The 72089-nt window shown below is 37.2% G+C and overlaps 2 protein-coding genes across 52 annotated transcripts; both read right to left on the bottom strand.

The window, feature by feature from the left end:
- Nucleotides 1-19392: 19392 nt before the first annotated feature.
- Nucleotides 19393-27557, bottom strand: hnrnpa1a (heterogeneous nuclear ribonucleoprotein A1a). 2 transcript variants are annotated; one of them, XR_014119390.1, is made up of 12 exons: nucleotides 27453-27557; nucleotides 26263-26379; nucleotides 26011-26157; nucleotides 25572-25782; nucleotides 25399-25491; nucleotides 25158-25211; nucleotides 25004-25072; nucleotides 24693-24842; nucleotides 24362-24490; nucleotides 24020-24090; nucleotides 22081-22160; nucleotides 19393-19502 (listed from the first exon to the last, which is right to left on the bottom strand). XR_014119390.1 is itself a non-coding variant. In XM_027001995.3 (11 exons), exons 1-10 carry the CDS (start codon nucleotides 27462-27464, stop codon nucleotides 24029-24031), a joined length of 1044 nt encoding a protein of 347 aa, XP_026857796.2. In that variant the 5' UTR covers nucleotides 27465-27557; the 3' UTR covers nucleotides 23146-23547; nucleotides 24020-24028. The 2 variants fall into 2 exon arrangements, 1 of the variants encoding a protein (XP_026857796.2); XM_027001995.3 differs by lacking the exons at nucleotides 19393-19502; nucleotides 22081-22160 and adding an exon at nucleotides 23146-23547.
- An 11173-nt stretch (nucleotides 27558-38730) lies between these two features.
- znf740a (zinc finger protein 740a) lies at nucleotides 38731-65778 on the bottom strand. Of its 50 annotated transcripts, none has more exons than XM_027001968.3 (18): nucleotides 65677-65778; nucleotides 63614-63788; nucleotides 63170-63361; nucleotides 62739-62885; nucleotides 59027-59153; nucleotides 56116-56199; nucleotides 54878-54961; nucleotides 53930-54013; nucleotides 52210-52293; nucleotides 51603-51686; nucleotides 49362-49445; nucleotides 48924-49007; nucleotides 47884-47967; nucleotides 47157-47240; nucleotides 45880-45963; nucleotides 43729-43812; nucleotides 42636-42754; nucleotides 38731-41200 (listed from the first exon to the last, which is right to left on the bottom strand). In XM_027001968.3, exons 2-18 carry the CDS (start codon nucleotides 63656-63658, stop codon nucleotides 41024-41026), a joined length of 1731 nt encoding a protein of 576 aa, XP_026857769.1. In that variant the 5' UTR covers nucleotides 63659-63788; nucleotides 65677-65778; the 3' UTR covers nucleotides 38731-41023. The 50 variants fall into 50 exon arrangements, with proteins under 50 accessions (XP_026857769.1, XP_026857770.1, XP_026857774.1 ...); XM_027001969.3 differs by having other exon boundaries at nucleotides 65661-65770; XM_027001973.3 differs by lacking the exon at nucleotides 43729-43812.
- Nucleotides 65779-72089: the final 6311 nt, after the last annotated feature.

The raw sequence follows: 72089 nt of genomic DNA, 5'->3' as shown, positions 1-72089 counted from the left end.
TTACCTCTCTTCTATGAATCAACTAAATGAATAATAAAAGAGATTGTTAACCACTTTGCATTCATGTTTTTTTTTAATAGGAGAATTATTCCATAGGTTGCCACCCACTATTTTTTGAAGCACTTGCAAACCCATGGCCATGATTTGGATGAATGCATGTGTGTCTGCATCACACACAATCCAAATGCATTTTCCAGCCATGTGTTGTTAACATACTTTTCCCCCAGGTGTTTCATTTAAATGTTTCCCTTATTTAAAGTATGTTTGTATATTGTTCTATCTTGTGAATTTATTTATTCTTATTTTTTATTATATCATAAGCTCTCTCTAACAACATATAATGACAGAACAACAATTTTTGAAAGGAATTAGTGTGCTACATGCTTTTTACTTTATTGCCCAAGGGTTTCTATCATATCTTTGCTCTGATCCTTATGTTTGCCTCTGGCAGTGATGCTGTAAGACATAGATATACTGTACACAGTACCAGGCAAATGTTTAGACACACTTGACAATGTATGTTTCATAGTCTTAACTAATAGGCTTAAAGGCACTTTAATCTAATGTTTTATACTAAAATTTGCTTCAATTTTAAATAGATAAATAGCCTATATATGAATTGATTTCCAAAACAAAATGTAAATGACCCCTCATCAAATAGTTTTCATTTAGAAATTTTGTCCCTCACCCTACAAGTGCTCAGCATATGTACAAATTTTTTCAAGACTGATGGAAATTCAGCGGTAGCTGCCTCATAAAAGTTGCTAAGAGATCACCAAGAGTGTGCAGAGCTGTCATCAAAATAAAGGCTGGCTACCCATATACCAATGTTTTGTGTATTACAGCATAATTACATGTGTTACTTCAGAGTTTTGATACCATTTACTGTTTTCTAGAATATAGAAAATAGTAACAATAAACAAAGAATAGGTGTATCCATGATTTTGACTGGTAGAGTAGATATATGCAGATATGCAGATATTTAGAATAAAATTATTAAAAAAAAGGTTTGTGGTCAGTTTTATGTATGGTGATAGTTGCATTTTGACAGATTGATCTTCAGATCCTAAATTCTTTAGATATTAAATTTAGATCGTTTACTTCCTAAATCAGCAGTGGTATAAGACGGCATGCCCACATAAATTTGCAAAACACAAGAGAGAGCATACTCACATGTTATGTATGAAAAGCACTGTAAGTATTAAATTATACATGACTTTGATATGGCAAATAGGGCTCCACAATATGATATTTGTCACAATATGAGCATCATGATACAATAATATATAATGCCTAACACTTTTATAGAAACTAAATGTTAACAAAAGTACTACTACTATTATTATTATTATTATTATTATTAAAAATCATACATTAATAAGTATTTAAATGTAAATTTACCAATATATAGAAAAAGGGAAAAAACAAAAATAATTCCTGAATACAACCAGTAATTTATAACCTCCCACTAACAGGAAAGGATTTAATTCAGAATATCATTAGTTGTCACAAATGCTGAAACACTTGAAATTATAAATTAAATTTAACATTTAACATTTTTCGTTCATATTCAGTCAAATGTCAGCTTTAAATTCAAAGGGCCTGCTTTTCTATGTTTTTTCCTCGACAAGCACATTGTTTTTTCTTAAAGCTACTTCTTTTTTTCTTAATGAAGTGCCACCTGCTGGACGTTTTAAATACTACACTTAAACTTGAACGCTGGGTAAAGAAAATAAACGTTCATAAATATCGATACAGCCATGACTCTATCTATTCACACATCGTTAATAGCATATTCACTGCCATAGTATTTACTGCCTTATCAATATATTGTACACAATATCCTAATGGCCAATAGGATTATGTATTTTTAGCATTATGATAAGACAAACAGGAAAGAAAATTAATCACTTGTTCCCCATTGTGGTTGACAAATCTTTTTCCTGTTGCCATATAACTGACTGTAGAACTAAGAATATCAGTGAGTGTCTAATTAATAAATCATAACATAACAAAGAAATAATAATTTTGTAATCCATATTCTTGGTGATGTGTTATAACCTTTAGACTCAGAAATGAGAAATTAGTTGCTTTTCTAGGACATTTACATAAGTTATCAATGTGGTAGGAGGAGCCTAACTTGTCATTGAAACTTATTTTGTCCAGTGGAACAATAATATTAATTTTCTCTTATGTTAGTTTATTTAACTTACTCTCTCTGTCTCCATTTCACACACATACACTAACAATAAACCCTCACATACACACCCACACACATACACACACGCACCCCAAGGCTTTCTTTTCAGGCTCATGTTTATTGCCATCTATTTAGACACAGCAGTTGTCTTGGGGCATCTGAGGAATGGCAGGGGCTGATGAACCAAGTACAAAAAACTGGAGTTCAGTCTCTGCAAATGGTACAGACATGGAAGCACATGTATGTGTACACACACATATACACACAAGTAGTTTTAGACTAGTCATGGACCAGAATGCGTTTCATAAAAGCATGTCTTGTGAGCTCTCAATGCTGATAATTTAAACTATTCCGATCTGCTTTACATCCTACTACAAAAATTCATCATACTACAGATTTTTAAGGACCACAGTGTGAAAAACAATTTATACATTTGTACCTTCTGACAAATTTGACTGTTTATGGTATCAATTTATTTTGATGGTTCCCTGTAGGTGCTCGATCCATGATTTTAACTAAAATTCACTTGAATATCAATTAAATGCAACTGTAATCTAAAATAAATAGATTAAAATAGACAGATTTTATTAACTCTAAACCCTAACCTTAACTCCATCGCAAAACCTACACCTAATTCTAAACCTAACTCTAACTTTAACCCTGTTTCAATGGATAGTTAGTTAACAATTTGTAGATTCTGCATCTGTAGATAACCTACATAGACCACCAAATAAAGTGTTTAGCAACAATTAGTTCCTTAATTGATACTTTACTAAATTTGCATGTTAAGTATCTCCAGTACCATGTGTTATAATAAAAGTACTCTTAAAATATTTGCATTTTCTAAATGTGCAGAAATATGATTTGTGTATATTGTGTATATTTGTTTTGTCATTATGTATCTCATACTAGTTGTTACTCTTTGATGTGACATAAACTAGTGAAGAGAAGAGGTGGTATTATTGAAATGGCCTTGTTTGATGGCTACTATTTGTTCATTCCTTTGCTTTGGTAGTAATAGAGTGTACACCCTTGCAGTAGTGCACTCTTTATATTGGACATTTCCTGATGTTTATGATTTAAACATTTTTTAAAGCTATTTCTGTAATAATATTGAAAGGCTGAAGGCATGTCCACGGTCTTGCCCCCCCCCCCCCCCCAAACTCCCCACCACCCCAGCACCACTGCTTTTGTTTAGACAGAGGACTGCAGAGACATATTTACACCCTAAACAGCTTTGTAAATGAGAGGTCAGGAAAATAAAGACACAAAGAGCAGGAGAGTGATAGAGAGCGAGAGCGAGAGAGAGAGAGAGAGAGAGAGAGAGAGAGAGAGAGAGAGAGAGAGAGAGAGAGAAGATGTTACCATTAATCAATCCAGAACACTATAAGTGAATGGGCCACAGAGGAATGCCCCGCCGCAAAAATATTGTACAACCACACACACACACACACACACACACACACACACACACACACACACACACACACACACAGAGCACTGTATGTTATGAGATGACTAAGCTCATAACTTTTGCATAGGGAAGTGTATTACAGAAACATAGAAACACCAGTATTTGCAGGAATGCCAAATTTGGAGAGAGAGGTGTGTTTGTTTGTTTTTTTATATAAGATAGTTATTGTTTTATCTTTGATTTCCAGTTTTCTGTATCTGGAGCAGTGCATCAGTGTGATGGATTGTGTTTCAAAGATATTTTCAGACAGAATTTATAATGCTTCACATGATTTTCCAAGATGATGTGTTTCCAAGAACTGTAATAGTTCATAATAGTTTTGTCAACATTTTTCATGCATTCTGAAGTTGTTTCTTACTGATGGTCACAAGTCTGGAAGTGATGGGGGGATGAAGTTTCAAAGAAGTTCAGAGATCCTATTTTTCAAGAGTGAGCTACCATGACAAAATGGATTATACGTTTGCTACATTTTGATTACAGGTGAAGGAGTCGATAGCATTAAGCAAAGACTTCTTGGTTGACTTGCTTGAGTAAGCAATTACAAACAGGGTAGACATGCACGTCTGTGTCACTGGGTCACGCATCTGCCAATGTCTCCACAAATCTTAAATTTTGAAAATGGTTTGGCCATGGTAGTTAGTAGTCTTAGGGATGCTGGTGTCATAGTACAATTTGAGAAACACTGCTTTATGGGTGTTTGTTATGTGGTCGCACCCCAAAAAAAGACCATGCATATAGTGTTGTCTGGACTGTTTTTAATCTAAAGATGTTTCGTCCATGTAACGTGAAGCAATCATGAGGCGGATGCATATGCTTAAGAGAGTGAGATTTATTAATGGCAAATCCATAATCAGAGTCATTAGTACAGTCCAGGATCATTGAGCCAGTGCAGATAGATCCAGTATACATGATCAAACAAAGGAAAAGACGAAAACAAAGAAAACAACTAGACAGGCTGAACAAAAATGAACACGGCTAGAACAGTGAACACGACAAAAGTTAGATTAAACACAACAGGCTTGAAAAACCATGGACAGAGCAAACAAGACAGGGCTTTGAATCACAATATAACAGGCAGCGAAAACAAGACAGATGCAGGGATTACAATATAACAGGCAACAAAAACATGACAGAGGCATGGATTACAAAGACCAGCAACACACTGAGGCAAACACAGTATTAAGTACATGGGCAAATGAGCACTAAACAAGACACAAGTGAAATTCATGCAGGGTGGAGAAAACAAAACTAAGGAACAGAAAACAACAAGGAAGTAAAGCCAAACAGACACCAGACGGGGTAACCACAGAGACATGATACTAGGGAGGGCCAATCGTGACAGTCCATGAGATCATCAGCACTTTGAGTCACTTATACATGAGTGTGAAGAGGAAGGGGGTTCTATGTGTGAGTGGGGGTGGAGCATAAGGCCACACCCACGCTGTCCTACAGTGTGTCCTACAGCAATCAACTTAACCAGAACCTGCAATGGGAGTACTAGCCATGGATGAAAGAGTTAAAATCCATGAGATGATTTTCCAAGATGATGAGTTTCTAGTTTTAGGTATCCTGAAGAACCCTGGAGAGCCATATCGAAGTAGATCTTTTATTTGCAGTTGAATATCACACATCTACCGAGTAGTAATATGACCACTGTTAAAACACAAACACACACACACACACACACAAGTGGTACTTCTGATTAAGTGAGGCGTAAGTAGTTTAAGCTGCCTGTTGCACGCCAAAACATAAACACCTGACAGAACGGCCCATAAATAAGCTCATACACTGACGGGAGGTTAATTTAACCCAGCAGTATTTCTTACACCAACACCATTCCCTATATTCCAGGCTTCCTAACTTAAGAGAACACTTTGATGCAAGGGAACAGACTTCAAAGGACTTAAGCCAGGATTGATGAGACATGGATTTGACCATATGTATTATACATATGTAACATACTAAGAGGATGTGTGTGTGGCGGGGGGTGGGGGGTATATGAGAGTGTGTGTGTGTGTGTGTGTGTGTGTGTGTGTGTGTTGCTAAGCCCTGCGACTGCAGTAAGGGGTATTCCAAAAGTTTGTGAGGTAAGGTTAAGGGTTGGGAGTCATATGTTCTCTTTGTCAATAGAAAACAGGCAGTTCAAAGATACACAAACAGAGAAGCCAACAGATCAACAGAAGAGGAAACAAGAAGGTACTTGCAGTTCAGCATTTAGATGGAACATCGAACCAGCATAACTTGTAAACCAACCACATGTCCTTGTAGTCAACAGTAAATCAAGGACTGTGACCAGTAATATAAATTCTACAGTTAGTTTGGCTTCAGACTTATCGGAGCTATATATGATTTGAAGCTGTTTATCTGCTACTGGTTAAAAAAGCACTGATGAAACATTTTTTTCCCCTTATTTTCTTATAATAGGTTCTTTTGAACTGATGAGGCTGTTTTCCATCAGTGGCTGAGCACAAAGGTGTGTGTATTGATGTTTGCTGAGGTTAAAGTTTGAGTGTTTATTTGTGTGTCTTAATTAAGATGTCCTGTTTTGTGGTGATGTGACATAAAACATTTATAAAATAAAAAAGAAAGTGATGGAGTCTTGGCAAACGTGTATAGGTAGATACCACACTGGACTTCAACCCATTTTCAGTGTATACACTGAAGTAATACATGTCAAGTAATACATGATTCTCACTGGGATCATGTATTACTTATATTTTTATTGTTTCATTTATTATTATTATTAATTTTTTTTAGAGCTACCTGCGTAAGTCTCTCACTAATTTCAATTCCCTCTGCCACCCATAAGTGAGATCTTGTTAGGCAACAGATGCTCGCTTCAGAAAAATGGATGATAAATTTTGTGTGTCAGTTAGATTAGCAGATCTGGCACCACCATTAACAAGAAGTGGGTCTTTCCCCATCTATTTCTATAATTATTTCCTACAGCTCATTACTTAGCACAGGAAACAAGGTGTGGAGGAGCTCTGAAGGGGCTTGTTGACATGACAGGGAGTAGAAATGAGAACAAGGCAAGAAGAGAATTTCTGATCTTTCACTGTGACCGCCTCAGGCTCTTAGTTGCAGTGATGATTAGGCAAGTCTACCACAGACACATACGCACTCACACAGACAAACACACGCACTCACACACACACACACGCACACACGCACACGCACACACGCACACGCACACACGTGCACACGCGCACACACACGCGCACACACGCACGCGCACACATGCACGCACTCACACACACACACAAAATAATCCTAACTGCAACGAAAACTTTGAAAACTACAAAACACATTTCTAAATGATTATGAAAGTCAATTTCTGCATTTGTTGTAAAATAAAAAAATAGTATTCAGTATTTGTATTCAGGGAAACTAAAACAACCCTAAAACAATAATGCTGTCATAGTGTCAAACTGCAGTAACTTAACACTTCTAAGACAAGCACGTCAAAAATTTATTTTACTCTGATCACTTTTGTCTAATTAAATCTTCAACCTTTTCTTCAACCTTTAAAACAACAATACTGGCTGCTAGGTTTCATTCCTCACAAGTAATATCACACATGATTCTATTTGTTTAATCTGTGCATATTTAAACAATAATTCAGTTGTATCCGGTGTGCCCATTTTTTTTGGAATGAAAACCTGCTGCCATGGGGGCTTTTTAGAAATTGGTAAAATTTGCCTATGCAAAACAGTTGACATGTCATTGCTTTATAGTTATACCCTAAACTGTATATAATAAGTATAAGTATAAGTATAAGTAAGGCTTAGTTTGTCAGTAAGTACTATATTGGCACAGATGTTTTATCATCAATCAGAGAAGGAAAGGATGAAAGAGACTCATCTGGTGATCTGGTCAGGTATGTTAGCCCCTTTGTTGGCTTATTATGTGCTAGTACAGGCCAAAGTTTATCTATTGCTATTTATTTATTTTTAACACCAATAAAGCAGCATATGTTTTAAATAGAAAGCCTATTGACTGTCCCACCAGGGATAATAACTCAAACCTACAGGCAGAAACTAAAATCTACAAAGCCTGTGGTCAAAATAGTAAAGAAACTGACCAAAGGCAGAGCAGGAACTGCAAGGTTGTTCTGACTGTACCGAATGGAATGTGTTTTAGCTAAAACTGGCAACCTAGATGAAGTGACTGACACTGTGACATATTACATCAACCTTTCAGAAGACATGTGTATGACAACCAAGTCCTACTGCACATACAACAACAGCCATGATTCACAGCCAGACAAGATGACTTCATCATACCAAGCGGGATACCTACAGAATTGGGGAGGAGATCCAAAAAAAAAAAAAGAGCTGGCTGACAACCCGAATGTCTTCTGCTTCAGATTTAAGAGGCACAAATTCACACCTCTTACCCATTCCAGCCCAAATTCAACAGCCCCCATCACACCTATGGCTACCTTCCTACCCCCCTACCCCCGATACTCAGATATATGAGTATGTGAAGAATATGCATGTTGGCTCTTCCAAAGACAGAAAACCAGGGAAGCACCAGATCCAGATGGTGTTTTCCCCTCCTGTCTTACAGCATGTGCTGACCAATCATTACACAGATATTCAACAGATAACTGGAGTTGTGAGAAGTCCCCTCCTGCTTTAAACACTCCACTATCATCCTAGTCCCCAAGATACAATCCATCACAAGACAGAATGGCTACAGGCCTGTCACTGTGATGTCTGTGGTCATAATGTTCTTTGAACATCTGGTGCTGGCCCACCAAAAGGACATCACAGGACACCTGAAGGAGCCCTTGTAGGTCAGTGAGTAATTGAATCAATATTGGACCACACTACATCCTGCAAAACTTTGACTGCACAAGGACATATGCAAAAATCTGGTGTTTGTACTTCACTTTGGTTTTCAACACCATCATTCCAGAAATCCTTTCCTCCAAACTCTCCCAGCTCACAGTATCCCCTGACATTTGCCAGTGGATCACCAGCTTCTTGACACGCAGGAAAAAGCATGTGAGGCTGGAGGAAGTCACTTCTTGTATACAGACATTCAGTACTGGGACTCCCCAAGAATGTGTCTTCTCCCCACTATTCCTCTCTTTACAACAATCACTGCAGCGCCAATGATCCAGCTATTTGCAGATAACACTACGGTACACTACAAATGGTGCTCTGGTGCAGTCAGAACAACCTGGAGCTGAACACACTCAAGACTGTGAAGATGACTGTGGATTTTAGTAGATACTTCTCAGAACTGGTCCCCTTCACAATATCCACCAGCTCTGTGTCAACGACAGAGACCTGAGACAGAGACAGAGACCATTTCCCAAACCCTGAAGTGAAACACTGACATTAATTTCATTCTCAATAAGGCCTCAGTCCTCAGAGGATGTACTTTCTGCAGAAACGGTCTACTACAGGAGCTGTTGAGCCAGTTCTACTTCACAATTTATCTGATGCACATCCATCACAGTCTGGTTCAGAACAGCCACTAGGACAAGAACAAACTGCAGTGAACAGTAAGGGCAGCAGCAAAAAAAATAATTGGTGCTGTCCTGCATACTCTTTAAGATACTTTAAGAACCAGAAAACAGGCAAGGAAAACCATTACAGACTCCTCTTACCCTGGACACAACTTCTTTCAACTCCTCCCCTGTAACAGGTGCCACAGAACTCTGTATACCAAAACTATCAGGGACAGGAGGAGTTTCATCCCTCATGCCATCACCCTCATAAACAGCTGACTACTATCATCTGCTATGCCATAGTTATTCTTGTTTTGTTTTGTTTTTTAGATTGTTAATACACCCTGGTTCACGTCTACAAATTATGTATTTTACAAATACTCATATATCACAATTTCAGTTCCATACATATGCATTATTAGTGTTAGCAATACCTTGTTGCAAGCACACACTTGCATTTTATGTATACTGTTTGTCTTTTGTATAATCTGTATTTTGCTTATACATTGTGTATTATCTGTATATTGTTTGTATTCTTGAGAGTTAGCAACAGCTGGAACCAAATTCCTTGTGTGTGTTAACATACTTGGTCAATAAACCTGATTCTGATTCTTATGTAAAATCTTTTTCACTGAAAGTTCAATGTAACATATGCTGGATGATATATACATATAGCTAAACAAAAAAACAAACAAAAAACAAACAAATATATATATATATATATATATATATATATATATATATATATATATATATATATATATATATATATATATAGTGTACATTATACACAAGGCAGATGTTTTTGTCATTCAGAGAATGATTAAACTTTCATTCATAACTTGTGAATGGAGAAGAAACTCTTCATTATAAATCTCTCCAAATAAAATATCTAAAATAGCTGAACTATTTCAAACTACTGCCACTCGGACATAGTACCAGATTTCAGTAAAACAAAATTCACCTGACCACATTTGGAGGTGAGGTACTACCTCTTGATTTGTACTGGATAAGAGCTTGTGTCAAATTCCGTAAATGTCTTAGACCAACACATCTTCTATCCTCTGGTGCCCGTTTGCAAAATGTTTTTTTGTAAATACAGCAGAGGTGGACAATCTTACCTGCCAAATACCAGTAACACTACCTCAGTTTTCAGATAAGTGATTGATTAGTTTTATGAGGTGTGGTGCTGAGCGGAATAAAGATCTCTAGACATATTTACCAGCCCTTTGCAGAGATGTTTGTCATGCTCGTACTTGTACTTTTGAATATCTCTACATTTATTACTACAGTACACTGCAGGTGTCACGGTACGGCCCCTCCTCCCAAATGTCTCCACGTGTTTGTGTGTGTGTGTGTGTATGTTCGTCCGTGTGGCCACGCCCCGCATGTGCCACACCTGTTTATAATTATGTTCATCATTTACGTGTGTATAAAAACCCCCTATTGCTCTGTTGTCGGTGTTTAACGTTACGTTAGCTTATATGCTACGTAGTCTTTTATGTTCCGTGTCAATAAACGTATGTTTCTGTTATACGCGACTCGCATCCTGCTTAGCCTCTTCGCGTTACAGCAGTTACTCACCTAATATCTTCTTCTATATATATATATTATTTTTTTCAAATGTATAACTAAGGTTCTTCTGCTATTTACTCCCCGGCCTTAAATCATTTATTTCTATCATTTCACATTTTCTGCTCCTTTAGTTAGTTAGATACATTGTCACTAATGTAGTCTTACAAATAACGGCCTAGATCAAAAAAGCGTATAAAAAAATGAAGCCTATATACGTATTTATACCTCCCCAAGAAAGTTTAATTACATTTTTTTGTGTGTAAATTTAATGTTTTTTATGTATCCTATTGCCCTATGTTTACAGGCCTATCCAGTGGTATGTAATCTAATTCCACAAAAGGCCTAGACAAGGACATTGACATATGTCTCAAAAAAGTAACTATATTACGTATAATTAGAGAACATTGACAAGGGTAGAAATGATTCAGTTCTTTAAAACATATATTGAATAGAAGTTAAAATAGAGTTAAAACTGTTTAAAGTGTGTATTCAATTCATACGGGGACCTCCTGAGGATGACCAGAGCAGCCAATATTTGACTTAATGAAAGGGGCATGGACTTCCTGAGTTTCCTGACATTTTCCTTGTAGGCATGATGGCATCTAGCGGACACAGTCCTAACTAAATTGTTAACGATGGTAGGCTTCAGTTCCAATGCTCACCTCTAGGGCTGCATCTAATATTCTTAAAGATACACTTGCCAAGGAACAGTGTTATTCTTTCCTTTTAACTTAAACTCGGTCTTTAATTTAGATAATTTCCACCAATTTATATTTTTAGATTTAGATTTGTGTTGCATAAAGTAAGCAATCAAATACAAACAGCAAATACAAATAGCTATGAGCTATATAGGTCTACTGAATAAATAAGAACAATTTTGTTTTCTTCCAATTATGTCTTTGAGAAAAAACCCTACTTGAAGAAAATAACACTATTAATAGAAACCACAAAATGTATAAATATCACAAATAGATTATCTCAATTACCTCTAATTCAAATCTTATAAAGTGTTTACATCCAGTGGAGGATATTAGACAGACAAATAATGTCAGAACTTCACTGTAAATTTCACTTAAATAAATAAATAATCTCCATAGCTTCTACAAATAAATACATTTCAAGATAGGAATCAGACTCCTATAGTGTTGAACAAAACCAGACTAATGACTTTTTTTTTGTCATTTGCACTGAACAGCAGTATGCTGGCCATGTTTATATGGATTTTACCTAGACTTCTTCCCTGATGTCTGTATTGTACTGTGGAAATCCTTAAGGAACAGTGATTATTTTGTAATTATAATAATAGTTTTTTTCAGGCATTTATTTTGGAGCGCCTCAAATAATTGTCAGCCTGCAGAATTTAAGTTGTTGGTTTTTTTGCACCCAACACACCTCATCAGCAGAAGACCCACAATAATCACATAAAAGCTCAAAAGTAAAAAAAAGAAAACTAGCCCCTGGACAAGAGGTCAGTATCACCGACCATGTTAAATTACTTCTCCTTCCCACAGTTTTCAAGTTGATCCAACATACAGCTGTACAATCTCATATTTTCTCACATTTTGTTCTGTTATTTAAACTTCTAGAAACAATCCCTAAATATACATTTTAAAAATTTATAAATAATTCTGTTAAATTCTATTACTTCTGAAAAAGCAGAATCAATGACTAAATGACATTTATGTACTAGTCTATTTGTAAATGACTAATTTTGGTCCCCTTAATCCATTTCTGTTTTCAAAAAATAACATGAAGGTCAAATTATGCGTATTATTTTATTTCAGGACATACGACATATTCAGATATTTTTAGTTGTCTGACTTTTGGTCTGATTGTATAGTGTTTGTATCAGCTAAAAAATTATTTATAAAGAGAAATGTAAAACCACCATGGCTGTACCATGGTACAACTACACCAACACAAATGCACTATAAACAGCAAGAGGAATATAAGCTTTGAATGATATATGCAGTATAGAGTAATATGGACCAAGATAAAAAGTGCTATAGATATTTGGTGAAAATATGATACTACCAGCATTGCTGATATTAAAATAAATAAATAAATAAATATATATATATATATATATATATATATATATATATATATATATATATATATATATATATATATATATATATATAAACCAAAAAATATTGTAGGTCTATTGTAGGTCTTCAAGTACAATTTCCTTAGGAAAGTGCACTAGCAATAATTCAAATAATTTCAATTTAACTGAATTCAATTTTTTTATACAGCAATTTTGGCAACAAATAATGAAATTTTACAGAAACCAGGTCATGAGCCAGACTGAGCAAGCCAAGGGTGACAGTGGCAAGGCCAAATATTCTTAGGAATAAAGAAAAAAAACATGGAAAGTCACTATACAGAATGTTACCAGGTAAAATAGAATATTATTACTTAAGCCTCCATTACACTCAATTATTTTGCAATTAAATGTTTCTTCAGAAAAAAATGGGAATTACATCCCTTTTGAGAAAAAAAGTAATGATTTTAATTAATTATGACTAACACTTTATTAAACATTTCTCCATGAAAGGATTAGTACTTTAGACTGTAAATCCAAGCACATGCTATTATTATTAGTAGTAGTAGGAGTAGTAGGAGTAGTATTATAGACCCCAGTTAAGGAAAAATAAATATTTTGTCCTAATTGAATAGCTCTTCTGTGCAAGTGCCAAAAAAACATAGTGGATAAGAAGGCACCCAACAGTTCGAAGTTTTAACCAACCAGTATTTCCTACTGTAGTATTATAGGTAATCATAATAATTTCATTTTGAAACTGCGATTTCACCCATGTCCTTCTGATAGACACAAACTCCACAGTTGTATATAGTGCCTTGTTGACATTTGTGAAAGCCTGCATCCATGCAATTATTTTGTAATGTGGTGTATTTCCACTAGCATATCTTTATTCCCAGGTCAGGTATTTTTTTCAGATGGTGGGCACATGGTGGGCCAAAGAGAAACACAAACCATATGGAAAAACAGACAGGAATGAACAGTAGCATTCATTCACCCTAGTAAGTGGAGTGACTCAAGCTATGCTCCATCTAGAACCTGCCTAATTCGTCAAACAACAGGGAGCAAGGGATAGGGATGGCTTTGGCAATCCAAGGCATCCTGCCAGACAATCCATCCGCTGAAACCACAACCTGCTGTCTTGTACTGTGGTTTGCTCACAGTGAAGCGGCTGCAGGTTTCAGAGCCGGTATCCACAGTCAGTTATGTAGCCAGTGGAGGAGGCTTGAAATATGATTGGCCACCCTGGGTGCCACCCCAAACTTTTCTTTCACATAGCTTACCGATTCAACTGTTTGCACCCACTCATCTGGGAGAAAGTTTTAAATCATATGCAGAGCAGAGCAAAAGTAAGTTTTGACAAAAAAGGTCGCCTTGCTTATTCTCCCCATGCGTTCTTACTTTGACTGCTAGCTAGCACTGTCTCTCTCACATGCATTCATTTCCAGGAATCCCATATGAATTTAGCTAAGGAAAAAAGAGCAGGTATTTTATATTTCTCCCAGCAGAGATATTTTTATATTTCGAGTCAGTGACTTGGACTCCTGACTTGGTTTGAGAATCAGCGTGGGGGAAAATTGCAGGTCACACACTACTAAATAATGAGAAATAAATAGTAACCTTACAGGAAAATGTCATTGCATTGATTACACTGATTACATTACACTGATGTTTATTTTAAAGATATTAGCTAACATTAGCTAACTAGTTTATACCTAGCTAGTCCTCTCCACTCTCTCTTTCTCTAGTGGCCTGCCGCCACAATATACTTGCAGCCATTAATAAAATTCCGCAATAAAAACTTGAAAGTTCTCAAGTAGGCATAGTATAGTCATGGCCAAACATTTTGAGACTAGCACAAATTTTGGTTTTCACAAGGAGAGCGTTTCAATTGCAGTGACGAAGGCTTCAGGGTGCTCAAGAAAGTGCCAGGACCGTCTCCTAAAGAGGATGTGGCTACAGGATCGGGTCACCACCAGTGCAGAGCTTCCTCAGGAATGGCAGAAGTCAGGAGTGAGTGCATCTGCATGCACAGTGAGGCGAAGGCTTTTGGAGGATGGATGGTGTCAAGAAGGGCAGCAAAGAAGCCGCTTCTCTCCAAGAAAAACATCAAGGGTAGACTAACATTCTGCGGGAAGTATAGGGATTGGCCTGCAGAGGACTGGGGTGAAGTTATTTTCTCTGGTGAAGCTCCCTTCAGACTGTTTGGGACATCTGGACAAATGATTGTCCGGAGAAGAAAAGGTGAGCACTACCATGAGTCCTGTGTCATGCCAACAGTGAGGCATCCTGAGACCATTCATGTGTGGGTTTGTGCAAAAGTTTGCAGAACACTGCCATAACGCAGTATAAGGAATAAGGAATGGTATCAAAACATCCTCCAAGAGCAACTTCTCCCAATGATCCAGGCACAATTTGGTGATGAACAATGCTTTTTTACCCCTCAGCATGACAGTGCACAAGTGGTTCGGTAAACAAAACATTGAAATTTTGGGTTTATGGCCAGGAAACTCTCCAGATCTCAATCCTATTGAGAACCTGTGGTCAATCCTCAAAAAGAGGCTGGACAAACAAAAACACAGAAACTGTGATCAACTCCAAGCACTGATCAGGCAAGAATGGTTTGCCATCAGTCAAGATTGTGCCAGAAATTGATATCCAGCATGCCAATGTGACTCGCGGAAGCCTTAATATTTAGTGCTGACTTTTTTAAAGTCTTTGCTTAAACTGGATGTATTTGTCAATAAAATGTTAAACTTATGAATTGCTTATAATTGTACTTCACTATACCATATAACATCTGACAAAAAAAAACTGAGGCAGTAAACTTTGTGGAAACCAAAATTTGTGGATGTCTCAACTTTTGACCAAGACTTAATGTCGATTTAATGTGGCACTGTACGGTAGGAGTTTTTGTTTTTTGTTTGACTTGCATCGGTGCCATCAGTGCATCATGATGAAGCACACCATTGATACCTCGTGAGAGCCGTTACACCGAATTGTTACTGTTGAGGTTTGATTTTAGATTACGGAAGCTACGCCAACGCGCTTTCTTTTCTCGTTCTGCTACTGTCAGCGATCAGAATGAACAGAGATGCATACATTTACATTTTATATTGTACATTAATTACATACATGTATTTTCAAGAGTGGTACACTGCACGTTTTCTACATATGTAACTCGTATGGGGAAGGTCAGGCATAGTTACGCCAGAAATATTTTTTGCCATGAAGAAACCAAAATGCCAATAAAACATTTAGTTTAATTTAGATTAATACACATACTATAAAAAGCACTAAGAAAAATACGTTCATTTTGTTCATGACAAAATATACCTTTTTTATATAGAGGTATTGCAAACCTGCTGTATGAATTCTCATACTTTGTGCCTGTTTTATTGTGCTAAACAGATAATGTGTATATGTAACCCTGAAAAAGAATAAAGAAAAAGCTCACAATGGTATATTCTGGGACTGGAGCGTGCTTATTCACCTACATGCATATGCCCTTTTTAACTTACAATACCATTAATGTGAGAATGCCAATAAAAAACGTATAATCACATTAAGAAAAAGCATGTTCACGAGGAATGTGGGCTTCCTTACTGCTAACTAAATGTTAGCTGAAGTTAGCGACCAGCTCCTAACGTGCCGACTGGATTCTAGTTCACTATCGTGCACTCTTGCTAGTAAGCTATGATTATTAAAAACATTTTTTTTTAAATCACACCATCAAGCAAACAGGGAAAAGACGTATTAACAATTCGTCCAGTAAAACGTTTAAGCAAGTAGCTAACGGATTATACTACGCGCCATATTAACCTTTATGGGTTAAACTTTACTTATTAGCCATCATGGCTAATACAGTAACAAAATAGCCACTACCAAGCATTTAATGTTTAAAGAAAATAAATGTGTATAACAAACGTTTGCCTTTACGACCTTCTGAATACGGTAGGCTAACTACAAGCCTGGAGCTATAGGTTTTAATGAACGAAAGTATAACATGATATTGAGGCTAGCCTAAAAGGAGAAAGAAAAAAACAATACTAGCTTGACGTAACCATGGTAATAAACAGTAATAAATTCAAATAAAAGAACCCATCTATCGCACTAAGAAAAGGCATGCTCATGAGGAAAAATGAGGGCTTCCTTACTACTGAGCTATAAACAATTAACTCAGCTAAATGTTATCTGAAGTTAGCGACCAGCTCCTAACGTGCTGATTGTATTCTAACTATCATGCATTCATGCATGTATGAGCCCATGCCGCCGTAAAATGAGCGCCAATAGCATTAATGACAAGTGCCTAACGAAATACGGCAGAATCAAGTCCTTAAAGTGATAGGCTTTAAATATAAACACAGACCACAGAATAACAAAAATACTCTGACCTGTGGGTTACATATAGAATCAGAAACGATCGAAATAAGGATATATTGGCCAGGTATGTCCACTAAAACAAGGAATTTGTTCTTGGTTAGTGGCTCGCCACGCAGTTACTTGTACACAGTATAGTTAACAATCGGCACGTTAGGAGCTGGTCGCTAACTTCAGCTAACATTTAGTTGAGTGCATTGTCAGCCATTATAGCAGTAAGGAAGCCCACATTTCCCCCGTGCCTTTTCTTACTGTGACAGGATTGTGCTACGAGCACAATAACAAGAACCTGACATGCGCTGGATTTCCAAGCTCTGTGTGGTGGAGTGAGAGCTTGTATATTCCTTTTTTTACAGCGTTTCAAGCAAGGCTTGAAGGAGCCGATTTATTTTTGTGGTACCCCTCCCCCTTTGGTTAGTTTTTGGTGGTGTTCTTTGTTTTGTCCGACTAGCGCCGGCGCCACCGGCAGTTCACGATGACATACGAGGTTATAATATCGTGAGAGCAGGTGCTGCAGTTGCTCTCCACGGGCTGCACAAGCCGAGTATTGGCTGGAGCCATTCTCCCAGTTTGGGGGACAGTCCCTAGTGCGCCGATTAGCACGGGAACCACTGTTGCCCTTACCTTCCACATCTTTGGGTCCTTGGTATATATGCATATATAGCCATGCATGCTGATGTTATACAATTGCTACCCCAGGTTTCCCCGCACTCCGTAGCCTGCTTTCTCAGTGCGAACACCGATTTGTTTTGGATTTTCTTGGCGATCTCCTAAAACTCCTGGAAAATCTGCAAAAATGGTGCTGCGTGAACTAGCCAGCAGACACAGTTCATCAATCATCAGTGTTCCTCTGCCGGTTTAATTTCGGACATTTGAACTAGACATTCAGATTACGTATTTTCTTTAATGTTGAAGTTGCACAGTCTTCATGAACATTCTCTGACGGACTCTCACACATCAAGCGACACAAACTCGTTGAGATTTTAGCAAAGCAAAGGCGTCTATAGGGTTTTATGATTGAGTGTCTAAGACCTCCAGAATAACAAAAATTAAAAAGAACAATCCATCCATTAACACCTGCCATAAATGTCGCATTGTTTAATACAGAATTCGTTTTTAGTTTGTTTCTTAAGTAATGTTACATTAGCATTTGTTCAGTCATCAGGGTTCTTCTGCTATCAGTGGTATTTTCCGTAGCATGTTAGTGCGATTTCATTTCGGACAATTCTAAAATACAACAAAATCACGTATTTCTTTATGTTTTAGTTGCAGTCTTCAGAAACATTCCCTGAGACAGATCCTCTGTCCCACACATAGCATGACAAAACAGATTTTAGAAAAGCAGTGCAGAGCGATCAGTAATGGTGTCACAGATTGCGCAAACATTAAAGCTTTCAGAATGACTGATTCAGGTTTCAGTTCTGTTGTACGCCAGCAGCGCCTCTGGCGGATGCCAGTGCCCCATTTTCTCAGTATACTCTAAATTCGGAGACACATCGGCACGGTTGAGTAAGATTGAATAACAGAACTACTAACGATTTAAACTAAACACATCTCAGCGACGTACAAACCGTATTTGTAACATGACAGCTGTAGTAATGAGAAGTCACAGTGAACATGCTTAGATCCGTGCATGTGTGACCCTGCTACATTAATATTCATAGATAACTAATTTGTTACTTTGTTAAAGATCTGAATGCTCTGAATAAAATAAAAAAAGGCACTGCCCGTTTTCAGTCTTTTCCAGATTAACATCAGGATTTCTTTCCATGAATCATGTTTTTTTCAAATGTTTAAAATTGTCATGTCAAAACTTTATAGTACCTTAATACAGAAATACCTGCTCCATAAAACTGATTCACAGGATCTTGAGGCTGAAATGAGTTTTCCTGCCAACAATACTCTTCTCATACAACCCTCATACAAGGTTTTTTTAAAAAGCTTATTTTGACTGAAGACAAGTCTCCATGGGAAGAAGTAACCAGCTACATTCTCACTCCCACCCTGCCTCTTACATTTCATAATCCAGTATAAAATAAATTAACTGACTTGTGTTCAATTTCAATTTAAGCACAATTTATCATTTTATAGAGCCCCTAACTGTTCAGCACTGCAGACTGACTAAAATGAAAGTGGGACTAGAAGCCATACTGAATCAAGTCCACCCATAGCTTGACTTGGGGAAATTGTGTTTGTCAGTTCATAGGTGAAAGGCTATGAAATTCCTTTCCTCGAAACTCTTGAATGTAAAAATGTTTGTTTCATCTTAAAAACTTTATTTAAAAAACCTTTTAAAAAATTCACAATAAAACAAAAGATGAAAACATCATCCACCAGCAGACATTTGGTCCAGATTTGAAATGGCCTGAAATGAGAAAGATATCAATTGTCAGAGGATGAGTAAATATACACAGGATTGACTGAAGGCACCATTTTAAATCAAACCATTCAATAACCAATGTAAAACAAGAAGTCTACAATCTTGAGCTTGACTGGCAAATGGTTATTGTCTGGAAAAGGAGAACTTTGGCAATGGTGCCCCTTCATTTTGAACAAGAGCACATCAGTGACTATCAAATCGTTAAAAACAATCTTCTAAGTATCATGAGCAGCTAAGGCACTGTGTGAGGAATAACTCAGGTTCTAACAGTAGGACTTGAGATTCTTAAATGACACCATCATCTGCGAAGTGATGGGACCAAACTGGCCTTGAGCGGATTCTCCTCAGTCAATGCAGACTGAAGCTAACCGACCACAATAATGAGCAGAGTGGGAAATGGCCATGACTTAACACTCAAACAGAACTGGAGAAAAACAAACATAAGCCAGAATGGCTAATCACTTCCATAGCAGAACTGAATTAAGATCTCATTGTAGATGTCAAGACAGCCAATCCCAGACCATAGAAATAAATGCAAAGACAACATATAAAAAAGTCATTTACAACAGAACACTCAAAAAGTAGGACGTGAACGGTGCCACAATAAATTTGGTCTTCCAGCTCACATGGAAGGGGAGCCTTCAAGTATAGAAAGGCACATATTACCATTCGAACAGCTTCTCTCTTGACCCTAATAGAAAATTAAAATAATCCTAGATTAATATTTAGTACAACTGCAAATCTAACTAGGAATAAACCTGACACCAGTGCTCAGATTACATCACACAGTAGTAACGAGTTCATGAATTTTTTTAATGAGAAAATTAAGCACATCAGAGATAACATTCAGTAGCTGCCCAATGTCATGTTCATACAGAGATCAGAACCAACAAGCTAGAAAAAAAAAAAGACTCTAGAATCTTTTACACCTATTCAAGAACCTGAACTTACATCTCTGATCTCACGCTCCAGCTGCTTACTAGATTCACTGCCCACACTTTAAGGAAATCCTACCTGAAGTAATTGAACCTTTCCTAAATGTAATAAACTCATCCTTGAACATCAGCTATGTACCTACTTCATTCAAATGAACAGTAATCAGACCATTTATCAAAAAACCTAACCTTGACCCACGTCAGCTGTCAAACTACAGGCCAATCTCAAACCTTACATTTATTTCCAAGATCCTAGAAAAAAAACAAAAAAAAACTGTAGCTCAGCAGCCAAGATCATGACTGAATCATAACAAGATAAATGAAGTCTCACTCAGGGTTCAGCCCTCATCATACTACAGAAACAGCACTTGACCAGGGTTGTGTCTTTTTGCTTATATAGCTTGATCTGAGTTCAGCACGAATCTATAGGTCACAACACATTACTAGATAGACTCAAAAATGTGATTAGGGGAAAAGCCCTTTCCTGGTTTAAATCTCATCTTGCTAGCTGCTACTAGTTTGTTAACATAAATCGAGAATTTTCAGTGGTCTTCCCCCACAATTCCTAGTACATTACAACTCACCCCATCGGCTCGGATCAAGAGATGCAGGCTCTTTACTAGTAGCAAGAATAAAAAACAAAATTACTGCAGGGTGCAGAGCCTTTGCCTATAAAGCTCCCACACTACAGAATAACCTTCCTGTAAATATTGATACTCAGATGCAGTCTCGATATTCAAGGCTGAAAACCTATCCAGTCATGGATTTTATTAACCATTTCCCATCTTGGGTAAAGGTGTACATCTGGGGGTCCATGGGCATTGAATTATGGTAAACTGGGATTTTATGATGTCGTCACATCACCTCTCTTCTGTCACTCAAGTTTGTTAACCAAGATCAGTGGAACGCTGATGTTCCAGGGACCCCTCATGCCTGTGGTTCCTTCTGACTCCATCCTTTTAGCTATGCTGCCATAGCTAGATCTGCTGGAGTCCATCTTTGCACATTATAGATCGCCAATTTACACACCTTTGTACCTGGACATGCTTAATAATCTGTCCTCTCTTTTTTTTGCCAAAGTATACCCCTGTTACGATGTTACTGAGCCTCAAGCCATCTCAGCTACTATAAGTCCTCTCACCACTCCCTGCCTGATGGCCCCTGCTGTAGCCCTCCACCCTAGCAAAGAAATTCTCTGTTGCCCTAGATGGATGTGTTCCTGCAGGATGGGTTTCAGACACACTTAAACTGGACTAGACGTTGATTGCTTGTGATTTTGTGTGTCATTTTTATTATTTTTCCTCTTTTCCACTACTTATACTGCTCCTTTATATTGAAACTACTGTAGCGGCCATTGTCGGCCAGAGTAGGATTGGCCTGCCCTTTGAGTTTTTGTTCCTCTCAAGGTTTCTTCATGCTCTAGGGAGTTTTCCTTACCACTTTCACACTTGCTTTGCTTACTGGGGGCTTGGACTTGGACATTTGTACAGCTGCTTTGTGACAACTTATAAAAAAAAAAAAAAACACTATATAAAAAAATTTGACTTGGCTTATTTGCATATGGTCATTACAAAAGAGTAAGTTAGGAATAATTGAGAAAGAAAAAAGGGGGAGAGGATATCACAAACCTTCACATGGAAATTAGTTGTGCATACTGGCGCCTGCGTGACTGTTCACACTGAGGTACAACAAATCCATCCATTTGGTTCTGTTAAACAAGAAAAATATCATTCAGAAAACAAGCCAGGGAAAAACTCAAATGTTCTGCTCAGTGCACTATGCAGTTCTAGTCATAGGTGTCTCATGCACCACCAATTACTACTCTAGCAAAGATAAGCTGTTCTTTAAAAACTGGTATTATGCAGTAAAAATTTGACCAACCATGAAAATAGCCAAACTGTTACCCAATTTAAAAAATAATTCACATAAAAAGAACTCATTTGCCTCTTACCTACCAGTCTGGTACGTAAAATACCTCACTTCGGTAGCTGTCTCTTGCTAGTCTTACATGAGCAAGTATTTTCTCAATAAGACTGCTGTCCCCTGCTTCACCTGCTCCCAGCGAAGATCGTGCTACTTTTCTCCCTTAGCTGGCGATTTCCATTAGCTAGCCTCTCAGCTGGCTCTTTCCAATGGCTAGCCTCTCGATGGATCGCTCATCAGCTGTCTCTTCTGATTGGCTAGGCTTTAAGCTGGCTCCTTCCGTTGGCTAGAATCTCAGCTGGTACCTCATTGGATAGTCTGATTGTGAGCTTGCCTCCGCTGGCAAGGGGAACCAAACTCAAAATATATATTTGTTCATGAGAGGGCTACAAGTCTCAGCACTGGCAACAAAATCCACAGTACTGTAGCTAAAAACAACTTAAGATAAACCTAAACAGAGGCAAATTGGTAAACATCTCATTGTTTCAAAGTAATTTAGCACTATACTCAAACGCAAACTAAACAGCAATTTTCAGTGTAGTTCTGCTTACTGAAAAGCAAGTTTCATAGATTTGATCTGAACTCACAGAAGGTTGCATAAATCTAGCAACCTTCCCAACTACAACTTTCAAGATAAAGAGCAGGTTCACACAAAAGGTGTACGCAGAGGTTCATCTCTGTGGAACACTATCATTCAACAGAAGCCAGTACTGAGACACACTATTCACCAAGTAAAACGCTAAGGAACACAGTTAAATTAAAAAAAAAAAAAAAACCAAGAGCTGTTTATTTTGTCTTGATTGGTGGCAGTATACATAAAAAAACCCTAAGGTTGCAAAACACAAAGAAAAAAAAAATCCTGCCTAAAACCTCATTGGAATGATTTACACTTCATAGACACAAGGGAAAGCTACAAACAAATAAGCGTCCTCGCGGACAAGAGTACTTTTGACAAACATTGATGGACCTCACATGCCTCCCCACACCACCCCACAGCCCACCCAACCTCCCCACATGATTTGCCTCCCCTATTATACACGTTTCTTCGCGTGGCAGACGTTAATATTGCCGCCATGCTGCTCGGCTGGGCAGATCTAGGTGTAAACCTGCTTCCTTCATTCTCTCCTTTCCCTGTCCTCTCTCTCTGGCTCTCCTCTCCTAAGTACTGTGGCCTGTTGAACAATATGGAACATACATTCAGTTACACTTTGCACCTTTCTTTGCCTTTCTCCATCAACAGCTGCACTGCAGGGGAATGATAAGCAGCAGCACAGAAGCAAACCTTCAGGTCAGCTAAGATGTGACACTGCAGGGAAAAGGGAATGAAGAGGATTTCGCATATGCCACGACGTGGATGTTTCAAACTCTGCTCAAATTGGCTCTCCGCTGGCGAGATTGGATCTTAGCTTGATGAGAGTTGAAGGTTTGCTGCTGGATCCCCCATACTTACTGAGAACTCAATTGTAACATTTATGGTCCACTTCAAATACTCAAATGCAAGTAGGGGCAACCATAGAATCTACAGGTTACAGACACGTTGAAATGTAAACAAGTCTAATGAAATCTGGGTGATCGAATGCATGGTTGAGCCAGGCATCAGTGACAACTAGACTCCACCACAGCACTGAGAGGGCCAGTGCTTACCTTGAAAATCTAGAACCTCCTCCCACCAGAGCCTCCTCCATAGCCACCACCAGAACCACCGCCATATCCACCTACAAAAGCACCACATCACATACAGATATCATATTGGGGTTGAAAAGCCACAGCCAGTATGCCAAAGGCTTCCATCATCATTAATCCCATCCCTCATCATCCCAACACACCAAAACAAATACACGTCAATTAAAACTTGCACTGCAAATGCCCAACATGAACAGTAAACTGAAAGTTTACCTTTGTAAGCAGTAGAAACCCTTTAAAAAATCATGGACTTTCAAAATTACAACATCCATTAGTTCTTGGATAAATAGCAAATGCACTCACCACCATATGGGCCTCCACCACTCCTGCCCCCTCCATAGTTCCCTCCTTTCATTGGGCCATAGTTTGAGGATGACTGGTTGTTGTAGTTGCCAAAGTCATTATAGTCACCACCACCACCTCCAAAGTTGCCTGCAGTAGTCAATGAAAGTTTTGGCCTAAACATTTCTTATATTACGATTTCTCAAAGAAACCCATGAAAAGTAAAGCAGGAAAAACAAAAACAACAAACTAAATGCATTAACAAAAGTTTTTTGCAGTTACAGCCTCCCCCCGTCTCATCCCCTTAAACAATCCTCCAACCCCATCTTTGTCAACAACTGACATTACTGACCACCTCCAAAGTTCCCTCCTCCACCACCATTGTAGTTGTCATAGCCTCCGCCTCCATAGCCACCACCACCCTGGTTGCCATAGCCACCTCCACCGCCACCACCATAACCACGGTTACCACCATAGCCAGGACCACCTCCACCATAGCCTCCTGTGGGAAATTTAAGAGAACAAAACTTAGAACCTCATTTACAGAGGTAAAGTACATAGGGAGACTCTTTTGTTGTCCTTTAATAGGTTATTTAAATCAATTTAATTACACAAAATACTTTCAGAGAGATAAGGAAATGCCTGAATTACTTATTTTCCTACCATTTCCTCCATAGCCATTGCCGTATCCATCGCCACCACCATATCCTCCTCGGCCACCTCCATATCCACCTAGGTTGAGAAAATGCTTAATATTTACAAATACCATTAGGCAGAGTTCGCATAGAGCCAACATTTCTTCAACATAAAACCATACCTCCATATCCTCCACCTCTGCCACCAAAGTTTCCACCACCACCTCCACGGCCTCCTAGAGCAGAAATGTTTGTTTTAAAAGCCATAGTTATGAGATGTTGGTTTTTTTAAACCCACATACAAAACAAAAAGAAAAGCAGCAATAAATTACATCTGATCTAGTAAGATACAGCTAATCACAAGAAATTGCTAGGTTTCCAAGATTTAAATCTTTAGTTATTTCATATTGCGCTTTCATTTACCCCTTTGGTTCATTGAGACCCTGTTCATTTCTTCTCTGGAAAGCGCTTTCCTGACTTCACAATTGTGACCATTCACTGTATGGTACTTCTGGACTGGAAGGCAAAAGCAATGGATTAGCACATCTGGCTTAGTCCTTCACCCCTTAAATGGAAGAATGCTAGTGGTCACTTACTGACTATCCGGTCCACAGAGTCATGGTCATCAAATGTAATGAAGGCAAATCCCCTTCTCTTGTCACTGTTCTTCTCAGTCATGATGTTGACTTCTTCAATTTTGCCAAACTGGCTGAAGTACTCACGCAAGTGTTCTTCATCAGTGTCTTCCTTGATTCCACCCACAAATATCTTCTTAACAGTTGAGTGAGCACCTGGTTTGCATGAGTCCTTTGTTACATGGGGAAAGAGTGGGGAGGGAAAAAAAAACACTCAGCACCTTTAAATGATAACTGGTCAGGTATCTCAACAGAGTGGATAAACAGACTAGTAACCAATATGATTCCAATAAATATAATTAAGTAATTTTACACACATAAAAAGGGGAACACACAATAGGCTTCAACCACACAAACAGTAAATCAATTCAGCAAATTAACTGATCAAGTGGTAGCCTACCTCTCGTGACACTGCCCTCTTGGGTTCAACAGCACGCCCATCCACTTTGTGTGGACGAGCATCCATAGCTGCGTCGACTTCGCTAACAGAACTGTATGTAACAAAACCAAATCCTCTTGATCTTTTGGTGTTGGAATCCCTCATCACCTGTGAAAAATATTTTTAAACTTAAAAACCAGTAGGACTCATCTGATAGAAAGGGACAAATACCACAAGTTTAAGCATTTGATAAAAATTAAAATATTAACATACCACACAGTCTGTTAGGGTGCCCCATTGTTCAAAATGGGCCCGAAGACTTTCGTCCGTTGTCTCAAAACTCAGCCCCCCAATGAAGAGCTTGCGGAGCTGCTCTGGTTCACGAGGAGTCTAAACATAGAAAAAAAGTTACCTTTAAATAAAAACAAAACACTGCCCTTCTAACCTTTCTCCAAGCCTCTGAAAATGAGAGGGTTCCTCTAGTCCCTCTGCTGTAAATGTGTTCCCTGACCTCCCCTTGTCCCAAAGTCCCTCATTAGCATTATAGAGGAGCTGCAGCTTCTACTGCAGGAGGTGATTCAATGGATTTCTTAGGCCCATCTCACATATGTGAGGTTATCAGAAAATAAGTGACAAGGAAGCCAAGGTCCACCAAATCTTGGATTCTCTCTTCATCCAGTGTTAGGGGGCTACACCTATACAAATCTTAACGCCTTTAAGGGAGATGTGGGGATATCCTACTACCACCTCACCAAGCATTCTTATATTCCATGCTATTCTGGTCCTTTTTGCTATTGACAAATAGGCGTCCGGAGACGGACAAGAGGGATCTGAAAAATTCGATGTCTGGCCACCCTAGGTCGCAAGTATTGAAGGGGAGGTGGTAGAAGCAGCTCCAAAATCGCTTCATATTTTAAACGCCTAAATTAAAGTATTTTAAACTGTTTATTTACAAGACAAACAAGCCCATGAGAACACAATGCCGTGACAAATATAAAAATTTCAATCGCGTGGCCTAACTCGACCTAACATTTACTAGGTAGCCAGCTACACAGTCTCGCCTTACAAAAACAAGACAAACATGGTTTGGTCGCAAGATACAAAATGGCGGAACTATACCGATCTATGCGGAACCAATAAAAATACGAGCGCCTGAATGAATGGGGGTGCATAGTTTAAAATTTGTAGCGAAATTATATTTCCTTTTGTTGGGCATAAGACAAATACTGTCACCAAATAAATAAACTATAGTACAAACCAGGAAGAAAAATAGTGTAATAAAAAGCTAACCAGCTAGCTAGCTAGCTATTTGTCTGTAGATAGACATAATGATCCGATATTAACAGTGATCGAGCTAGTAAACTGCAAATAATCCAACACAAGGCTTTACACAAAACCAACCCAAAATAATAACAAAGTGTTATTAATGGTTTCGACGGCTTTTTGTTATTGTACGATTTTACCTCTTTAGACATGGCGACGTGTTACTGGTAAACCACAGACCTCACTATACGAGAGCAACAGTATAGCCTTGTATCAAGGATTAAAAACGTCCTGGTGTACGTGACGCTCCTACCTTGGGTCTTGTGATTGGTGCAATCTCTGTTCATACAAAAACTATTGGACAGAATCACGGCGGTTCCGGAAGAACCGCCTTTTCAGTCGGAAATGAAACGCATTTTGATATAACTAACATATATAGGTACTGGATGCGTCTGGAAAACAACGTAGTATACAATAGTGCGTATTGAACCGGAAAGTACTGTATACAAAACAATATCCAGTAAGCAGTATACAGCTCACCATTCGGTGCTTAAAATGGGCAGTGAGGCAGCAAAGTCAAAGGTATAAGGCACTTAAAAATAGTTTCAGCCGTATTTCTTTCCAAAAAGGAGTCCATCTTAAAGACACTAACTAATGGCAAACTATCCAATTACTACAAATATGGGAGAAGTGTCGTTTTTGGATTCAAACACATTGTGGTATAACCAAGACATTAGTAGCAGTGACCGGTTACATAAAAACAGTTAGTTTTTCCTTGTGGGCTATAAACCTTAAAGAAACATTTTACTTAAGGGTGTGGCATAACAGCCCTGAAACCTTACACTTAACTAAGAGAAAACGTCGAAGGACTTATTACTGAAGTTTTGCTACCGTAATGTCCATTGTTTCAATAAAAGAAAAATGTTTCCATTCACGAAAAATACGGCCACAATTTTAAAACACTGATTTCTCCTGCTCCGAAAAGAAAAGCTGCAATTGGAGATACATAGACGAAGGAAAAAATGAACCAGGATCTGTACACAATACTGTTGAATAATAAATTACAATTACTTATTTTTATAATTACTTAATTATACTTCATTGTGCAATTATAATATGAAGAATAAAAATCACAACTACTGAAGAATTTAAATCAATTTAATGAACTGGCTATCATTCAGTACTACTACTACTAAATGTATTTAACATTACCGACCTCCTCCAAAGTTCCCTCCTCCGCCGCCATTGTAGTTGTCATAGCCACCACCACCGCCACTCACATAACCACGGTTACCACCATAGCCTCCTGTGGGAATTGTAAGAGAACAAAATTTAGAACCTTATTTTACAGAGGTGGAGTACATAGGGAGATTATTTTGTTGTACTACTAAATGTGTTTAACATTTTCCAAATTAGTTTGTGTGTGTATTCATTTACATTTTTTATAAGTAATAAATAATTGTTATAAATAGTATGTTCTGCTGGCCTAAGTGATGTCTCTATATCTGGCTCTCCGGTTGTCATATTATATTCCAAATTTACTGAATGTACGCTCACACTTTTTAATCCAGAATTGTTGGAAAACAAACAATTTCTTTCCAGAACGTTAAAACCGTTGATCCTTATCTCTTTTGTCTTCCTTTTCATTTCAGTTTGTTTTTTTCTGAATCCTCTTGTTCTCATCTCTTGGTTTTTCACTATAACAGCATAATCTCTAAGGGATTATCTTTATTATCATGCCCCATTAAAAAAAAATAAAAATAAAAATAAAAAGAAGCAGGTTGGCCTATGATTCCCACTTGTCACCATGGTACACCCTGAACTTGGATTGATAAAAGTCACAGGCAAACATCTTGAGTGTATAAGAAAATGGGTCTTAGTGTCTACTCTGAGCTCTACACTCAGTACTTATATATTTATATTGTTGACATTTGTTTTTTTAACAATTTGTTTTTTTTGGTGGCTCCAAACATAATTCACTCTGGAGACAGGGCAACCTGTGTTGATCCTCTCAGTGATATACCTGGAGATCATTAAGGCATTGTTCTAACGTTCCTAGAAAAAAAGATGTCTGTGGCAGTATTTTCTTATTGACAGTAAGGTAAATTACTAGTGGTGCATTCTAACATATTCAAACCAGTGTGGGGTTGGAAGGATTCATGGATGGTGTCAAGAGCCATTATTGAAAAGGGTATCCATAAATCTCACTCTTCCCAGCAAATGCATCCACCTCCTTATCGATCACTGTTACACACTGCTGCTGCAGTTAATCTATTGTCTTCCCAAGTCTCCTGCTTTTTTGTCCCTGTTAAATGAATTACTTACAGTAGCCTCATCCGCTTCCTCTGCTATTGTGTTACTGGGTGACTTTAACATTCATTTGTTGAAACTTGTTGTGTATTCTCTTCTAAGATCTTGAATGTTCTTGAATGTTATGTTTTCACTCAGCAGGTTGATTTCCCCACACACAGTCATGGTCACCCACTTTATTTACTCTGTACCTCTTGACATAAATATATTTCTGTTTTTGTTTTTTGGTTGGTTTTACTGACCATAAAGTAATTAAGTGTTGTTTCAGTATGCCCTCTCCTAAATCTCTTGTTAAATCAATTGTTTCTTTCTGTAACCTCAACTCTATTGATCCTCATATCTCTTTCAGATATCTCTAAGCTGTCATCTCTAAACTGCTTCTTTCATAAATTGAACAATGGCCAAATCTGTACTCTGTGAATAACTGTTCATTGTTTAGATGGTCTAGAGGACCATTTTCTCTATCCTGAAAATCTCGCTTAGGTACAGTATTATCTTCAAATGCCTACAAAAACTCTTTGACTTTAATCTTACACATAAAAGTACATTAAACAACACAACAGTTTTAAAGGGATTACTTTAAGGAAAAATCAACGCTTAAAGGAAAATTTGAAAGAGATTATGATAGTTTCTCTTAACAAAACCCTTAATGTAAAATATATCATTTTTGTGCAACATACTTAACCTTAAAGAATACTTAAAGATAATCTTAAGGGAAATTTCCATGTTTTAAGCAACTGAGCACATATCTCTGTTTCTCCTGTAAGTTGTGACATGGGGCCTTTATGAATTGGACTTGATTTTTCCTCAGGACATCCCTGAGATGCTTGATCAGAATCTTGGCGGCAACCATGAAGTTTATGTCATATTCCTCAAAACATTCCTGAACAAATTTCACAGTGTGGTAGGGGGCATTATCCTACTGAAAGAGGTCACTGCCATTAGGAAATATCGTTTCCACGAAGGGGTGTACATTGTCTGTGACAATGTTTATGTAGGTGGTATGTGTCAAAGTAATATCCACATGAATGCCAGGACTCAAGGTTTCCAGCAGAACATAGTGCATTCTGGTGCGATCTCTTCCTCTATATGTGACACACATGCACCTAGTCATCCACATGATGTAAACGAATACGTGTCCATCAGAACAGACCACCTTCTTCCATTGGTCCATGGTTTTGATGCTCACATGCATAATATAGGTAATTTCAGGAGTACATGAGTCAGCATGAGATAGCCTTCACTCCCTGTGAACATTAGTGAGCCATGAGTATCCATGACCCTGTCACCGATTCACTGGTTGACCTTCCTTGAATCACTTTTGCCAGGTAGTAACCACTGCATACAGGGAACACTCCACAAGACTTGCTCTTTTGGAGGCGCTCTGACTGAGGGGTCCAGCCATCACAATTTTGCCCTCATCAAACTCAGTTGAACCTTACACTTGCCCATTTTTCCTGGTTTCCATAAATCAACTTCAAGAACTGACTGTTCACTTGATGCCTATCCAACCCCTTGACAGGTACCATTGTGATGAGATAATCCATGTTATTCAGTTCACCGGTCAGTGGTTTTAATGTTGTGGTTGATCTGTGTGTGTGTGTGAAAAGCACACTTGAAAGCATACTTCTAATCACATAAAATTTTGTGATATATTTCTTTGCTCAAGTTTCACAGTGAATCCTGAGCCTTGTTTCAGTACTTTTAACGCATCTCCCTCATCAGCCCTTATCTCACATATGTTGGATGAGTGGCCACTTGCAGAACAAGTGAGCAGGGTATTCGGCATGACAGACATAGTATAGGAGATTTTTCAGTAGGAATGAACTTGTCCTTGGCAACAATGTCCTCTGGAACACCTGGTGTTGCTAATAAAATATTATTCCTAAATGTTAAAGAAAAATATTGAATCTATTATTTTAAAATGGGCCTATATGACAATGACATATTTAAATGTGAATTTGATAGCTCCAGAGAGTTCTTTTAGAGACATTCATGATCATTAAATAGTCTGTGCCAGATGAAAAAACAGAAACTGACAGTTCCCAAAGACAAAATGTTTAAGGTTTTTAAATGCTTTAGAGTTGTTTTTTGGCACATTGTTTTTGACTAAACCACAGATTTTATTCCATATTTCCATTTTGCTTACTCTTTGACCCCTTAAGTAAGCATATGCCAAAAAGCACATCTCTGTGGTCATGTTGGATATTCTTTCTCTCCTTCAGTACAATTTCCTTCTCACAGTATAATTCTTTTTTTATCCACCTTTGGTGACTGTAGCTTATTGAAAGTTTTCCTTTTTTTGACTCAGTATCATAAACCCACATTGACAAGGACACATTTCAAGTAAAGGATATATATAAGAGGGTAAATTCAGGAATGACATGCATTCTGGCATTATATACATATGTAAATAAGGAAGTGGGGCATATACATCCATGTAGCTGAAATGAAATCAGTTGTGCTGAATTTCATGAAATACACAGATTAATTTAAGATAATTCATTTCATTCTATACTCCTTTTTTATCCCAAGATGATTTTCAATTTGTAACATTAATATTACCATTAACATTAATATAATGCAGATAGAAATGTTTACTAGAAATAAATAAACCATCACTTGACAAAAATAACCAACACAACCTTCACTAACCATCAAGTACAATGAAGATAAATTTAGTCAGCTGTGTATGTATGCAGTATTTGGCTTCGTAAAAGCCTGAATATAGCAGATAAAATATTTTGGTTTTTATATTATTGTATTTATTTTTTTATTATTTTATGAATATATTAAAATGTTTTTATATTGTTTTATTGCTCCCAGTCATGACTTATAAACATTTCACCACCATTAGCTTTTCACCATTTTTATTTTTATTTTTTATCATTACTTCAGGTCACAGCGCCTTCTGGGTAAGTTCATCTCCCAAAGGCTGCAGTTAAAATAATGTCAAGAAATGGAAACATTGTTATAGCAAGTCAATGAGGGGATATTAAAATGAATATTGATACAGAGCCCTAGTGGACAGTGTATTTCCTAAGTTCTGTTTAGTGTGTGAGCGTGAGACAGCATAGACATATTATGGTTATGCTAGACAGGCTATGGTGAAAAACTGGAAGTTGAATTTCAATATAGGATATTTAGTATTAAAGTATTTAAATGACATTTTTGTAATAAATTTATAAAATTACATTTTTTAAATAACTGTTCACTGATGTTTCAGTAAATTGTTATTTTTATAATAACTTGCATTTCTAACCCCCCTCTCTTCTAAATGTATTTTGTGTCATATTGGTGTAATGGTTATCTAAAAAATAATTGCCATAGTGCAAACCCCTCAGTCCATGAATCAGCTACGTCTGTAGTGGTGATCAACACCTGTATAAGGCTTTCATTGTGCTTTTTCTTCTGGTTTCTCATCTACACTGAGATCGGACCTCTCAAACTCATCCAAGTATCATTTTTTATTTTTTCTTATACTTTGTCAAACTTTCATCACATATGTCCACAAACCTAAACATCTTTCCAATCTGAAATGTGTCTCGCAATTCCTGTCTACATATCCCACAGATCTCCTAGACACTATCATCACAGATGTCACAATCTCAGTAACCTCTTTTACTCCCAACATTCAGTCTTCAAAACCACCGAGGTAGAGCCAAACCTTAAGAAGGCCACACTCGACAGCTCCACCATAACCAATTACAGACTGGTATCACTTCTATCTTTCCTCAAAAAAGTTCTTTAATAAGTAGTTTACAATCAATCATCTTTTTTTCCTCACCCAGAACCAGCTGCATGATCCCAATCATTCTGCATGTATTTCTTCTTAGCTTTTTGCTTTAGTATGTCTTATGAAGACACAAAATGAAAAACACAAAATAACACTGCTCTGTTCCGTTCTTCTTTCTTGCAGCCTCATGGATGCTCACCCTAGACTCCCCAGCACCAATGCAGCAGCCATTAACAAACTCCCCTCAATGGCAGATTTAGTCATCTCATCGACACGCCACTGGTCTACAAACCAGCGTATTCAACAGAAACAGCCCTCATAGCAATGATTAAGAAACTTCATACTGCCAAAGCTGCCAAACTGTCATCTGTTTTGATTCTTCTGGACCTTTTGGCAGCCTTTGACACAGTAAACCACAACATTCTCCTTTCTCTCCAACCTTGGTGAGACTGGCCCTGTATGGAAATGGTTTCAGTCATATCTGGAAGAACAGTCCTATCAGGTAACATAGAGAGGATCCACATCTAATCCATGTAGACTCTCCACTAGTGTCCCACAGGGCTCAATATTAGGCCCTCTTCTCTTCTCTTTGTATACTCATTCCCTTGGTGATGCAATATCTTCTCATGGCTTCCTCTACCACTGCTATGCTGACGACAACCAATTAATTCTTCTTTCCCAACCTCCAACATGCAGGTTAAAATCAAGTTAACAATATAAACAAGATGAACAGCCTGTTCCATTTGTTGCAGAAGTCAAGATAAGCCAATGATTTACAACAAGGATTCCACATATTGAAGCAAGTCCTGAAGCCCTACATAGTGCTTGAACACAATGAAATTCAAGTGAGTGTGTGTGTGTGTGTGTGTGTGTGTGTGTGTGTGTGTGTGTGTGTGTGTGTGTGTGTGTGTGTGTGTGTGAAACCAGCCAAGAATGGGTTAGCGTATATACAAAACGACCACAATGAATAGATATTATCTCCCACGCTATACTATTTTACTGTTCCCTGCTTAGGATGATGGCCTACTGGCCACTGTTTTTAAAGACCATGAACTCAATTTTGGTGAAGGCTTGAAGTCACAATTATCTTAAGATCACTAATCCAGAGTTTGGGATGTGGCACATAGGCAAGAAAACAGTGCAATGTTGACGTGTTTGGTTATTAAACCTAAATGGTTAGGCTTAGCAAGCACAACCTGTGACTCAAGTGGAGCAAAAGGAGACATTACTGAAACCGTGTTTCCATTTAGCAGGAGTCTTAGGGATTAGCCCAGAAATAGTGCATTCAAGCCACGTTCCAGAATTGGTCACTTCTCAGAAGTATATTTAGATGGTGTTCATCAGTGTGTGTATATATTGGCTATACAACCATATAAGAAACCATATACCATACAAGATTCCACATAAACAAGTATTTTTGAGACTACATTAAATTGGTTTAAGACAAGTGCATCTTAACTTTGTCTCCCTTACTTGTTAGCTACATTAGCCTCATAGTTCCAGAGCCAAACCAAATAAACCAAAATTTAGGACATTTTAATCAATATACTGGCAACAAGACTATTTTTCTATTAGACAAAAATAATGAATGTACCTTTTAGTGTATAGCTATACGGTATAGGCTACCTACATGTGCTCCTTTCAATGCATAGCCATCCTTCTCCAAAATGATGCTGTGACAACAAGCTGTGTAAACATTTATTATAATAAACAATGGAAGATTTTTAAGGTAACTGTTGGACCACTGTGACTTAGATCCTATTATGCATTTGTTGGTAAAGGCAGCAGAGACTAGGAAATGCAAGTGTGAGGATATACGGTTGTTATGGGTATTGTGGTTTTACTTTTAATGATCTGCAGGACCATGCCAGTCAGCCTGGCTATGCGGTATCTATTTTCAATTTTTTGTCCTTCATAATACTTTATGACAGTCTTGCCCTCTTTTACCAAGTATTTATCTGACATAAACCCTTGTTTTAGGAATATTTTAATGTCACAATGAAATAGTAAATATCTTATTTTCTTTGCTGTAATGTGTGAATGTTTAATGCATGTATTTCTTCTTGTATTTCTTTTTGCTTTAGTATGTCTTATGAAGACACAAAAGGAAAAACACAAAATAACACTGCTCTGTTCCTTTCTTCTTTCTTGCAGCCTCATGGATGCTCACCCTAGACTCCCCAGCATCAATGCAGCAGCCATTAACAAACTCCCCTCAATGGCAGATTTATTGTCATCTCATCGACACGCCATTGGTCGACAGCTGGACAGCTATGATTTACTGCTTGGCATCTATAGGCTGGGCTGTGACATGGGTATTTATTGCTAGGTTGTGATTTGCCACTAGCTCTCTTTGAGTTGAATTATGGCATTAGCACTGATGGGATGCAGGAGCAGTCTCAGATTACAGTCATAAAACCAGTCCAGTGGGGAGGGTAAATGTACATTCAGAGAATGTTTGTGTGTGTGCCCTTTTACATCACACAGAAAGTCACATAGAAAAGGCTGTAACTGGAAGGAAACATTACAATAAAAGAGTGAAAGAAAACTTTAAAGACCCATGCATAAAAACATGCATACAAACACAAACCTAAACCAAGAAAAAAAAAATTAATAACTAATACAAAATGTAACTAATAACTAAGTGATGTTTCATGTTTGAAAGGTTCCCACTAAACTTTCAAGAAGTAGAATAGATTATAATAAAAACATTTCTAAATCTTCTTCAATGTGATGTGCATTCAGTGCAGTTGAACACAAATCCTCATATATTTTCTTAAATATTAGCAAGGCTAAATGGTAACACATTTGACTTTTTTCGGCTTGTGAAAAAAAATTGATCTTTAAAAAATATTAGCAATGTGTTTGGCATGATCAGTGGCCAGCAGTTCTACACTTAATTGATAATCCTGTAAAGTTTGATAAAGTTTGATGTGCTAAGTGGTAATACTTTCGCTTTTATTGGACATATCTCTCATATGACATAACTCTGATTCCATCAGCAAAATATATACATACAATTTCCTTATACAGTCAGCACAAATTGTGCGAAGCCTTCTGTAGAGGAAATACCATCCAAGTGTACAAGAAAATAAACCCTACAACTTATATATATGAAAAATCTATTGATGATAAGGCATGCTGCATAATTAGTCTACCAATTTTGTATTAATCACAACCAATTAATCCTTCTTAAAATAACTAGTGTTTATTTCCAAGTCCATATATTATAATGACAAAACAAGGGTAAACTATATTGTATGTTATTAGGAGCTATAGTTTTTTTAACCAGGTATTTTCATAGACCTTGAAACCAAGCTATGATAAAATATTTAGACATTTCTCTTCATTTATACTCTGTACCATTATTCCTTGAGCATGGGTATGGAATAGATATTAACATGAGGTTTGGCAAAAAAAAAAAAAAAAAAAAAAAAGCATGAAATGGCATTGCATGCTTTATGGCTGAAATGTCTCATAACAGATTTTATGTCTGCACTAAATTTAATTCCCTGCCTCACGAGGAGCGTCAAAGTGTGAATTATCTCTAGCAGCCTACCAGAACAAGTGTGCGTGTGTATGTATATATGTATGTATGTGTATATATAAAAATATATAAAATTAAAAAAACTCCAGTCTCACCCTTGCATTGAGCGGTTGTTTTATCAGAGGCCTGGGAGTGTAAGCTTGAGAGTACAGTGCAGTATTTTTGCTCTTCTTTGGATTCTTTGGATTCCATTCATGGGATTTGTTGGAACCACTCCTCCAATTTAGGGGTCATAGCCCCAGTGCCCCTATTACCACTGAGACAATCATGGTGTTAACCTTCCATGTTCTTTCTATTTCTTCCTTCACTCACTGGCATTTTCCCAACTTCTTATATTCATTTGGCTGTTTTCATTGCTTGGGACATCCACATCTTCTACCAATGCTGTTTTCTTCATTTTGTACACTATCAAGTTGTCTGGTTCATGTGCCACTACCTTTATATCTTTCTAACATGCTTGGACAAAACAATGTCACAGGTAACCTATTATTCTAATGCAATTTATTTGAAACAGTTTCATTTAAGACAAATTAGCAATTAAACATGATCTCCCATTTGCACTGAACTGTATGCATACTGTAGACTGTATTGAAATGAGTTTGCTTTTTCATTACAATTGAAAAATGTTAACAATATTGTCGCTTACTTAACAACTAACAACCACATATTTAAAAATCACATTTAGGTCATATAACCTAAAATCTGTTTTAGATTTTGTCTGGTTTAAGTCCTACAAATAATAAATGAAATAAACAAAATTTCTATGAAATGAAGAATCATAAAAAGATGCAATAGGTAGTACATCACCTTTTTCAACAATTAAAGCACGCATGGATTTGTGGTATGGCATAATTCCATTTCCAAATACACCAATTGTACCAACAATCTCCTTTAAAGGTTTTAGATAATTCGCTTCTATTATCCACATTACAACCAAGTAGTCCTGTACTACATATGAATCTTAGGAATGACCAAATGACATGCAGTTCACAATTCTCCAATAGGATTGAGACATTTCAATAAAATTGTTTTAAGAAGATACATAATTAAGACATTTCAGTAACTTCATCTGTTTTTTTAAAAAAAATGTGTGTTACATTCAAATAGGTTAACTATACCTGTTACAAAATGTGGAGCTATGTAAGGAATAAGAAATTACATTAAATTGTCATGTAATTCAGGTTTTTCAAGACAACATTCAGAGTTCAGTTTCCCAAAATCACCAGTTAAAATTGTCTTAAAATTGATTTCAGTGTGTTCAAAATCACACTCACTATGACTGAGACACTTTTGGCCAAATGCACCCAAATATATAGAAGTGTTCATATGTCCTTCAGTCCTTAACAAAGCCAACCTTGAAGGAAACAGTAGCTTTAGAATCTACCCTGCTGCATAAAATATATTATAGTAATGTATGGGCACAGCTAGGCAAGTTCTGCCCTTGGCTTCATGCTAAAATAATTGCACTGAGCCCTTTGCCCTTTCCTTTGGCTGCAGTCCTGGGGTCATCCTGAGTCCTGCTGGTGATTGGCTCAGCAAGGGTTTCTGGAAGCCATAAAGAATGAGAACAGCACCATCTTGTGGGGTAAGCAAATTTGTTCAACATATTTTATGGACACTGATCCATGATTGTTTTCACTGTTTACATTATCTATTCTATTCTTTAGCTACACAGTAAGCATGCAAAGATACAGCTATTCCAATCAGAATTCCAATGCATTAAATAATGTACCGTTTCATGACTGAAGAACCTTTTCAGAACACTGTGTAGCCTAAAGAAAGAAAGCAGATCAACAAATTCAGGCATTGAGCTCATCAAATTCTGGCATATCCTTCCCAGATTGTTTTCACTGAGTAATGTTCAAAGACATTCAGTCATGTCAACTTCTTTTAAAGGATTTTATTTCTGCATAATGGAAGCCCCTCTCCTCACTCCACACAATGAAAACTAATTGGATCACAAGGTTGTCTGGATTCATTTGCCCATGTTTACAGTAATTATCAATACAGCATTTTTAAGGAAGAAAAAAAAAAAATCAATACAAGTTTTAACAGTAATAACTGCAATGGCATGCAAGATAAAATAAACAAGAACTACTGTTAGCTACTATTGATGCAGTTTTTTTCTAACGTTTCTAACCATATAATTCCCTAAAATAGTGTGGTGGGAAAGATTTTCTATAACATTTCTAACAATTCAAATAACGTTTTCCCCTATTTTCCTTAAAACCTGAACATAATGGAGGGACCATGATAAAACACCATTCCAATTTGTTCAGTCCATTTCGAAGAGAGGCTTTGTCTAATGACTACAAACCATTTTTAATATAAAACAAAAAATGTCTATAGTTTAACTTTCACTTTTTGCTCCAGTGTTTTAAATTTATATTAGAAATAAAAAAAGTTATTAAAAATACACACAGCATGTTGCTACAGAACTAAGAGAAGTTGTAGTCCATTTCTTGATATATAAATCATACATAAAACACAAAGGGAAAAATATAGGTTGTTTCATAAAAATGTGGCAATGTCTTGTGTTACTAGTCAGTTAGCATCTCCCCACATTACACCTCATTTAATACAGGTTTGCCAGATATCGCCAGGTGGCAGAGACTTGCTCAACTGACATACTGGTATGTTAATTGGTACCAAGCACACAAGAAACCCACAGAATATAGTGAAGATCAAGTCTGAGGTTAAAACAGAATTGGGGAGACATTAAAATTGTTACTAAGCTATTTGGTACAATTATCAGTTTGCCTTTCACCTTGTAAGCAGCCCATGCGTGTTAAAGGCATTTAGTATGCAAACTAGGTGAGGGTAAACCCAGCCCTCTGAGGTTCTGAACCAAACAAAGGACATGGCCACAATGTCTCAAACCTAACAAGAATGAGACAATATCACAAGGTACCATATTGGAAATGTTCTTGATGCTAGTCAAACCCCTATTAAAATAATAAGTTTGACAATTTATAGTCATAAAAAATGGGATGTTCCAACACAGTGGTGCTTACAGAAATGGCAAGATATAGTTACAACGATGGCTTAAATGGATAAAACACACAGGCAGTGACTGTCCATATCTTTTAACATCCCTGTAAATTTATGCAACTATTTTTTGTGATAGCCAAGTTAAAAACAAAACAAATACCACTTTAATATGAATACATGATTACATCCTAAGGCCACAAATTCTTTAAAAATGACGATTTGCAGGTTATGTTTAGGGTCTTTTGGGAGCTTCCATCGTGTGCCATTTCCTATGTAGATACATCACTGACAGTAACACATTTTGTAGTAGTAATGTGATTGAACATGAGATATTGTAGATGGACAAGTGTTTATCTTTGCACTGTGACTGCACATCACTTGTGCCATCTCCACCAAATTAGACAAAAGTTACAGCACAAACCAGTTAATAGAGTTACATTTACATATAATTCCTTGAAAGTCATACCTAGTGAGAATATTGATGTGAAGTTATAGCAGAGAGAAAAGTTTTGTTTAATGTTTTATGAAGTGAATAATGAATGTATGTAACCATATTGTGCCATTTTCACAAGTATTGTAGATCTTATAATTAGATCTTGTAATAGTTATAGGACATTTCCTGAGTCCTCAGCACAGTAGGGTACTGGAGACAGGATGGCATTTTTTTCTTTGTTTGATTTTTACAGTACATGTCACAAGATGCTGACTTTTTTTTTATAGGTCCAGTAGAACAAACACAATTGTGTAAATGGTTGTCTAAATCTGTAACCTTCCACTATTGAAAAGCATAAGAGTGCTGTCACATAAATCCTCATCATTTCTCTTACTGGCTAAATATTGTAGTCGTGCTTTTGTGAAATGTTATTCAGGCATTCTTCCCTGATTTGCTCAAACATGCTGTCCTTTGACCCCCTTTTCTTGTTCCCATCCACGTACCACCGAAACAGTCAACCAATCTTTAAAAAAAAGCTGAAATAAATCTTTTAAAGTATAAAACAATCCCAAATCAAATCTGTTTCTTTCACCCTTTCTCTAAATGATAACATGGCAGAAGAATATTTCCTCCCTTATCCCTCTGAAATCAGTCTCAGCCAGTAGCTGAAGCCACTGTGCAAGGCGGCAGTGAGAGAGGCAGGAGCGTCCGCATTATTTTTAAGGGTGGGTCTTGGAGGTTAAACAGGAGAATGTCAGACTGCAAGTCGGCCAGGGGGCGGATGGAGGGGACTCCAGGTAGCTGGAGGTGCTGGGGGTGGCTCCTGGGGGAAGGGGCGGGGCTCACAGCAGGGTTGAGCCTCCACTTTAGCCACACCCCTGCCTTGGCACAGCCGCCGATGCCTTAGAAGCCGGTCTGTGCGCGAGAAATTCTGTGAAAGGAGGGATGAGGAGAATGGATATAGAACATTAGAAGGGAAAAAGAAATAAATATAAAGAGATACTGCAGAAGCAGCAGTCTTGAGTTTAAAATATATGCAGTGTTTCTTATTTTGGTTTTACACAGACTATTAACAGTTACTAGTTTTCTTTAGCCTATTTTACTGCCACTAGGCCTTGGAGCAAGGACCATAAATGTGGGGACTCTATGAACAATTACTAAGTGCAGCTGACTCTGCATTCTAACCCCAACTTTGCTCCCTAACTGTGTTCTAAGTTTAACAAGTCAGAAGAACTTTTCAAGAAGAATTGAAGAGCATTTCAGTGAGAGATGAAAATCAAGTACAAGTGATTAATCTCATTTTGAACATACAACTGTTCACTTTTTTTTTTAAGTGCATTCCTTCTGTAACTAAACAAATTTTTATTTTTGACCAAAGCAGTGTGGACTGTTCAACTTTATGTGAAAGCTGCATCTCAGCGACAATAGTTATGCCATTGCTATAGTGATGTCAGGTCACAAATTTCTCAAAAGCTCATAAAGTGATTAATTTATTTACACACAATCACAATGGATCACTATTTAATGGTAGAAATTTATTTACCACACTTCTAAAATGTGATGATTAATATTTTCTATTAATTAGCACTATGCTTGGGTATCTAGCTATTGAGGAATTCTAGTAATAACTCAGAAAAAGGTCCATGAAATTGTGTGTGTGTGTGTGTGTGTGTGTGTGTGTGTGTGTGTGTGTGTGTGTGTGTATATATATATATATATATATATATATATATATATATATATATATATATATATATATATATATATATATATATATATATATATATATATATACACACACACACACACACACACACACAGAACCAATGTTACGTTAGACACTCTGCTCTAATCATTTCTGAAAAGATATCTTTAATAAAATCTGATTTTATCGTACAGAAAAATGAATTTTTTTTACAATGTGATACACCCACACACCCCTACACCCACATCCATACATACATGTGTGCGCGCGCACACAATTTCTGTTAACTACATATAACAAAATGTCTGCTATATCTATTTTCTGAAAAGCAAAATATGACAATTTATACGTTCCTGTGTTAAAGTTAGAACACTAGAAATAAAAGTAGTGAAAAATACTATGGCAACTACGAACCACAACAAAACTGAAAACACAATAAAAACTAAAACACTGCATTGTTATAGATGCATTCAAAGACAAACCCATACAGAATGCATAAAGATGAAGTAGGCGCAGTATCAGTTTTCCTTGTATTGCTATGAATATACCATTTAAGACTGTGATGAAACTTAAACGTGGTTGCCATAAGCAAAAATGCAAAAATGTAAGGACATGTCTACACCTGCTTTTTTCAATCAGTGTGTGGAAGGAAGAATCTCACCTGCTGGCACCGCTCGCACTGATAAGGCTTTTCCCCGCTGTGCACACGCTTGTGTCTCTCCAAGTGATACCTTTGGATGAAGCGCATGTCGCACATGTCGCATGCAAACGGCTTCTCTCCTGCCAGACAGAGGTCATGATTAATTAACACACAGGGCTCTTCATCACCCCACAACTCAGAAAGGTTAAACAGTGTGCAAGTAATCCTCATAATTTACTACAACTATGTAACTAGTTTCTGGTGGTGGGAGTGGGTAGTGGGAGTTCATCCAAACTCGAGTTTGTAGTGAAGGCCAGTATTCAATAAAGAATTGGGGGATTAAATCAGAAATGCAAAATGGAACACCAGGGCATGTTTAGTGCTCTAATATGATGGATATTTAAATCTCCAGTCTTTATTTACTCCCCATTTTAATTTTCAAGTCCTCAGAAAATTGGTACTTTAAAGCTTCGTTGTGAAAGGTATATTTAAAGTATGAACAGACCTACATGCTTATAAAATAAAAAGTATTTCACTTCTTTAAAAACCATTAGGCCTGCTATCTAAAAATCATTATTCTACATCTGTACAACTAGTGCAGCTTTATTGCTATGCCTTACTAAATGGAATGGTCATGTTAGGACACGACCAATATGAAAATAACATCTTAAAAGAGCTAAAATTCCAATAACTGAAAATATAATCTATGTTTTTATGCGGTGAAAGATTAAACAGACACAGTGCATATGACTCATTTGTCAAATACAATTGTCAGTTCTCAAATGCCAGCTCAATAGCAGATTTTTTTGGTTGCCAAATATACTGGTCAATACAAACGTGTGGAGGTGTTTTATATATAACAGAATTTTGATCTCATTATATCAGGCAAAAAAAATTAAAGCAAATAAAAGTTAAAGGAAAAAAAAGAAACACAAACCAAAAGCAATTTTTCTCTGGGAAATTGGATACAATGAGTTAATGATTATAAACTGGTGCAGCTTGTCTTTAACACAATGGCTGAATCATGACTACCTAACCACCATTTAAGCCAGGCCCAAGTGTTACTAAATAACCAGTGGCTTTACTTAGAGGGTTACAGGGAAAGAACACATACCAGTATGAGTGAGGCTGTGTCTTTCCAAGTGGTAACGTTGGAAAAACCGCATGTCACACATCGAGCAAGCATACGGCTTCACCCCTGAATGCACAGAGCACCAATTCTCAGTGAACCTCTACATACAGCATTCAAAGCAAAAAGTGCATTCTGTAATTATCTATACAGTGACCATTCTTTTGTTTCTCTAGCACTTTAAATCTAACTCTAAACTAACTAGTTAAACTAAAGTGGAAGTGCAAAATATCAACTTGTCATATAGGGTGAACCATGCCAATTTGTCATTTTATGCATAAGGAATCTTAAATGGTCTAGAGAAGATTGATTTGGGATTTCCATTGGGAATCAGTTATCTTTCAACACAAGGGCCAAATGTATGTCAATGCCAGTAAAACATGCCAATGTGAGGCTGAAAAATTAATGAAGCTAAATAAGAGACATAACTAAATAATTAATTATGCCAAAATAGCAGTTTGCTATATTACGAAGCAAGAATGGACAGTTATGCTTCCAGGGCCACAGAAAACCACACTTATGGAGGACAGAAGAACACTAAGTTACAAAACTAGATTTCAACCACTAAACTGACCACAAACATTTTTCAGCATGCAGGCACAAATGTGTCTCATGTTTTTTGGTTCATAAGAGAGAACATGATGTTCCACAACATTCTGTTTTAGGCCGTTTTAGGCCCTTACTGGTCTCCCTTCATGTATAGTCCCTTGGACATGTAAATCAAAATCAGTGTTAGCTTTCATCTATATGCTGACAACATACTGGATTCTGCAGCAAAACTATGCAAAAGGGATGACAGGTTTCCATGACTTATATTTGATAGCTGTAACATTTTGCTAGCTGGAGGCCAAGCTGGCTTGCTAAGTTAATAGTTTACAACTAGTTTATAAACACACCACCCTGCATCCTTCCTGGGAAAAGAAATTATAGCATATAACCACAGTCCTATTCAAGTTGTGGCTTTAATGTCTAGCTCTGACATATCTTCCTGATCTCCTGAAGCATTACAGCCCATCCTGACTAGCTGAATCCAGTTAGTCTACTGTTAATTCCTAGAACCATCTGCAACTCAGCTGGTGATGTTTCTTATATAGCTCATACTCTGGAACATTGTTCCAAAGAATATTAGGAATGCAAGCTCTATAAGACTTAGTTGTTTAGCTTGGTTGTTACATAGTTTACAGGGTCTTTTACTTAATTTCATTTTATATTTTATGATGTGCAACAATATTTCTTTCATGTACTTTAGAATGTAAACTTTACTTTTTTCGTCTGTATAGCACTTCAAGACACATGAGACTGAATTCCAACTTTGATACATGCAGCTTAACACGCTGAAGAAACTGGGCTGAAAAGTGGAAGGTTCTTGTCTGTCAGTCACCAGAAACACCTGAATACCACTGAGCATAAAATAAACTTGCTGAAGACAAGGCTGAATGTAAAAGCTCTCACCCCCTCTCTAGTGAAGTAGAAGAGAGCTCTTCTATACTAGTAGTCACTCAGAATTTTACTTGAGATTATACTAATTTGTACTGTTATGTTCTCTAAAACAGGAATGTATTAAGAGGGCTGTGGATCCTATATGGTTAATCCAGTAAACACAAACACACACACACACACACACACACACACACACACACACACACACACACACAAAAAACGTTTTAAAGCTGACATTCTGCACTTTAATTTTATAGCAACTGCCAAATCCAATGTGCTTGAATACAAAATTAAGAAAACAAACTGTGTGCATTATTTCTCTGCCAACAGGAATATATTGTTAAAAAAGGTGTAGCAGTCAAAGTATGTTGAGTTCTTTATTTTGTTAAGGCTATATCCGCCTCTAACATTCAGAAAAAGGAATTAATACTTATGAAAATGGTTACTTAGCAACTGGGGCTGCCATTTCTGGAAGATTCTGCCACACACAGCTCACCCACTTGATAAAAAAAAAAACCTAGGCACATATCCAAGATGTTGCATAATCGAAACTGCAATCTATCTACTATACAAAGGTGACTCATATAACCATTCGGAGCACTCAGGTTGATATCCACATTTAGGTCCTTTACTTCTAAAATACTTTTTTTGGTGCAGTGATAAAAGACAAAGCCGGTAAAATGAAACAACACATACCCGTATGAGTGAGGCTATGTCTCTGCAGATGGTATCGTTGAAAAAATCTCATGTCGCACATCGAGCAAGCATATGGCTTCACCCCTGAATACACAAAGCACCAAGAGTTCATATATGCCCTCTTTTAAAAAAAGATATAGCATCTGGCGTGAAACCTCCAGCTGTTGCGGAACCTAGTATATCTGATTTACACATTTACATATTTATTTTAGGAAATAGCATATTTTAAACACACACACATACATTTTATATATATATATATATATATATATATATATATATATATATATATATATATATATATATATACACACACATACATATACACACACACACACACACACACACACACACACACAGCTAATTCTATGTGCTTTGTGTGTTTTAACTTGATTATGGATATACTAGTATTTTGCTTTTAACTTCTTAGATTTTAACCTCACACATGTTCAGGTAATTTCCTGATACACACTAATGAATAAAGATGCATTGTTGTCACTGAGATTCAAATTGGATGTTGAATACACTTGGCTGTAGTTCTCGGTTTCTCCACAATACAGTAGGATGAACTAAATTAATGGTGTGCAAGGTCAAGAATCCCTCCCACCTACCCCCGTGCAAAGGAATTCCTAACAGCATATATTCATCACACACCTTCTACTCATCCAGAATAACACACTGACAATTAACTATCTGACCTAGCACTGTTCAGTACAAAATGCTGAGTTGATATCTAAAAATAAATAAATAAAAAATATGCAACTGTGCATACATTTTCTTAGAGAAAGAGGACAATCATCCTGTCAAACCGTAGATGCCAGCCAACATTTCTAGTGGTCTTTACAATAGCAAATTCAGAGCAAGTGACCTTTTACATCCAAGTCAAATTACAATTTAACTACTCATCTTATAACGGTTATATTCTCCTAGTAAACAAATCCCATCTAAACAACATGTAATATGCAACTGCTAATTACAAATAAGGATTGCCATCACAATATTAGTCAAACTAAACACAAATTATGATTGGTCATAATTGTGCAGCCAAAAGATGGGGTATGCACAAAATATTCCTGTAATAACGGTTAGAATACAAAATAGGCACCACCATAGCCATGTCATAACCATGGGACAAAGTGGATCTGTTGTAACTGAATGTTCCAAAACTACAAACTCGAGTTTGTTTTGTGTGTTCACCTACAACAGAACACACAAGACTATGTGCAATAACGCTGGCTGTGAACTGTATGTGAGGGGTATGAAGAGACAACACCTACCCGTATGGGTGAGGCTGTGTCTCTGCAGGTGGTAGCGTTGAAAAAAACGCATGTCACACATGTTACAAGCGTAGGGCTTCACCCCTAAACGCAAAAGCATAAGTGTATTAGCCATATGGCTTCCCAACAGACTGACAGCAAGTAATGCATTAACTACCAACGTGTTCCCACAAAGTGCTGGAACAAGAGGTATACAAACTGGTGGTGTGGTGTCAAGTCAGTTATAATCAAATTTTGAGAGGGTGTGGGGGGAAAAAAGCTTTATTTGCTCGCTCTTACTCTAATATATTCTCCATAAAGATCAAATATCACAATAACTACATTTTGCAACTTGAGTACAATAACTCAGACCTACTGATAAGCTTACCAAAAATATACAGTTATTACCTGTTATACAATAATCCTTATCAAGAAAAATTTAATAAACATCATACAGAAAGAGTTGTGTGGTTGATGAGGATTTGATTAAACATGCTGAAGCTCATGACAGTGTTGCCAACTTGAATGTAATCAACAATTCCACTTTGTGTCTGAAACTGCAACAGCACTGACAGTGTAAAGTTACCAAAAGTGTGAATGTATGCATGTATGTGTGTATATATTAAAATTTTCAGGATTTATCAATAACTCAATTAACTTTATGGTTACAGAAATTGGCAACAGTGCTCAGGTAGCATCTCCATGGCCTGTCACTAGAGAGTGGGGGGTAAGGTGGAAAGACACATACCAGTGTGAGTGAGGCTGTGTCTCTGCAGATGGTAACGGTGGAAAAAACGCATGTCACACATGGAACAAGCGTAAGGCTTCACTCCTAAATGCACAGAGCAAATTATTAGTCATGTGCATTCGCTACGTCAAATATACACGCTAAAGCATTTACATTTGTAAACATGGCTCCCTTGTACAATGCCTTCAGAAGTGGAGTTAGTCATTTTTCATCATTGACAACCCAGGCGTTTGATTTCCTTAAAAATTAAGATGTCAGCCACAAGCTAACCATTAAATCAATAAGTTATTCTGGCACCATAATAGTTTAAGATTAGTGTAAACTTATGCCTCAGAAGCTTGAAAATGGCATTGAGCAACACTAAGGATGACCATATAAGTCAATGCACTGCAGTCAATTAAGGGTTTGTAGATATTTGATCACCCCCCCCCCACACACACACACACACAAATGTTATTAATCACACATCATTTTGTCTAAATATATTTAGGAACACACAAACATAAAACCAAAATAAAGACAAATGTCTAAAAGAGTTGCATGGACATAAAAATAATACATAGTAAAACTGTTTTAAGGCCACTTTGTCAAGTCCCCCCCCCCCCGCCCCCGATTTTGCAACTGTGCTAAAAGCCAAAATGGGCACACTGCTTACAATTATTGAGATGGCTTTCCTTTCTTATCTACTTCTATTGGGTGAAACACACTTTTGCATAATCCATAGACTCTTATAAATGAAGGTTGTTAAATTCCTGCTGCAGCTCAACACAACCATACTTCCAAAACATATGGGTACGAGTATAGGTGTGTAGTAGAAAATATTCACAAAACTTCACCACTATTCTAATGAAAGAGACTTTATAAATACATTTTGAAACAGCTAAGAATCCTTCATATAAAAGATCTGCAAACTTAGAGGGGAATAAATGGAACAAAATACAATGAAATGAAAGTGTGATACCCAGGGTGACTGTTGTTTGGGGATGTGGGGACACTTGCATTGGGGTTGACTGAGTGGGTTACAAAGAGACAAGACATACCCGTATGGGTGATGCTGTGTCTCTGGAGGTGGTAGCGTTGGAAAAACCTCATATCACACATGGTACAAGCAAATGGCTTCACCCCTAAATGTAGAGTACTAGTATTAGCAAATGATATCGATATTTAGTGGGTTCAGTGAAATCACTAAGTAACTGAAAACTCCTCTGCGATCTCAAGAGATGTCTCAAAAACAAGCTCTTTATCTATTTGCACCTTTAAATGTGAGTGCACATGTGTATATATATACTGTTCAAAACAAAGACTCCTTAAAAAGCAAACAATGAAGTTCAGGAAAATATTGGCCAAAGGAAAAACAAACTACTGCCACAAAAGCCACCTAAAACTGGCAAAATTCAAGGTGCACTTTATCATGACCTTCTTTGTAATCAGTACTGGTAGCATCAAAGTGAAGGGGCACAATGAGGTGACACACATACCCGTGTGGGTGAGACTGTGTCGCTGAAGGTGACAACGCTGAAAAAATCTCATATGGCACATAGAACAAGCATATGGCTTCACCCCTAAATAGAGTATCACTGTATTAGTATAGGGTGACCAGCAATTGACTTCTTCAGCTCAACTAAAAGTTGCCATTCCAAAAGTTTTTTTTTTCCCTGCTGGCATTCAAACATTCTCAGAACGCATTAGTTGTGATACTAGTTTTCAATTTTAACAAGTATCAGGTCTTGACTGGTGTACAGAGCAAATTGTTAATATAAATTAAAGCACTTCAAATTGTTGATTTCTGTGTTTTCTTAAATACCGGATGCATAAATATTCAAACCCTCAGAGTAGTGCAGTGTTTTGATTATTTGGTGTAACATTCAAGATTCATCACATTCACTAATTACAGTTGCCTATCTGTAACTATGAACTAGTAAATGGCATTAACAGAGCTGAGCCCAGTAAACTAACTGGACATCCTATGACATTCCCATTTTGTTCCTTATAAATTAGGATTGCACACTTAAGCGAACGATCTTATTGAAGTGTGACTTACATTTATGCAAAAGAAGTTCTCTTTCCATATGTTTAAAATTTACCCTCCATTATTAATCCTGAGCAGATACTCAGACTATGCTGAGGACATCTGCCCAACTGACCAATTGCAAGTCCTGCTCTACTTAGCTACTTTTCCTAACTCATCCAAGCTCTTACACTGCTACATGTTTCACCAGCAGCAAATATGGAGAAACAATTATATAACAAACTAAACTGCTGAAAAAATAATAATTTTTTTTTCTTATACAGAAAATACACGATCAAATGTTTTTCTGTAAGTGACACAATTGTAAACATAAATGGGAGGTTTGGGTTGACACTATTGCCACATAGAAAGCTTTAACAATATCTTAACTTTCAAAAATACTCATCGTTCATCTAAACACATTTTTAGCAATCTAACCACATAAAAATCATCATCCTTTTCCCTTAGTCACAGCATCCTTTTTTAAAAACATCCAGACGACCAGCAAGCCAGTTATGGCAAATATCCAAACAAACTGACATTAGCCAAGTAAAATAAAATCAGCTTGCTATGAAGTCTTTTGATATATTCAACTGGAAAGAAGCCTACCATATTGTGATATATAGCTTGCACCTCAAGCTTTGCTTTAGTTTCAGCAAAAGTAGCCTACAAAAAATATCTCCATCCTGTCTGGGTGTACTGTGGTACCAATTTAAATGGTCCATCAACAATGCTTAATATATGTTTTAGATAATTCTGGTACAATTTCCTTTAAACTCAGACAAACATGACACTAAAGGACATCACAAAGTAACAGCTGTTTGATAGTACTGCAGATATTAACAGCTGCCAATGTATGACTGGGCAGTAGCATTTCTATGGACAGAACTTAGTATGTCAGTTACATGGTTAGCACATGGTGAGCAAACCACCATGCTACATAGACTTGACCATAGCATGTTCTTGCAGACTTGCAAACAAGAGCTCATGTTACTCTACCATGACCGCTAGTGCAGAAACCCCAAAGAACATTTTTGAAGGCATCATCAATCACAAACATCAAACAATACTTAGTCCTAATTGCAAAATTTAGTTTTTGAGATTTGTTAACAAGTTGATAGACAGAATGCAACAACAGAACAACAGCGCCACATTAAAAAGACTTAAAAACATTGTTTAGTGTTGAAAAAATCCACTTAAGACAAAAAACAGCACATAGTCAATTCTAAAAGTATAGTTTTTAGTATAGCTGATAGCTGCAAAAACACTCAGGAAAGTGTAGTGTGGCACTACTTAATAATTATTTTTTTCAGTGATTTGAACTGACGGTAACTTGGTCTGAACACTTATGCAACCAGTATTTTTTTAGTTTATAACTCTGATCAGTGTAAAAATGAACTACAGCATAATTTCTGTATAAAATTTTATTAAAATGCGTCCTGAGCAACTGTGTAAGGTTACAGGAGTTTGAATGCTTCTGTAAGGCCCTGAGCATGGTAGTCTTTATCTATCAATCAGTAATCTATTCATTCAGTCATAGCTACATGTTTGGAGCAAAAATGTTTTTCCCCCTCACAATTTAAAAAAATAATTCTACATTCCATTCACTTCATCAGTTCCATGCAAAGCAAAGCAATCTACATAACGGAGTTAAGTAAGCTCACAAAAGTAATTAAGATACCCATCACTGGGGTCTTGCGTGGACACATACCCGTATGGGTTAGGCTGTGTCTTTGCAGATGGTAACGCTGAAAAAACTTCATGTCACACATGGAACAAGCATACGGCTTCACCCCTAAACACACAGAGCACCATTGTGTTAAGCTTTAGTAAACAATAAAACTGTAGCTAAGTGTCTTTAATATTCCACTGCCCCTGTGTTTTCAAATCACCACATCCAAACTCGAGTTTGTTGCAGCCAGACCATCAATGGTGAGGACAGACAAATGTGGCACATGAAATTAAGCCTCAAATGCACTGTTGCCAACTGTCTGACCCAGTACTTGTCATATGAGATGTGGGGGGATGGGTGGGGGGGTCACTTGGGAAACAGAGTTATTCAGATTGGATGCCAGTGCTGTTTGCCAACTCCCACCTGCTGAAATGCAATTAAAATCCAGGTGCCTGCAGGTCCTTTTTTCTTGCTCAAGCAATTTGTGCTACTCAAACTAGGATGAAAATCCATTTTGTTTTTTAGACATCTGCTGACACTGAGAAAAACCTGACTCATTGTTCTCAACAAGTTGGCAACAGTGCTAAGCTGCGCATCTGTGTGGCCAGTTGCAACAGTGCAAGTTGTAAGGAGAGACGACCCATACCCGTATGAGTGAGGCTGTGTCTCTGCAGGTGGTAGCGTTGGAAAAAACGCCTGTCACACATGGAGCAAGCGTAGGGCTTCACCCCTAAACGCACAGAGCAAATAATTATCTCACAATGAGGATCAAAAGCGTCAAAGCACATTTTATCCAACACTTAGGCAGCGATAGGCCTGCAGGTCAGTTTGACAGGCATTGACATGAAGTTGCATGCTTATTTGTCAGTGCGTAATATTTGAGAAGACCCGACAAGAGTTATCCACAATATTTTCAACTACGCTTCCTTGTGGAAAATGATGGGACAAACCTCTGGTCGTAAAGCAGATGTAGCAACTATTTATATCTTTTACAAAAGAAAATTGTTTGTCTCAATGTTCTATTGCCAGCCTTTGCTCTACAGCATAGCTAGTCAGCTATTGGTCAACTGATGAAGAAAAAAAAAAAAAACACAAAAAAAACACAGCTGCTGCTTAGTTACATCAGCATATTTAGAACCACTTTTAACAGCCACTTTTCACCCAAAAGACAGCACTTTGGAAAATACAGCATTCAGTCTTCAATAACCCAAATGTTAGATATAGCCCCATTAGGAATGAACAAGATCATTTTTAAGCTTTTTGAAAATCTTGTATGCAAGTTGTCTTCTGATCAAAATTCATTTACTAAAATATACACATTTTAGTATACAAGTACATAAAACATACATGGGAATGTTTTATTTTAAAAAAAAAGAAAAAAAAGAAAAAAAAGAAAAAAAAGAAAAAAAGAAAAAAGAGATGTCCATGCGTCCTCAATATAACAAAGAGACGAATGTAATTAGTTGCACCAGAACACCACTGACAACGTATGCCGCTATGCGAGGTTAGATATTTTGCTTAGGACTCTGGCAACGATTTGCTCACTTTATGGCTGCCACTGTCTTCACAAGCATAATTCATTTAGGCATGTGTTGTCCACTGTTTTGGTCCCACTCTAATTTCCTATAATTGTCTACTGATCTTTCACAAAGATGCTGTGGCTATTCCTGACTACCATGACATTGCAAAAGCAATCTGCTGTCTGAACTACCTTTGTTTCAGATAATACTGTGAAAATCCAAGGCCCTGACTGATATATGAGTCATGGGTCTTGTTACAACACTTGACCTGACCTTAAAGGCAGAGAATGTTGTGCTGATAATGGGGAAGCTATGAACAACCTAAAATTTTAGTTAAAAATAAACTCTTGTATAACAGATGGAAAAAGAAGGTGAACAGCTGCCTGTTGCACCACAGTTTTATAAGTCCCAACCCTCTGGGGTGCAGGAATATTGTGGATACTCTAAAATACTGGCCCATTAAAAACCTTTTTCTACATTCTTAGAAAACAAAAAAGTGCATGATATTTGCAAAAACAATTATACAACAACCATTGCTATTACCCCATGAAACAGTCATATTTATTATTTAATGTATTTATTGGCAAAAAAGGAAAAATATAGAAGTGCCTTGGAAATAAAGCAGAAGCCATGCTAAGAAGCATGCTAAACAAACAACAAACACAAGCACACAAAGTTTTGTGCTGCAAAAGTGGAAAGTGGCAAAATTCCATGGAAAAACCATGTTCAGAAAGCCAATTGACCAACCAATAGTCACAAAGGTGAATAAAAATTGATATGGTTCTTTGGTGCAGTCAGCAGCAATAGTGCAAGGGGGTCGAGGGGTTAAGACAAGAGGGGTCATACCCGTGTGAATGAGGCTGTGTCTCTGAAGGTGGTAACGTTGGAAAAACCGCATGTCACACATGGTGCAAGCATACGGTTTCACCCCTGAACGCACAGAGCAAAATGTAAATAAAACGTTTCTGCAAAAGAACAGTTGAACTAATCAGATAATTATGGTGACCACCCATTAGTTAAGAGGTACAAAGAGCCTGGAAATTTCTAACTTGGATCTGTTATAGTTACAAGCTAGATGCAGTCAGCCCACAAGTTACAAGCGATCGGCCTAATATCTTGAAGCTTTTGTTCTGTGTAGACGAGCACTGTTTTGTTTTTTATAGCAGTTCAAACATTCATATTTAATAACCTTTTAAAAGGAAAGGCAAATAATGTTGCACTGCAGCAGGCTGTACATGCTCTAATGTAATTTGTGTATTTAGACGAGTTTCTCGCTTATGGAAAACATTGATATCAATGTAGCTGATATCAGAATTAAAGTATATAATTAAACCAAAAAATAGCGAGATAGGGTATTCTATCAGACGTTTCACGTGACAAATGTTGGCAGTTACTAAAGTTAACCAGCTAATGTAACTGTTTGGTGTACAGTATGTTTGTCATTTACCAGTGTAATATGTAGCCAAAACTGGCCACAAAGGCCAGTCAATTATAAATGAAAGCATAAAATAATATAAAAATGTGAGAAAATCTATTTGTTTAAATTGGTACCCCAGAACTTCACATATCCACTTTGTTGCCAGTCATACTGCACACTCTGAATATGCTTTTAGTCTATTATACTTCATTGTTTTGTGACAGTGGTTTTTGGGCTTAGCATTATTGCTTAATAAAATAGAAATAAGTATGAAATACTATTTGTTTAAAACCACTTAACAGAATACCTTTTCTTTTCTGAACAGTTTATTGGAGGTTTTTTTCGTTTCATATTTATGTCTAATAGAAAAGACATACCAGTATGAGTGAGGCTGTGTCTCTCCAAGTGGTAACGTTGGAAAAACCTCATGTCACACATGGTGCAAGCATATGGCTTCACCCCTAAACGCACAGAGCAGTAAATTTAGCGATCGTCTACACAGAATCAAAAACCTGAATTTAAAAAAAAGGATAAAAGTTATTAAAACTGGGAAAGTTATAAGGGCATTAAAAGAGTGGTTAGTCATTTAAAGAACAGTATATGTCCGTTTTAACTTGCTTTCACTGATGCAGAGCAAAAATGATAAAAGCACAATTTTGTCCTAAACGTTAATGTGATCTTATGGGGGATTGGGGGGTATGGCTTGGTCAATGGCTATAATTAGCATCAATAGTGAAGCTTAGCTTTATGCTAATACTGTCATAAAAAATTAAATTGGTCATCTGGGAAATAATTCAGCATCACGAACACAACATGCGATCCATGTCAATGACTATTCATTCCAAAAACATTTTCTGTAGTCTAAAGTATTTTTTTCACTAGCCAAGGTTCATAAGTCAGATGTCAATTAACAATAAAAATTCAGGGAAAGAATCTGAGCCCCACTGTCCACTTTGGCATTGCCTGATCAGGTTTTTACTCTAATTATGAATGTGATAACATCAGTCTTTTTGGGATGCATAATTTAATGCAGCTACAATGCCAATGCTAAGAACAATACTGCAAATTTCCTATCAGTAAATTAAGTGGATGATTCAGCAAGGAGTGACATGGTGTTTTATTCCACTGAAGAAACTTACTACTAGGGTTAGGTAGTATGACATTTTTCAGACCCAAGCACACCCGAAATTATAGTGAAACTGGGATCATTTACAAGAAACTTGCAGATTTCAAGCACACTGTAGTCAGGAAAGATAAAAGCAAGAATTGGATAAATGTAGAACCTCTGAATGATCACAGCTTTGCTGTCCATCAAAGGATAAAATGTAACTTTTGATGTTTTATACTTTTTAAATTTTAGCGCTTGGATTCCAATCTTTCATATTTTAAGATCTAATACCAAAATATTTTAGGGTAATTATTTTTTTCAGGCTCTTAATCTGAAAATTCACTAAATGGAAGTATAACATTAAAGTCACTTAATCTCATTGATAAACATTTTAAACCAATGAACTGGCAAACAAATGTGAAGTTCCAATTTTTATGAGTTTTGTGAAGGTGACTTAGAAACTAAAAAAAAAAAGTAACAGAAAAGGTATTGAGTGATCTCTCATACCAGTATGAGTAAGGCTGTGTCTTTCCAAGTGGTAACGCTGAATAAATCTCATGTCACATATGGCGCAAGCAAATGGCTTCTCCCCTGTGAGCAGAAAAAAAATGCATACAAACAAAGTAGCTGGCAGACAACGCAGTCAAAAGATGTCTTTACACAGCAACAAATGACTTCAGAGGTGCCACCATTTTTAAATCAATGGGCAACTTGCACAGAACTATAAAGCAGGCAAAGAGGCAGATTAAAACTTTTTAAATTGGTGTATTGGAACACAGCAAAACAATCAATATTAACTTACACAGACTACAAATTTACAGACTACAAAGCATGCAGAATGTAGCTAAGTGCACATTCTAAGTGTCCCCAAATAGTTTCACACACTTCATTTTAAAAACGTTTACATTTTCCCTAGTCATCTTTATTGGCTTTTTGTTCAATTTAGTAATTTCATTTAGATTACTTTTTTGGTCTTTTCTTTCCTCTCCTGATTCATTTTTTGGCAATGGTTTCTGTACCCTAAACCAACTGTGTTGGTTTATTTAAAACCAACCTGAAGCTATGGAAGAATATCAGCTCAAAAGAAACATAGCATTTTTAATAAGGATACACAACTGTTAGTTTGGGGTCAATTAATATAAATAAATATAGCACATCCAGGAAAGAACTTACAAAGGTTACAAAGGTAAGCTAGCAGGACGTAAAGCCAGTGAGAAATGTTAACGAGAATGTTAACATTACCAAGCTTAATTAAAATAAACATACGAGCAAACAAAAAATTAAAAAATATATTGTAGGTGCCCATTTTAAACAGTTTGTAAGCGATGGCCAATACTGTCATCAACCTATGCACTGAGGCATCAGCCAGTGCTTCGAGCCTTCAGCCGTACCCAAAACAGACCGCTCTAAGCGCACTCTAGATGCTGTGAGGAGGTTATCTGAACAAGAGGTAGTGGGAGCAGTAATACCAATATGAGATGTTTTTTCCAGTGCGCAACTAACAAAAGATGTATTGTGATTCTTAAAATGAGCAGCATGTTCCAATTCCGACACGTGTGTGTTTGTGTGTGTGTGTGGGGGGGGGGGGGGGGGAGATCCTGCATAAGCTTCGACAGCTTTACGCAGTGTAAAGTGTAAAGTTTCCCTGAAGCATGTTACATCACTAATTCCATCAAACTGGAATACATCAATACAAATTGAGCAGTGCATCTTCACGATGAATAGACACAGTCCACATGGACCATGGGGAAGAGTTAAAGAATTGACTGAGAACTAAGATCAGTCAGACTTAATCCTTGCATTGACAATACTGAGAGAATATTACAAACAGAATGTGTACCATAACATTACTTAATGAGTTAATTACCCGAACCTCTAAAACAATTAAAAGTGTGTGTGTAATATATATAAATAAATAAATATATATACTAAACTTCTATGTTCTTTGGTCAATTCCTATTATCCCAAAGCATCATTCCATTCACTTTACACAGAACACATGCTATAATGTCTACCAAACATGACAGTTGCATTTTTTTAAAACTAGTGTTACTTGTTAACCACTGCTAGCAAGCTAGTTAAATGTTACGACATTGCTACTGGATAAATCAGAATATTTCTGCTGTTATTTTGGTTTGAATAATTCATTAATTTTAATTACTTTTATTTAAAATGCTGTTTCAGTTGCTGTTTCACAATCAGGTGCATTCCTGTATACTGTTCAACAGGTTTAACAATTGCCATTACACACATCAGTAAATAGGTAAATGACTTTTTGGCACATCTATCTTATCTAGAACTCCTTTTTCATAGAAACTATCCTCAGAACAAGTTTTATCACAGTGTTCATAAACTCTGGAATAGTAACTGGTACTACTATTGCAGTTCATGGATTTGTTTAATTTCCTATAGTACATAATGTGAATACAGCAGGCATAACATTTTTCCCTTCCTTTTTTGTTTGTGTCTAGGAGTTTTACAATGTACAGGTGTAAAGCAGATCATAAAGGGTGACTAAAGATCTGCCCTTGCAAATGAATCCTTTGCAAATTTTGCAGTGTTATAATGAAGAACCAATCTGGTCTGTGTACCTTTGGTCATTCGATTTTCATTTTCAGAACCAATATTTAAAAACGGGAGATGGATCAATTCTTATTTTTGGTTCTGTAGATATCCATCTAAAAAATTATAAATAGCTTGGTTTGGCACTTTCCCCATCAAATCATAAGTCATTTTTGGTTGTTTTTTTTTTTGTTGCAGGGGAGTACGAATCTTGTTTGACACATAGTATAAGGGTTTTTGTGAAAAGACCAATGGTATACAAAAATCACTTTAGGCTTATCCAAATTTAACTACCAATCAAAAAATGAATAATATGTTGGACATAAAACGAGAACCGGGTGACTTCTTTTTTCTGCATCCTTGTGCTTAAAAGAAAAAAGAGCCATTCCTCATTTCTTTTATTTCCCCATTTCAGTGCATGAATCAAAAATAAGGGTGTTTCTCATTTTTAGTATTAAAAAAGGAAAACCAATTAATGAAAAGTACATGGAACATATCGGTGTGTTGGTTATTTAATATGATTATTTGGTGAAACAGTCAGACCAAGCTATTTCTAGTTTTTTTAGATGGACACTAACAGAACCAAAAATGAGAAATTACCAATTTTTCCATTTTTTCAATATTGGTTCTAAAAGCGAAAATAAAATGACCAAAAGCACATGGACCTAAATTCCACTTAAAATGGATTGTTTGACCAAACCTAGTGGATAAGGAAAATGATTAAATGTGTCATCTTACTTTAAAGGAGTAGTTAGATAATTTAAATTATAGAAAACAATTTGTGCAGATAATTAATACAGATTGAGCAATGGCTACATGTAAAATGGTACAAATGCAATGAAGGTGAAGGCCATACCAGTATGAATGAGAATGTGTCTTTTCAGATGATAACCACTTCTGAATGCCCCATAGCAGTGATCACAGATGAAATTCTTCTGCACTTTGGAAAGTGGACAGTTCCCATTTTCGTCCACCACAACAGCCTGTGAAAAAATTCAACCTTAGATAGTAATGGCTGTGCATCAGCAACCAATGAGCATCACTGAAGTGAAAGAAAGGTGTTAAATCCCTTAAGCCACTGTTGCCCCTATACCTAAAAAGCTGAATTTCAATAGAAGTCATTTCTGTCCGCAGCTTTACATAGCAGCTTTTGTACCCATGTGTTCTTGTGCAACACGTTAGATTATGACAAGTGACGATCACTAAAAGTGACTAAAACTGACTAGTTGTTTACCTGTGTCATTATCAGTTTGTTATATAACCAAGAGTTGATTATGGTCACAGATATATAGAATGTATACGTATATTTTGCCCAGAAGTATTGAACATTATTTCAATGTTTGGTCCCACTGAATGGATTCTGTTAGTGCCTTCTGGGACCTGAATTTTAGCATGCAGCCAAAGAATCCTGTTCATTCTAAAACTCAGGCTCCTACTGTAAATTTCAGATTCCTACTATTCACACTTCCTGTTAGGTAATAACAAAACTCGAACTGTACAGGTTTGCCACGGTGTCCCTCAAGGATCTATCCTCCGGTCTTTATTGCTGAATATTTATGTTACCATTGAGACAGATTAATAGGCAATTTGGCTTGAGCTTTATTTTTATGCTACCTAAATTTATATCAGCACTAAGAGCAACTTGGTATCTATTTGTGTTGTAATTGCTTACAAACAAAACATGGATGCAGCAGAAATTTCTTTAGACATAGAGTTTTTTGTCTGTAATTTTACCCAGGTTTCACCTTCTACACAAGTGGGTAACCGTGTGTATATCAGATGTGTATCGGTTTGGGCTCGGGTCTGTGTTGTAATGATTGAAATATTATGTAAACAGCTAGTAGATGTACATTTAGTCCAAGGAATATTCCAACATGCGTGCATTTTCTCTCTCCTGAACACACTTTCTCTACTTTTCTTTAGTAATGTTATAGTCAATAGCTAGTTATATATGTTAAAAATCTCCCTGCACTTCAGCAACAGAGCAATATGTAGGCTAAAAATGTCATGCTAATCTCCAGTTACTTTACTATCGAATAAATGTAGTTGAATAGAGAATGAAGAACAGGTGACCCTTTATGAACAGTGGTGGATGTGGGTGGAAAGATCATAGAGGATCTTTGCTCCAGTGGTTGCTAAGTTTGTCTGTATTGTGCTAGCTAAAGCTAAGCTTGCTATCTAAGTACTTCTTGCCATACCACTGTTACCTACAGAAACATTCTCACAGTGGCTAACAGTTATTCAGAGATGGAATTGTGCTGAAATTGTCAGCTGTAGATTCAGTTATCTTCTTTCAAAAAATCAGAGCTTAATTACTACTAACCATAAGACATGAACATCAAACTCTATGCTGACAGTCCACTGTGCTGTAGCTAATACTGTTCATTGTCCTATGGCCTATTTTTAAAACAGAGCTAACTAATTACTAGCATGAATTATTACAATTTCCACAAAACTATACTGATAATACTATTCGTGTATGAGCCTACAAATGTGTATATTAGTTTGCATCTTTCACACTTAATATGCTTGAGTGGCCAGAAAAATGACTGAGCACAAAAAGAGAAACACAACAGAGATGCTCAGCAATAAATATATAAAGTTTCATTGTAGTCCCGTGGAACTACGATAAGTTAAATAATAATGTCCAGCAAGTGTCTTTCTTTAACATGTTACATTTAGTCACATGTAAAGTTTAAATTAATACTGCATACCGTCTTAAGCAAAAGCATATTTTATTGCCAAAGTGATGGCCATTCAAGTAGCAGGAAAGCCTGAATTTTGAAAAACTAATGAATATTTCTGTCCTACTACCAACACAGTGGTGCTGAAAAAAGGAAACAAAAACTAATTTTCTTCTTAAGTTTTTTGTTTGTTTGTTTGTTTTTACCATATCATCATAAACTGTGATAAAAGGCAAGGTAATTATTGTGATAAGAAATTTTTGTATTGGCACATGCCTACGGTTTCTGCTCCTTTAGTTAACTTCAGTGACATTCAGTTTAAATCCATCAGTGAGAGCGCTTTCTCTTGTAAATCACCTGATTATGTAATGCTCCTATCCGACTCTATTAAAAATGTTCCTATTTTGGACCATTTTAAAACATTATTTTAAAAAATCTTTTTTTGTATGCCCTTCACTGATGTTTGATTTGATTTATTAATTACTTAATTGTTTGTGGAGTTTTTGGTTTCTACTGTTGGCTTGCAGTGCTCTGGATTTAAGAAAGGAACATTATAAATCAAATATTATTATTTAACACTATTTAACCATCTTTAATGTCCCCACTAGTTAATTCATTCTTGGACAACATGACTTGGATTATGTGTATTTTTTTTTAATACTTAGCAATTTAATTTGTGGTATTCAATAAAAAAAAAAAACTCGGTAATTTAATGCTATAAACATCATTGCGTTTCTGGAAATATCTACAAGGAGATACATCCTAATAGCACTGACAAGAATATATTATTTTTCAGGACCAATTCTACAATATGGTGTCTTGTCTGCAATCACTGCTTCAAAATTGAATTGCATGTAAGGGATAAGAAATCAATCACATCATCTTTACTAAACCTCTTCATACTTCATCCGTGGTTCATTTATGCGACTTTACACTTTAACTGCCATCACTATACAATTTTAAGATCCAATCGGCTGGACTACAGAAGAAAAACAATTAAAAAAACCTAATAAAATATTTATAAAATATTTTTATTCTGTAGTTTTACTGTTGCTAAAATGTAATTTCAATAGTAGTTACCGACAACAAACAGCAAAAAAAAAACAAACAAACAAAAAAAAAACAAACAAAAAAACCCCAGACCAGGGCTATGTTGGGTTGTCTTCAGCTGATTGAAGGACTGACACAAAATGAGGCTAACATAGAAGCTTCTCCATTTCTCTTGCACTTAAGAGATACTTCCTGAAGAGACCCACTGACATCTAAATAAGCATTCCAGCCTACTATACAGCCAAAGTAATGAAAATGTACATTAAAAAAACACAAGTACAGTATTTTACCATAGAAACATACAAATGATTGGTGTGATCACACTACAGTGTCTTTAAAAATAAACTACCCTAACAATAAAAGCATGTTTTTAATAGCATCCAAGTTCAACTAATCAAAGAACAGTTTCCTTTCTTTAAACATACAATAACTGTTATTGTGCTCCTAATCCTCCCCTCTCTGTCTTTTCTTTTCAGAGAACCCCACCCCACCCTTCCCCCACACCCAAACTAACCACCTCCTCCCCCATACCAACAGAAATGTGAAGGGTGTCTGGTATGCACTAACCCACACACTACTGTCTATGTTCAATACTGGTTCATGAATTAATCTCTGAAAAAAAGAAAATAAACTCTTCGATATGTATATAATCAAACTATTCAAACTAGACAGACATACACAACCTGATAAGAAATCCAGAAGTGTGTGTGTGTTCACAAACCATAGGAAGGTACAAAGGCAAGCTGAAAATGCAACCACAGAATTCTGACAGTCACACAGACAAACAAACACACACACAAACAGTCCTCCCCTCCCCCCTCCTCAAACACTGACCTTCCCTCCTTTCCCGTCCTGCTCCCTGACTTTACAGGGCGTTCCCGACTTCCTGTTCTTTTTCTTCAGCTGCATGTCCTCATTGGATCCCATTTCCTTCTCATCTAGCAACCGGGGCGCATGGAAATCTCCTTCTTTTCGGAGAAGCTGTCCATACACACACAGACAAACAAGCCTTAAAATTAAACAGCACATTTTAAAATTACAGTCCACACACATACTGCTCCAAGTCTATAATTTTGGAACATTTCCTGTCTCAGCTAAATAATACAAACAGAATATATCCATATAATCAACATGCTACGTGCAATATACTTTGTGTAATAGCACTGGCATTCGATTATTTAGAGCCCCAAGATTGTTTGTCTTGGTTAAGGAATACAGCAATTCCAAATTCTATTCATAACACTTTGAACCCTCTTTCTCCTAACCAGTGGAGGACAGCTCATCCCAGTTGGCAAGACCATGTGTCCCTGTGCCCCGCGGTCCTGCACATCCCTCTGACCCGATCCATGGCCTGGAGCTGGACCCAGTGGTGACATCATTTTCTTGGGGGCAGCCATGGAACTGGCTTGCATCAGGGCCATGCTGGAAAGAACTGCTTCACAACCGAGCAGCCCCGCCTCAAAGAGATGTTGAAGACAGACTTTAGTCATACATGGTATAAGCAGAGTATTTCGAAAGGGTTGTTCTGTCACACCAAGTAATCTGGGAATATAAGAGCTAAACGCAAAAGGACAAGCCTGAATCTGCACAGCCTAAACATGTAGGCCAAGAACAGAGCAAAATATTTTTTTTCTTGAATCTTCATATTTAAAGACAGAATGAAGAATTGTGGGAAGAAAATTCTGGGATTTGACCATGAGGAGACTGACCCATTTCATATGGTCACGGACCGAGCTGCTTGGTATGTGTGACATCACCGTGGACACCGGATGAGAGAGGGTGGGGAAAGGGGCGGGGACAAGGTGGCCAGAAGAGATGTCACTCAGGATGATGCGCTAGACAATAGGTCACACCTATTCCTATCATCTGGCACTTGTTTCAGTCCTTTTGAGGGGCGGTAGGGGTTGGATACAAACAGAAAGATGGAGGGATAATATTGTAAAATCACATAGCAAAACATTTTAAATGACAATTTGTAACATATCCCCACTTCCATTCTATCCACCCATTAAACCTTTTTGAAAATTTACAAAAATTAATTGGACCCTTTGACAGCAAAATCAGCTAATAATTTTTCAAAGACTATATAGATGACGTTGATAATCTGACTTATCTTAAAAAAAGGACAACATATTCTGCTACTGGAACTCAAATAGCTTCTCAAGCAGACTTCCTGCAGACTACTGTTTAATGTGATGTTCTCCTGCCACAATTAACCATGTACTCAGATAAGTAATCAAATTATTATAAGCATTAACTGATTTTATTCTGAATGAGCTCAAAAAGGGTTGGCAAAATCATGAAATATATTCTACTTCCAGCAATTCTGAACCACAGTTTTTAAGAATAGATACCATTCCTGGGAAACTAAGTAATGCACTTTACAGTCACTGAATACATGAAAGGTTATGTAAACAATAATTTTTCCCCATTTTTTCTGATTATCAACAGAGCAAACATTAGGTTACCATTCAATATACCTAGCATCTCCTCCAAAAATGTAAAACAGACCATTAAACATCAAACACAGAGGCGTGTGACATCTGTTCAGGGGTGGCATCACGCCTTCCTGAGATTTTAAGTGCCTACTATAGACAGGTCAGCATGTTCTGTAGCCAGATTACCACAGGATCTTAGGACTGGAATGGGAACTGCTCTTCTATATAAACGCACCCGAATCCAACTCTTTAGTGGCGGGCACTATTCCTTACCACATCATATATTACCTAAAATATCTTTTCATTCAGCCTACACTTAGTAAGAGGAGTCTTTAAACCCCTCTTTAACATGTACAAATGTTACAATGCAACTATTAGAAATAGTAGAAATAGCAGTCATTAACAAAACAGATTAGGAAACAAATTAAAAACACACAACCGGGATATAGAAGCTAGTATTTTAAAAGATGTGTAGTTAGCTATTTAAGTGCTATGGCTTTCTAAGATAATCAAAAAATAATACCAAGACGTAAAACATTCTTAATTCCACTGCAAATAAGACGTGTGTTATTTTCCGAATACTGTGCAGTAAAGGAACAAACTACAAAAGCAACGGCAATGCACAGCGTAGGCTTTACTGTAACAATCTAGGACTACATAGACGTTGTTAGGCTAACACCTAAGCGTGCTAGCTAGCCGTTATTTACTTTAATCAAACCATCACATCTCCTAGAAACGGGAAAATTATACGCAGTTTGTGTATAACCACCTACAAATATTTTGCTAGCTGCCTATCGTCTGAACCATCTAGCTTCGTTAAATCTGTAATTAACTGACTAGCTAGCCTAGCTAACATAGTTAATAAATGCTAACTAACGCTTACTAGCTGGCCAGCTAGATAACAAAAACGTTTAAACCGCACATAAACCGAAAATACACATATAGCTAGCTAGCCGCTATATGTGAATATACCTAACTCATTAACCAAGGACCGTTACCATAAATATATTTACTGGTTAATATGATGACGATGATTGTTGCAGCAAACGTTTGCTAGTTGCGTAGCAGCCAGCTAGGTATGCATAGAGCTAGGTATCAAAATAACTAGCTAGCTGCAAACGCTACTTGTGGCTAGCTACGTCGGCCGCTGGCTAGCTAATAACTAGCCAACAAGCTCAACTCCGGTCGGAAACGAATCGTGTGGGTCAGTGAAAATTTTCATTGCGTAGAATGTACATTTGCGCACGAGTATTACATCCTGTACACCGCACAATTGACAAAAACATATTTAGCTAGATGCAGAATACATTGCGTTTACCGATTAGTGCTCGTACCTCGTGAGATTTCGTTCTTTATCAGACCGTCCACATCAGCTAACTAGCCTCAGTTTACAAACACAGGAAACACCACCGGAAGTGTTCCCCCCAGCAAGGCTGCTATATAAGATTGAACCAAACTATTCGTACAATGTTGTTAGTGTATTAAAAAAGCTGCGGTACTTCCCTTATACTCCGTTTTCTGAGTATTTGTTTAGATATTTATTGAGACATTTTCCTTCTTTTTGCTTAGCATGTAGTCTATACATATCTCCATAAATTCACCAGACGAGGCTATGAAATTATTAGGATGTTAGGACTGTTGTATTGATAGACAATATCGCCTGCAGCAATAAGCCTAAGTAAAGTCAACACCAATTCAAGAGCCGTAGATATCAGGAAGAAATCCTGTTAACTTTTTCATTTAATATTTGTTTCTAATGATTGTAACATAAGAATTTGTATAAGAGCAAAGAGTGAACTATAGTGGCTCTGGTGTGTGCCAAAGGAGGAACTGAGACTGTGTTTAGGTCATAAGGAGATTTATTTAGAAGTATTCAAAAATATTTCAAAATAAAAAAGAAGGGTAAAAGTCAACAGAATAGAACAAAAGGAGCTAAGGGAGCTAAAAGCAAAGCATTAAACAAATGGCATGACTTAAGTCTACAGAGCATAAAAGCATCAACTGCTGTAATCTCTACCAACTGTAGTTCCGGCAAGCCTGTAATTATAAGTCTGCCTGATTGCTTTAAACCTATAGATCACATTCTAAATGCCAGCACAAAGTGGGTCAGCAAAGTGGTCTTCTGGTTTACTAAGGTTGCTTTTTCAGTGCACTCAGATGCAATTTCTTTCAAAATTATTCAAACTGTATGTTTTCCTTTGAAGGCTTTTCTCATGAAGGCATGCACTACAATGTTGAAGAGCAGCAGGGAGGTCACGTCTCCCTGACGGACACCTGTATGAATGGAAAAATTCTCTCATAATTTATTTCAGATCTGCTCTGTAGACTGCCTCAATGAATGTAAAAACTTTTTGTGGGATATGTTCACTCTTCAGTACTCTCCACAACAAGGGTCAGAGCAGTCGATTGCGGATTTGAAATTGAAATCTATTCCGAAGCTGGCAATTGGCCAAAATTTGATTGCAACATGCATGCCCAGGGTGGAAACCTGCCTCTTCTTCTTGGCTTGTCTGTTCACTTTGTCAGTGTTACTGTGTTATTACTTCTGCTTTGAAGCCGTGCCCTTGATCTGAGTGGAGCCAATGTAGAACACTAAACTTTTCCCGTCATTTGAATTCTTGTTGCCACTTCTACAGTAAACTTGGAAAAGGCATCAATCATTACCACATTATCACATTCTCTCTCCCATCCTGTGAAGGTTAAAGTAAATCAACTACAAACACCTGCAAACGTTCTGCAGGTTTAAAGTGCACATCCTTCGCTACACAACACCTTTCACATGTTTAGCACCAACGTTCCACATTTTTATACATATTCGGTCAGTAGCAGTGGGCTCTCACTACCTTAAAAGTGCATTCCACTCCTTGATGTCCATGGTTATTATGTAGCAATTCCAATACCACATCCTTCAGTTTGGCTGGAAGTAAAATTGGCCTAAATGCCCTGTGCCTACCTCTAATTTGTCTGTCTGTACAGAACACTTTTCATTTTTGCCAATTCCTGTACCTCAGCCATTACTTGCTGCCACTCTAATCGAGTAGGCTTCTGCCCTTTCCTCCAGAATTCTAGGAATGGACCTATTACTTGGAAGGGCCTGAAGCTGGAATGGAGAAAACGCAGAGAGTATCTGCAAAGAAGATACGATTAGCTCTTTACCAATGGTTTGGATCTGTTCCTGTGATATACGTTTAACTACTGTTGGAATAGCAGTACCACTAGTGGCCACTTCCAGTATCTCTTCAGCTGATTTACTGTATTCACATATTCGCTATACAAAGCATAAGCATTCCCATTCTATTTCCCTGGGCAATACATAATATCAGAATCAAACATTCCCCATTGTGCCGCCCATCCCTGCTCCACGGCTCCCAACTTTGCAGATGTCTCAAGGGATTATTATTGGTGAAGACAGTACATTTCTGCTAAGGAGTCCCTGAATTAATCCGACACAGCCCACTTTAATGCCAGGAACTCCAATTTCATTGCACTATATTTGTCGATGTTTCTTTCAGTTACCCGCAATCCACGACTAGCATACGCCACAAGCCGGCACGTCCCCTTTTCATCCTCCTTTGCCAACACTGCCCCCAACCCTCCATGGCTTGCATCTATTTCCAAATAAAAATATTTATTAAAATCAACAAAAGCCAAAACTGTAGTGGCTGTCATCTTTTTCTTTAACTGTTCAAATACGGCATTACAGCTATCATTCCAAAGGTCTGAAAAGGTCAGTCGATAACCTTTAGGTCATTTCTTTCTCCTCTTTACAGTACCGTGGGACACTACTTGATGGAGGGGGGCTGCAGTTTTTGCAAAACCTTCCACAAACCTCCGATAGTAACTTGCAAACCCCAGAAATGATCTCAGGTCTGTCACATTACTAGGCTTCTTCCATGCTGCCACTGATTCCACCTTCCCTGGATAAGATGCCACCCCCTGCTTGGATATGACATACATGCCCCAAGTATTTCACCTGAAGTTGGAAAAAAAAACACATTTGGCAAAGTTGATTTTCAGTCCAAAAGATTTGAACAATTTCAGGACCTCTTCCAGCCTCTGTAAGTGTTCCTCAACAGTTTCTGAAAAAATGACCAATGTGATCCATATATAATAATGAGCAAAATCTCTGATCACCTAATATCCTCTTCATCAACTGTTGGAAGGTTCCAGGACTTCTGGAAAGGCCAAACGGCATACAATTCTACTCATACAGGCCAAAAGGAGTACAAAAAGCCATCTTTGCTTTGTACTTTTCTGCCACTGCCACTTGATTGTAGCCACTTGCTAAATCAATAGTTGTAAACCACTGGGCTCTACCCAAAGCATCTAAAGATTCCTCAATCCAGGGCAGTGGGTATGCATCCTTACAGGTTTTGCATTTAAATGCCTGTAGTCCACACACATATGGATGGTTTTGTCTTTCTTCTACACTGCTACAGCTGGAGAGGAGTATACGCTATAGCCCTCATCTATCACCTTTTATTCTAGCAGTTTTTGAATATGCGTTATCACTTCTACATATTGATTTGGTGGGAGTCTATGATATTGCTGGTGTATCAGAACCTCATCACCCAAGTATATTTCATGCTTGATCAAATCTGTAAATCCTAGATCATTCTTCCCTGCTGAAAAAACTGCACTATATTTACATAACAGCTGTCGCACCCAGTCCTGTTGTACACCATTCAAATTTCCAGGTCTCTTTACATCATTTGAGTCTTTTTGCTCCTGTCCTGCTGTTTGACTCCCCACAGCAAGGGGACTTCATGAATCTTTCCAATAAGAAAATTAAACATATTACAGATAACATTTGGAGTATTAATGTGGCATCAGGCACTTACATAGATCCCAAAACAACCATGGCAATAAAGGCATTAGAATCTTTTAATCCTATCCACGAGCCTAAACTAACATCTTTGATCTCATGCTCAAAATCTTCCACTTGTTTACTTGATTCACTGCCCACACACTATGTTCCAAAAGCCTAGGCTGCAGCTAAAGTAGGCTACATTTCTCAGCAGCTGCATAATAGGAGACTGTTCTAAAGTGAAGGAGCCTTCAAATACAGCATAAAGTGCAGCCCATGTTTGGAGCAATTTGAAGGATGCAACTCTTTTGTAAACTCAGGAACATTGCAAAGATTAAAGAACATACTATCTTTGCATGATGCATAAAAGCAATCTAGTCCATGCATTTATTACCAGATTGGACTACTGTAATGTCTATCTGATAATCTATCAGCTCTTTTTGTCAAGTTACATCTACTCCTGGTGTCATGCTGTTGTTGATACTCAACCTGTCTCAGCTGTTGTAGCTCATTGCACCACCCTCTGATGTCCCCCTGCTGTGAGGCCCAATCCCCTCCACCCACTTCTCCATTGCCTTGGGCAGATGTTCTTGTGCCAGATGTGTTGAACACACCTACACTCATTAAACCCAGACTAGGACTTCTAGAAACCTGAAATACTTTAATTGCTTATTTGTTTTCATTATTATTTTGCTCTTTATTGTTAATATTGTTGCTATTGTGGTGTCTGGTATTAACCAGAGGAGGATGCCACTGTTGTCCTGGGCTTGCTCAGTGCAGTTTGGACTTGAACATCTGTAAAGCTGTTTTGTGACAACAGCTGCTATATAAATAAAACTGACTTTGATTTTGATCACTTATCTCTAAATAAGTAACATGCTGATTCGGCGACTGATGATGCATTTGAAGGTCTCTTGATATTCAGCCAAAATAAGGTATTTCAGTAGGCAGCATACTTAACATATTAAGGAACTGAGACTGCCTCCTTGTGGGGGACATGCATTCTATGACCTAAAATGCTGTCTATGTAGAGTGCTCACTGGGTATTGAGACAGACCCTCTGTGTGAGCCATTGTGGTGCCTTGCCAACTTATCAGAGCAGAGTTCATCAATTATTCATGAGTCTACCAAAAAACAGTTCTTATAGGGCCATATCATAACATTGGAAATGGGTGTGTATAACTTGGGCATTTTTCTTTCTGGCCAAAATCACATACCTTCTAGACAGACATTAGAGAACAATATGAAAATACAATAAATGCATTCTGTGGCACCTTTAAAAAAATCTAACAAATGAGGGGAAAAACATAACGAATGCATATTTTTCAAGACAGGTGCATTGCAAAATACATTTACTTTATAGAGTTGTATATATAGGAGATATAGAGCAAAAGATCTAAGTGACATTCAAAGAGGGTTATTTATTGGGGCACGGATAGCAAGAGTGATGTGCATTAAGAGGTGCCGGTAACACATAAGCAAATAGGGTTAGGAAAAGAACGCATTGAATGCATTAGTGTGATGGATAAGGAAAGAGGAAATGTTCTTCAAGTAACTGGGAATGTGAATGGACATGGACAAACCTTTAGCAAGAATAGTCTGTCTACAGCTACATAGTTTATAGTATGGCTGCTGTACATAAAACTCACATTACAAAGGCAAATGCTCATTTGAGAATTTAGTGGACTCTAGCAATTAGGGAAAAAAGTGGTATGGTCAGGTAAGTTATCTTTTACTATATTCTTGACATGGGCAAGTGCATGTGTGAACTACACCAAGAGAACGATACAGATCTGAAGGCTTGACCCGACAGTATGGGAATCTGGTGGCTTTGCTGTGGGATGAATTTTCATTCGTTGTCTTAGAGGGAAGGGTCATAGCAAATCAATACAAAACCATGGTCATGTTTAGTCCCTCCCAGCTTCCATGGTTTCCCTATCTTGTGTGTATTGGTTCCATTCATTAGTTTTGTTTTCTCCACCCCTCGTTTGGTTTTCGACGCCCGCCATTACTTTCACCTGTTCCTCGTTTCTAGTCTTAAGTTCATGTATATAAACCCTGTCTTGGTGCCTATGTCTTGCTGTTATTGTTTGGATGACTGAATGCATGTTTTTGAAAGCCCGTATCCATAAGTTTGTACTCTGCCTTTGAGTTTGTTAGCCTCCGAGTTCTTCCTAGCATCTGTTATAGCCTGCTTTGCTTGTTTACCTTCGTATGGTTTTTGTTTATCATGTATCCCCATACTCTAGATATTGGCTTAATGACCCTGGACTACTGGATTTGCCCCTAATAAATCTCGCTCCTCTCCGCACTTGCGTCCGCCTCCTTACTACTCACCGTTACAGCTACGCAGACTGATCACCTTTATCCTATGATAAAACATATCCTGATCATATTACTTCATTACACTGCACTGGCTCCCTGTAAAAATCCATATTGATAAGTATCATATTGATAAACACTGAATGGTCTTGCCCCAAACTTAACTCCCAGTGCCACCTGTGCTTGGATCAAAAGGTACAGGCTCTTTATAAGTACCTTGAATAAGAAAATCTACTGCAGTGGGCAAGGCCCTTTCCTATAAAGTTTTGTATAGTCAGGCATTTTATTAAATACTTCTCATCTTAGGTAAAGGTGTAGATCTGGGGATTCATGGGTATTGAAAGTTATGATAAACTAGGATGTCACATACCTTCTACTCAAACATTGGAGAACAATTTGAAAATACAATAAATGCATTCTATGGCACCTTAAAAAAAATTAAACAAATGCGTGGAAAAACAGCAAATGCATATCGTTCTAGACACGTGCATTGCAAAATACAATTACTCTATAAAGTTGTATATATAGGAAATATAGAACAAAAGATCAAGTGCGGGATTTAACTAGGAGGTGTCCTGTCCCTGCAGCTGTTCTGCATAGGCCTGAACCTGAATGAGA

The sequence above is a fragment of the Electrophorus electricus genome, chromosome 22 (assembly GCF_041902795.1).
Source record: "Electrophorus electricus isolate QZ-2024a chromosome 22, ASM4190279v1, whole genome shotgun sequence".
Taxonomy (NCBI): Eukaryota; Metazoa; Chordata; class Actinopteri; order Gymnotiformes; family Gymnotidae; genus Electrophorus; species Electrophorus electricus.
This window is presented reverse-complemented; position numbering and strand designations above follow the sequence as displayed.

What these genes read in the sequence shown, in the direction of transcription:
- znf740a (XM_027001968.3), bottom strand. Translation starts at nt 63,658, where the DNA reads ATGTCACACATACCAAGCAGCTCGGTCCGTGACCATATGAAATGG. An exon ending in TCCGTGACCATATGAAATGG is followed by an intron (nt 63,362 to 63,613) that starts GTCAGTCTCCTC and finishes CATCTCTTTGAG; the next exon opens with GCGGGGCTGCTCGGTTGTGA. An exon ending in ACATAGCCTCACTCATACGG is followed by an intron (nt 43,813 to 45,879) that starts GTATGTGTTGTT and finishes CTGTGCATTCAG; the next exon opens with GGGTGAAGCCGTATGCTTGC.
- hnrnpa1a (XM_027001995.3), bottom strand. An exon ending in GCACCCTAACAGACTGTGTG is followed by an intron (nt 26,158 to 26,262) that starts GTATGTTAATAT and finishes TATTTTTCACAG; the next exon opens with GTGATGAGGGATTCCAACAC. An exon ending in AGGAGGGAACTTTGGAGGTG is followed by an intron (nt 24,491 to 24,692) that starts GTCAGTAATGTC and finishes TGACTACTGCAG; the next exon opens with GCAACTTTGGAGGTGGTGGT.